We start from the raw sequence: 72,089 nt of genomic DNA, 5'->3' as shown, positions 1-72,089 counted from the left end.
ACACAGTATTAAGGTTTAAAGTATCTAGACAAACAGGTAGGTCAGGTAGGTCACCAATGCGTTGGTCAGACCAAGTCAAAAGTGCATTCAATGAACCACTCCATGAATGTACAAGAAGGGCTACAGTACGGGAGGAATGGCGACGGATTGTGAAGCTTGCCACCAGCCATGATATGACGACCACGACCACTCTGACAAGAGTGTGACGACAAAGAAGAAGACAAACAGGTATATTATGTCCGATTTATAATATCAAAATCTTGTAATACTTTTAAGTATTGATAATACGAAATTGCTTATAAAATAAAAACTAGTGGCTCTGTGAGCTGTAGACCTCGCGATATGCTTAAAAATGTAAAAGTTAAAAATCGTCGTCAGCGAACGATGCTATTAAGCTTAGAATAAATTTTAAAAGTGGAAAAATTACTGTCTTGGGTGAGACTTGAACTCACGACCCGTGGATCGATACTCCAGTGCGCTGCCATCTGAGCCACCAAGACCTCATCCATAGCCAGCAAATAATACTAACTTCAAATGTGAATATTTACTTCGTTGAATCATTATCACAGCGAACTCACAATGGTTAAGTGTTACCATTAACTGGCGCTTAAGTATTTTATACCAATTTCCGCCGAACTTTAGAACTTTTTTCAAAAAAAATAAAACGACTGAAAAATACAACAAACTTGCTCATGAAATTTCACAAAAATCGGTTGAGAAATGCGACTTGCAGAGGAGAACATCCGGACATAAGCTGAAACGGAGAACTTCGCTAACCGCTAACACCGAGCGTTAGCAGTTATAAAACATATTAAATATACTTTGAACACGCTCCGGTGATGTTTTGTTTATGACGTCTTATCTGTCTCCGTTACGTGTCTCAGCATGCATGTGCTCGCCTTACAATCTTCTCATTCCCGACTCATACCAAGCGGTCGCCTCGGCAGGCGTGGCTCACTCCGCGATTTCGTCGCGTCGCTACAAGTACATGCGGCCCACACCAATTTTGGTGTCTAGCAGTTGTAGTTGCCGCATCACGGAACGAACGCCTGCTCGCGCTTGTGCCACCTTGCGGTCATATCTGTCGTAATAGACGCGTTTTGTTAGAGATTGAACCTTCTGTACCTAATACTATTATTTATTCTGTGGCCTCGGCAAATCAAAAACCACTTATTCATAACTTGAAAAGCTTCTATTCAATTTTGTCCCTTTCTTACAAAAACAATGTCAAAATGACGGATTAGGATAAACGATAGGGCTTGTTACACTTGACAGTCATTATGGGTTAGTAGACCAAGACAAGTCTGCAACGATTTTGATAGCACACGCAGTGCAAGTGTTATATTAAACGTCAAACCTCTATGAAATTATGGCGTATAAATAACACTTACTAACTCTATGAATAACGCCATATAGGTGTGACCATGGAATTATTAACACATTCGCAATCGACGTATTATTTATGACAATGAGAAAACTGAAGTTTATGTTACTTAGAGTTTGAACGAAATGAAGATACCCTCAAATGAATCTAGGTCAAAGATAGCTCAGAAAGTTGTAAGTCGGCAGGTGGACGAGCCCACTGGGGCAGAAAAGTTTTTGATTAACCAAAATGTTACGAAAATATGACCTAAAAATCTCAACAAGATCGATCGCTGATATAACTATTATTTATCGTGGTCCTGCCTGAGCCTTTAGACAATAAGAAACTTGTACGTAAGACAGCTATTTTTTTCTTTAGTTAGTAAACAAGTAGCCGTATTTTGCTCTAAGGTCAATGTGGTGAAGACCGGCATATAACATTTTTGGTTAGGAATACCGTCATGGGGAAAGAACTTTCATATTTGAATACGTACCTATTTCGCTTCGACACAGTCAGAAAAGAAGAGCTTCTCTCCTTCTGTTCTACCGACCTTCTGTAAGTGGTGTATTTATATACTTATATACACACCTTATAAAACAAAGTCCCCCGCCGCGTCTGTCTGTTTGTGTGTTTGTTCGCGATAAACTCAAAAACGACTGAACGGATTTTCATGCGGTTTTCACCTATCGATAGAGTGGTTCTTGAGGAAGGTTTAGGTGTATAATTTTTAAGGTTTTGTGTAGCCCGAGCCGGGGCGGGTCGTTAGTTATGTACAAATGAGTTAGCAGCGAAGAAAGTGCTTGTATACGGTCTTACCAAGGTATCCACATTAACCTAGTACTTACTTCTGAACCGAACACTCGCCGTAGCTAACAGAATACAACCTGCTAGCTCGCGGCTTACATGCTTAATACGATAAACAACATGTAACTAATCTCGCGGGAGCTTCAGAGTAATGCTATTCGTGGTTGAATAAAATTTCACCACGTATACTTTGTACGGGCATGTACGGGGTAAACTGCCTTGATAATGAGCGTCTGCACACACGTACAGTAAATCCGAGGGTTGTGCGTGACAGACGTGTTACAATATTTTACAAAAAATCGCCCCAATTTAGTTGCCCGCTGAACTGAATTGCGTGATTATTTCCGTTGAGAATTTATTTTATAAAGACATAATGGAAAAGGCTATGTTGGGTGTTCTAAAAGATAAAATGAGAAATGTGAAGCTTGTTGAGTTAATTATTATTATTTTATTTTTTTTTTTCATCTTTTAAAACATTTATTTACATACAATATATATACAGTGGTACTACTAAACGAAATTAATAACTAGCTTAAATCTAAAATAGGCCCTTGAGGCATTGTACCAAGGATGCTGGCGGCATTTCCTCGCTGTATCGCAATGCTGATACGTTGTGCGAGGTAGCCGCCAGCTCTTCGGTCACCAGTTACGTCAACCAGACGCTTCGCGATTTCTGCGAACAACTTATGCGCGCTGGGACCCCATGGACCTAGAGTTTCAACACCAAATGGTACAAAATGGTACTCTCTACCGAGGCTCTTATATTTGTTACGTTTTAGAATTTCGGCGCTTTCCGCCGCTCCGCCCGCTTTTACAGTAGTCCGTTGGAGGTGGGACGGTGCCAGTGTGTCTACGCAGGTAGCATCCCACACCAACATCCGTCCCAAGCTCCAAGGAACTAAGGACACTCCATCGGGCCTCTTGCCATCATCTCTGATAATGCCAGTCGGCTCAAGAAGAGCAGGCACATTGATGGTGGCAAGAGACCGACGACGTTAATTATTTTCATTTGAACGACAAACTTAGTTCATTGCATTGCCCTTGCCATAGTAAAATAAAAATGTTTAACTAGACTTTAAGCTCGCATAAAGTTCAGTCTAAACACGCGACACTAAATTACAAAATTAAAAGTTTCGGAGGTACAAATGAAACTTTTGTAGCAAATAAAATTATTTAAGTTGGTAGTTTGTTCTTGCTAACTACAGCTTAGCAACTTCTGCTGCTAAATAGGTACATAATGACTCATTAATGAAGAAATATCTGTGTAATAATGTCAAATGTACATAACATCAGATAAAATCACCCGACCCTTGGCCCGTGGGGTCCGAATGCGTCTACACTATGTAAGGAATTATCTAAAAGAATAGAAGACGCCACCGGTGATCGTAGAGCTGACAGCTTCCTCGCACAAAGAATAAGTATTGCGATACAGCGAGGAAATGCTGCAGCATCAACGGCACCATTCCGCAGGGGAATAGTTTTTAGTTATTTATTTTGAGATTAGGTAGTTTTATTTGTTTTTGGATTTAGTTTTAAGTTTTACAGGTAAGTTATTTAATTCTGTTTTAATTATAGGTAAGTTAAGTTTGTAGATAAAATTAAGTTGAGTTTAAAGTTACGCTTAAATTATCCATATTTCTACTCTGTAGATTTATTATATATTTATGGTCTTTAATTTTAAATCGCCTTTGATACCGAAAAGGCAAGACTTTTCAGCGTGCACATAGATTTTCAGAAGTCAAGACGCTTTTGCTTCCGGCTTGATAATGGCTTCAACTTGAATCCTAAACGATTCGACCTCAAAAGATTTTCGCAGATAACGAGGAAAAGTTTAGGTGGAACTTCTTAAGATACCCATACTTAATCCTGAATAGTCATGAATACAAGACAGTTAACGACATAGGAACTTATGAGAATAAATAGTATAACGGATATCGATAATTTTTTTAGGTAAAATAATTCTTTTGAGTTCGTATCACCGATATTAAATTCGATATGCTGAAATAGAATAAATTCTTCAATTCTGCACATGCAGTGCGGTAAAGAAATCCGCTCAAGCACTTGCCTAAGGTTCAATGAAAAAGAATGTTAAGACTAAATTTTAATGCAATGTAAGTAAGGTAAACGTACTAGTGCTCGACATGCTAATGCCCAATAGATGACACCTTGCTGTCACCTTTATTGACAATGACTACAGTTTTAAGATGACATCATGTACTGGGACCGCGTCGAGCACCAGTACGTTTACCTTATAATTTTTTTAAATACCTACAGATTAATTATTTTTTTGCCTTCATTCACATTATGTATTTGCGAGCTCATTTGCCTTTGAAGAAACCCTACCTAAACATTTTACCCATTAGCGCCCATTGTACCCACTTGGTTACACCTGGGTTACGGCGTTTGATTCGATTTTCTACGGTAACCCTACCTAACTGCATTTGAAAAATGGTGGGTCCTAAAACTAGGCGTGGGCGCTAATGGGTTAACTGACAGAATTTGAAAAGGCAGGTGCATATTTAGTTGCTTATTTGGCACTTTAATATCAGAATCAAAACATTAGGTAGACAAAACCCGCACCATAACTTAAAGGTAATTTCGTGAACAAATTATTAAGTACAAAGTCTTATGACATGTAACTGTTGTTGACAAGTTGAAGACAGTTCAAAGGCACATGATTTAAAAGTTAGCTTGTCTTGGTCCAATTGTGTTTGAAGTATAAGGAGCTTTTGGTATACTTAATACTTTTTACCTATATTTTTATAATGAAACATAATATAGAACTCATTTTTAGGGTTCCGTACCTCAAAAGGAAAAAACGGAACCCTTATAGGATCACTCGTGCGTCTGTCTCTCTGTCCGTCTGTCACAGTCTATTTTCTCGGAAACTGCTGGACCAATTAAGTTGAAATTTGGTACACATATGTAAATTAGTGACCCAAAGATGGACATGTTTTTTTCATAATTTTAAAATACATAGGTTCGAAGTTATTTAAGAAAATAGCCAAAAAATGACCATTCCCGCCCCTTTATCTCTACCTATAGATGACAGTAAAACCTATTAGAAATGTGCAGTCAAGTGCGAGTCAGAATTATGTACGGAACCCTAGAAATGCGAGTCTGACTCGCACTTGGCCGGTTTTACTTTTTTTCTATTTACTCTAGGAACGGCTTTTTTGGTCGGCGTGGAAAACCAACATGCCTGTTGGCGATGGTAATGCCGCCTGATGGTATGTGGTTACTGAAGCGCATGGACTCTTGCATCTTTAAGGGTGTCACATGCCGACAGTAGCGAAGTTAGGAAAATACCAAATCCTCTATAGACTCTAGAGGAATCTCAAACAGTAGTTGCGGTAGCTCGTTCAAGTAGGTATCATCCCCAAGTAACAATTTGTGGTACTATAGTAGTCGATAGAACGTTTCCTAAATACCACCTAAGGTCATATAAAAGACCTAGGAAGGTTGTATAAAGCCGAAATGGCGCATCTTATGTGCCATTCAGTGATATAGTAGACCTGTAGCAGTGTCAGTCGTGACGTTTTAGGTCTATAAAAGTGATGTAATGCATGACTCTTGTGCTAATTTGTTGTCAGTAACGCCATTATAGTGTTAATTTATACTATAGTAGCATTTGAGATTCCATTATAGTGCTTGTTTTATACTATAGTAGTATTTGAAACTCTATGATAGTGCTTTTTTATACTATAGTAGAATTTATAATTCTTTTACTACGCAATTTGCTATCATGTATTCCATCAACTGTTGTGAGTGGGTTTGTTGTGTGTTTACTTCACAAAAACGGTACTAAGTAAAATGGTGATAAATAAAGACTAAATATTAATATGCGTCAGTTAGATGTCGAATAATTCGGTCCTTAGAGCAAAAAGTATATGGGACGGAAGTTTTACCGTTAGAATAGTATTAGATTAATGAGGAATTTTAAATGCCCCCTCGATTTATTTATGTTTTTAATAAAATAATTTAATAAAATATTATGATAATCACCATAGTTACTACTATACAGCCAAGAAGTAAATCCGACGCTTTTATAGGCTAACTATAGAACTTACGACGAAATATTCACCGCCATCAGGATTAAAATTAGGGTTCCAAAAGAATTTTGCTGTGACCCAGTTGCACATACAAACTCTTTAGAAAAACATAGGATTTTTTTAAAATTTGGATGTAGTCATTACTGTTGTTTTCTTTTTTAGTGTGATTGGTAAAAAAATGTGCTAATAATGGATGCCGATAAATATCTAAACCATCCCGATTTTATGCTTGTATTAAATCATTGATGATAAATCTGAACTACAATCACTAACTAATATCACTGGGGTCTTTTTTATCAATTCATTAATATAAAAAAAATTGTACGGAACCACATTATGTGGCTTAGGCCTGAACTTATATAAGCAAGGTATAAGTAGCCGTTACAGATCAAATTTATCATTTACAAGTAGTCGTTTTCTACCTCTATGTATCTAACTCGGCTTATAAAAGACATAAAAACTCAGCTATAACGCTGTTGTCTTTTAAAAGAAAAAAACAAAACCACTATACAACAGTTTTGTAATATAAAAGAGTCATTGTGACGTTTACAGCTATGAGATATAATAGGGATTTAAAAACTACTAAAGCGCTTATTAACTCTATAAATATATGTCCCAAAAACGCTACTATAGAGCAAAACAGTTATATAATAGTGTTCATATGACTACTAAAGTATTATGTACTGTAGCAGTGATCTCTAAAGCCACTATATCCTGAAATCGTTGTATAGTTGGGTTTTTGTCACTGTAAAAACACAAAACTATAGCGGCTTGCAGGGAACCTTAATAGCGCAAACTACTAAAGTATTATATACTATAGCAGTGATCTCTAAAGCCACTATATCCTAAAATCGTTGTATAGTTGGGTTTTTGTCACTGTTAAAGCACAAAACTATAGCGGCTTGCAGGGAAACTTAATAGCGCAAACTACTAAAGTATTATGTACTATAGCAGTGATCTCTAAGGCCACTATATCCTAAAATCGTTGTATAGTTGGGTTTTTGTCACTGTTAAAACACAAAACTATAGCGGCTTGCGGGGAACCTTAATAGCGCAAACTACTAAAGTATTATGTACTATAGCAGTGATCTTTAAAGCCACTATATCCTAAAATCGTTGTATAGTTGGGGTTTTTGTCACTGTTAAAACACAAAACTATAGTGAACCTTAACCTTACTTAGTGCAGGGAACCTTAATAGCGCAAATTAGTTGCATAAAAGTGATTCCAAATACTATTATACAGTAATATTGCTCTATAGTGATTATATTAGAACCTGTTATAGTACACGCCTATAACGGCCCTATAAAATGATGAAGTAAACCTTTACATCAATTGCTTATAGAATATATTAGCTGTATAAGCCTATAGAGCAAAAAGGTGTTGCCAAACGCTTTTATACGACAGGTGGTCACCTCTGAAACCTTAATACGATGTCTATACAAGGTTTTAGCGATAAAAACTAAAATTATAGGACTAAAATGTTACTTGGGTCCGGCATCGCTGATTATGACTTATGTATGCAGCGAAGTATACTCTAAGTCATAAATAAGTATGATTTTTTTACCTTAATCCATAGATACAAGGTGAAATATTGTATACATATTTATAACCTGTACATCTCAGTAACTAACTTGCCGGTTAGTTAACTTAGGCCAAACTTCCTTCCCATCCAAACATAATGTAAGGCAAACTATTCAGCTAACATAGTAGGAGCTGGAGTGCTTTCTCGAATGTATAACAATGTTAGGTTAGGATTTTTCTCGCAGGTATTACCTGCATGTAAAGATACTAGGGAAATTTGATATTACAGTCTTTCTGGCAATGGCGTAAGATTGTATTTTATCTGGCCTTTAGGAAACAGTTTTTACTAGACCTGTTTCTTGGATTAAATTACCTACAGCTACTTTTGTGAGTCGCTTTCATTGTTCTACGAGTAAAGGCAGGGCAGGATCAAAAGTAAATAATATATACGAGTATACGGTAAGTAGGTATGTACTGTCTTTTCAAGTGGGCATAACAGCGACGGAATATATATGATGATGATGATGATGCTCTCCTGACCGATTTCGGCCACAGCCACTGTGTACTCTGGAGTAGGCAATTTTTAACTCGTGTTATTAGAGTGTAGCTGATCCACTCTCTGGTGCGCCCTTAGGTGGCTCACGTACCCTATCTTCTTGCTAAATACATATATGTATAGACGAAGCTCTTAAGTACATTTCAGGAGTGTCTTTTCAAAGGGCTTATGTTTCTATGTTTTGCAGTTTTGCAGCAGTAACCAGCGTTACTGCTGCCAAACCGGAGTACTCATTCTGGTGTTAGTCTGAATCCGACAGGTAAGTAGTAGTAGTAGTAGTAGTAACTTAAAAGGACCTTTACCAAGAAACATCATTTCTGTGCGACATTTCCGCCGATTGCAATGCTGCCGCAAACGTAAAAATCGATGTTACTATAGGTAAATGAATACTCAAAAAAAGTTGTAGAGGGAAATGCTTGAAACACAACATATCAAAAGTCCCCGGCCGTAGCCGCGGTGCTGGAGGGTAGAGGGGGGTAAGAAGGTCTCATTTTTCGGTTTTTCACTTATATCTTGAAAACTTTGCGTCTTAGCGACATGACTACTTAGACAAACTGAAAGCTGATAAAAAAAATTATAAGTTTTATTTTGTTAAGTTTTTTGATATCTTGAATAGTTTCTGAGATATCCGCTTTTGAAAGTTTATTTAGGGATCTTAATTTTATCTTGATATCTATACATCCATGAAGCTGCTAGGCCGTGTTTGGTATCCGTTTCGTAATCGGGGGTGCTGAATTCTGGGGGGCCAGCACCGGGGCTACGGCCGGGGACTTTTGATATGTTCACCTCCTAACTAGTCCAAACAAAGTTACGGAGTCAAAAATTGTGTTCCTAGCATTTCCCTCTATACCTTCTTATTGCTTGGCCTATACTGCAACGGCAATACTGGTGCAATCTGAATGCGAACGTTATCTAAAACTTACCTTTCAGATATTTTATAAAGCATTTTAGAATGCAACTAACTGCTGTGCTGCTTTAATAGGTAGGCACTTCGCTTCTCATAAAAATATAAACCAGTTGGTTTCTGAATGTATTTTTTGTATCCACTTTAGTAACACTTACTTAGTGTTTCAACTGCGACTGCAGTCGAAAACATAACGAATGGCTTTTTATTTATTAAAACACTGGTAGCGGCTTTTATTTTTACGATAAGTTGATCAACAAAAATGGTTTGGTGTTGTTAGTGCATAGCTCGGAAAAAAAAGAACAAAAAAACTCAGCCTATATACGTCCCACTGCTGGGCACAGGCCACCTCTCATACGCGAGAGGGCTCGAAATAGTACATTTTATTGTAAGTGTGCAAAGTGTATCATTATGTACGAGTCCCGAGATGTCTTTTAATGAGTCGTAGGCGAATAAAAACACGTAACAAGTACATAATGACACTTTCACACGTACAATAAACGACGTTTAATCATTTGCGAAAAAATCACAATAAAACAAATTTAATATTGTTTACTTAAATAAGTACGGTTCCGAATTTTCCAATGAACTAAAGGTTATTGTCAATTCAGCACTATAGCGATGATTATTTGCAATAATTAATAACAATAACTTATTTTATGTAAAAACACTCACATACCTAGTTGCAATTTAAGATAAATTATTTTGATAAAATTAAATATGGCCGCGGTACGCGATACACGGCCGTCGTGAACGCTGCTTGCACTGTTAGTGCTTGAGAAAGGAGACCTACAGGCCTATTCGGATTTTGAGATAATCACAAGATCTTGAGACGATTTAGAGATGAACTAGATCTACATTAGATATCGACTTGATGCGACTTGGATATCTAAGTCATAACTTGTCGAAATCGTTCAAGAGGACCTCCAGAATCGCGGAAACGTCAAATTTGACATATCTATCTTACAAATATCTTTAAATTATCCGTATCGTAACTTGTTGAAGTCTAGTAGAAATCTAATCCATTTTCGGAATCGAGCCGCTAGGCTCTCCGAAACATGTCGCGCGAGTGACTTAAACAAGTGAATCTAAACCGTAAGATTATTCAATGTTAGTATGTCTCACAACAGCCGTTTCAATTCGATTAATTATGACCTCGATAAATAGTCGATATTTAGGTTCTGCCGTGCCGTATTTCACCTTTAAACCCCTAGCTAAGAGCCTAAGACACTTATCTGTCACGAAGGAACCTAGGCAACTATCTATAAACTAAGTAGAAAGAAAGTTAGTAAAAGTTCCACTGAAGGTACTTAACGACTTCACTCCCGCACTTCCCGAACTACAATCTAATTCGTAACAACAACTCTTTAACCGCTATTGTTGCACGGAAGAAATAAAGCTACATTAGATAATGGTACTAAGTAGCTTACTGTACCCGTACCATCAGTCACTGACAGTGTTAAAACTGACATATACGTTAACGTCTACGTAATTTACTTTTTATACACCTCGCTCGCACTAATATGCGGGTACGAGCGTGTTAGAATATTGTTATTCTATGTACAAATTGTATAACGTATAAAACTGACCTGTTTCTCTTTGACGTTCAATGTTGATAATATATTACACTATTTAAACACTTAACACAACATTACGTGAATTTTACAGAATTTGCTATTTATGTGGGTAGGTACGATACGAAACCACCGTTGTTAAGAGAAACAGTAAGTCTGTTAACTTACTACTTAAATTTGTAAACTACTTTGAAATAATTATATTTTGAATTAATATTACTGATTAATAATTATGTATAACGGAGTTTATTGAAAATATATTCTAATAGTTTTATTCTGCATAATTCGATAAATGGACGAGGTACGTGAGAAACTACTTCTGTGACGTCACTTATCGAATGACAAGTGGCATGATCAACCAGTTGCCAGGTAGAAATGGGTATAAAAGGGACCGACCGATCCATTATTATTCATTCTGATTCTGATTCTGCATTCTGCTTTGAGCATTCTGCCTTGCGCATCAGCACTGAGTTAATCATCGCCAAAGGAATATTGAAAGTTAAGTAAATACTATGTTGGTAATTATTGTAATAATTATGTACCTTCTTGATTAATTAGACGGATTAATTAATTAATAATTAATTAAATAATCTCTTACTGAATTATAAACTAATAGTGGTTGTATATATTAGTTGTTGATGATAAGGTGAATAAATTGTATTATTCAATTTAATAAAACAGTTTTATTTTCAATTACATCTGTTTATTATTTTATTTATCTTGCTTAAAACTTAAATAGTATCCAGTTATTGATTTAGCAGTTTTACATAATTATGAATCAAGGTAAATAAATAACATCCTGACAAGTTTTATCCTTGAAAATAATTATTTACTATTATTTTTGACTTTTTAATATTAGAAAAAAAATTATTCATTTATCTAACATCAGAAGTGGGATATTATCCAGCTACACTACATATATACTTATATAATTTCAGAAGAATTTGGAAGCTGTGGAAAACCTTCTGAAAGCGGTCACGGAAGCTGTCTCCGGTGCTCGCGGAAGAGACAAGGACATCGCTTTGCCCACCTTTAACCCCGCTACAAGCGACAGTGGAGCAGAGTCCTGGTGTACCACGAAGCTATGCTATGGTCAAGTAGAACGATGTGTAGCAACTGTAATTAATATGTTTAACACAATGTGCAATGATTCGTCAGATTGGCCGAACGATCTCTATGTTATGTAGGTAAATATATAATATATGTTACTCTATATTCGAATAGTTGTCATGCAAAGATTATACGTATAGTTAATATTTATTGGTCAAAATCACTTAAAAGTGATTGATTAAAGTTATTCGATGATTGATTATTTTTTTATTGATTTGTAGCGATGTAGTTGAACACTTTCGCTGGTCGGCCTATCATTTGGTGTTTTTCTGTCTCACTAGCAGCGAGTGAATGAGATTGACATGTCGAGATGATTGGCAAAGTGTTGAGTTAGTTAAAGCACTCCGCTGGTCGGCCATTTGTTTGGTGTTTGTTCATTTCATTAGCAGCGGGTGAATGGGACAAACATGTCTAGATATCTGGCAAATGGTCAAATTTAATATGATTTTAATCAATCACTATCCTATGATTATGCTATGGTGTTTTTTTTATTATTGTTAAGATTATTGATTAATTGTGTACTTCGAGAACGAAGTATACGTCAGTATGGCCGTGTTAGAATATTGTTATTCTATGTACAAATTGTATAACGTATAAAACTGACCTGTTTCTCTTTGACGTTCAATGTTGATAATATATTACACTATTTAAACACTTAACACAACATTACGTGAATTTTACAGAATTTGCTATTTATGTGGGTAGGTACGATACGAAACCACCGTTGTTAAGAGAAACAGTAAGTCTGTTAACTTACTACTTAAATTTGTAAACTACTTTGAAATAATTATATTTTGAATTAATATTACTGATTAATAATTATGTATAACGGAGTTTATTGAAAATATATTCTAATAGTTTTATTCTGCATAATTCGATAAATGGACGAGGTACGTGAGAAACTACTTCTGTGACGTCACTTATCGAATGACAAGTGGCATGATCAACCAGTTGCCAGGTAGAAATGGGTATAAAAGGGACCGACCGATCCATTATTATTCATTCTGATTCTGATTCTGCATTCTGCTTTGAGCATTCTGCCTTGCGCATCAGCACTGAGTTAATCATCGCCAAAGGAATATTGAAAGTTAAGTAAATACTATGTTGGTAATTATTGTAATAATTATGTACCTTCTTGATTAATTAGACGGATTAATTAATTAATAATTAATTAAATAATCTCTTACTGAATTATAAACTAATAGTGGTTGTATATATTAGTTGTTGATGATAAGGTGAATAAATTGTATTATTCAATTTAATAAAACAGTTTTATTTTCAATTACATCTGTTTATTATTTTATTTATCTTGCTTAAAACTTAAATAGTATCCAGTTATTGATTTAGCAGTTTTACATAATTATGAATCAAGGTAAATAAATAACATCCTGACAAGTTTTACCTTGAAAGTTAATATTGACTATCAATTTTTGAGTTTATTTTTAATATTTAATATTTTAAAAATTATCCATTTATCTAACAAGCGAGATGCATAGAAAGTAAGTTGCGTTCTCGATAGCGTTTATGTCAGTACTGATTGTCGTGCTGTACTACCCGTTTACTTCGAGTTGGCCTTTGCATAATAACGTACCGTCACAGCCTTGTCACAGTACTAAGCGGGCCTAGGTTGCGGCTAGGGAATGCTCCCGGTACTGAGTTTGTATGGCGAGAACCGGGAATTCCCGGTTCCGGTACTGTGTTTGTATAGAAAACCGGTACCGGGAGCACTCCCTAGTTGCGGCCTGGTGCGGGGGGAGATAACGGCCAACTTTAAGCAAATTGCTAGTAGGTACCGTTGCGGCTGCACCAGCATTACTGCAGCAGTATTGCAGCGTGATATTACTGCCGACTGCATTACTGCCGCAAATGTCAAATATCTGGACAGAAATATATAGTCTATAATTATTTGAATGCGCAAACTTCAACTGAAATCTTGAAATGAATATGACTGTATCAAATAGGGAAAGGTGGTTTATTATAGTGGCGTTGTTCCTCCAACGGATGCCATTTTCTATGACGGCTAATCGGTGATCACGTGGTGCTTTCCATAGAAAACGAAGCGCCGAAAGCTCCGGTCCGACCGCGGCCCGGTCTAGCGTGAGTCATCCTTTATGCGAAAAGCCCGAGAGCTATTAATATTATGTCCGGGGGGCTCATGGGAGGGCTAGGCTTTGCTTTCAAACCTGGGTATTGCACGGCAAGCCTGCTGCCGGCCGTATTTATGAGGAGATGTGTGAATCCAGACGATATTTCAAATCAAAATTAAAGTGGTGTCAGAACAACGAACAACAGATTAAAATGGATATGATTGCTCAGCACCATTTTGATAAAAACTTTGGAAAGTTTTGGAAATCCACAAACAAACTCAACCATAGGTCTGGGCTTCCTGTGAGCGTCGCGGGTGTGACTGATTCGTCCGAAATAGCAAATTTATTTAAGAGTAATTTCAAGGTCGAATCGCCACTGGGTCCAGCGTCACAGGAGTTCAACGCTGAAGACTTCCCCCCCGAGCTGAGTGTCACATTCACCGCTAAACAAGTGTCATCAGTGATTAATAATATGGTCCGAGGTAAATCGCCGGGGCATGATGGACTCAGCGTTGAGCACCTGAAGCACGCTGGAAAACATCTGCCCAGAGTACTTGCCATGTTTTTTACACTCTGTCTGAACCATTGTTATCTGCCCGATGAACTAATGCAGACTGTTGTAGTCCCAATCGTCAAAAATAAGACGGGTGATGCCTCTGATCTGTCTAACTATAGGCCGATATCCTTGGCTACCACCATTGCCAAGGTACTGGACGGTCTACTTGATGCCCAGTTAGATCAGCATATCAAATTAAATGACGCCCAATTTGGCTTTCGGCGTGGGCTGTCCACAGAGAGTGCTATCCTGGCCCTCAAGAATACCGTCCAGTACTACACTAGTAGGAATACACCGGTTTATGGTGTGTTCCTGGATTTATCAAAGGCATTCGACCTTGTATCATATGATATATTATGGGCCAAGTTACGAAATGAAACAAGTGTACCTAGGGAAGTGATAGCTCTGTTTAAATATTGGTATTTACATCAAAATAATTTTGTAAGATGGGGTAACACAGTCTCGAGTAACTATAATTTGATGTGTGGGGTGAGACAGGGTGGGCTGTCTTCCCCAAAACTGTTTAATTTGTATGTCAACCAACTCATCGAGGAGCTGAGCAGTACCTATGCCGGATGTCACATTGACGGAGTCGCTGCCAACAATTATAGTTACGCTGATGACATGGTGCTGCTCGGCCCTTCAATCGACTCGATGAGAAGGTTGATAAAAATATGCGAGTCCTATGCTGTGGCCCATGGACTCAGGTATAATGTCAAAAAGAGCGAAGTGATGATTTTTAAAGCCGGTAAAAAAAGTTATCCGACGGTACCGCTAGTGGCACTCTACGATGCCCCTTTAAACTTTGTCACTAAGTTCAAGTACCTGGGTCACTGGGTCACTGACGACCTGAGTGATGACATAGATATTGAGCGAGAGCGTAGGTCGTTGGCTGTCCGATGCAACATGTTGGCCCGCAGGTTCGCGAAATGTACTGTACAAGTAAAGACTACACTTTTCAAAGCGTACTGTCAGTCATTCTACACATGCAGCCTGTGGACCAACTGTACGCAGAAGGCATACAACGGCCTACGTGTGCAATATAATAACGCGTTCCGGGTGTTGATGGGGTTGCCGCGATTTTGTAGTGCCTCTGGTATGTTTGCCGAGGCACAAATTGACAGCTTTGCGGCGATAATGCGCAAGAGGTGCGCTTCACTGATGCGTCGCCTGCGCGGCAGCCCCAACAGCATTCTGAGCGTGTTTATGGAGCGCGAAAACGGCCCCATGCTCAGCCGTTGGCAGAGACTGCATGCAGTTATTGTTTAGTTTTTAGTTTTACTTTAGTCTATTTTTATGTTATACTAACACTAGTAATAAGGTTTTAATGTTCACTAACAATGTATGGACCTTTAGTCTGAAATAAATGATTTTTATTTTATTTATTTTTTATTATTAATTACCCATGAAAATAAAATCATTAAACTGGATGTTGCCATATGGTTACGTTATTTAGGTATTATATTATATATAAAAATGTGGTTTTTTCGATGCCCGGTTAGAAATAATTCCTCCAACAATGCTGCATTCAATTTAATCGTCTTTTTGTCTTACTCGTCACGTAGCATTTCACGTATAAAACAAATTTTAACTTTACCACGTTATTGCAATTGGGAAAAGGCGAAAAAAGACAATAATGCTATCTTTGACGTCGACAGCAAAAAACTTTAAGGTACCTTTCGGATTCAAACTGCACAAGCTGCTGCAGTATTGCGGCGCGACGTTGCTGCCAACTGCAATGCTGCCGCAAATGTAAAAAAAACCGCATAACAATCGCGTTTTACAGTTGTGGCAGCAATGTAGACGGCAGTAATGTCGCGCTGCAATACTGCTACAATACGGCTGCCGACTGCATTACTGCAAAAAACGTCAATGTGTCTCGATAAAATGATCTTTTTGATGTTTACAAAAAAATCGATGTTGCTGCCCGGATTTTTGTCATCCGTGGCAGCAATGTTTTTGGCAGCAATATCTCACCACATTACCGCAACAAGAGCAGTAATGCTTTTGCAATCTGAATTCGAACGGAACCTTTACTCTATCAGTATCAACTTTTTATACACAAGAAATAAGAGACAAAGGTAGAAACGCTGTTAATTATTTCTTCCCCCTTTCACCCTTTTTCGTATAATTTTAATCATTTTATCATGCGGCTGTTTTTCCGCATAGCAATGTCAAAAGAACGTTATTAAATGAAATGTAAAGTCAGAAAGCGTTGGAAAAAAAAACTCGGAAATATCTTTGGATGTATAAATGGTAATACGGGTTACGTTATCAGCTGATAAATGGTAACTGAATAATGGAATTGGTGTAGGATTATTAACTTATTTACTTTGTAACAGTTAATGATATGAGAGAATGTTTATGAGAGTTTAGAATATCAAGTTATTTTATGGAGATATAAAAGATCCTAAAAAATAAAAGCTCCTTAGCAACAAAATAAAATAACTGTAGAAGTATGATTAGATTTATTAGAGCTCAAAAATTATTCCACTTACTTATTGACCAATCACAACTTTATTTTTAATAGAGGGAAATGTGTATTGGGTATTAAGACGAAAGTGGAGGGCTCGTGCGAAATCGCCTTTTCATACAAACGTAGTCCTCATTATCCTCTCTGGATATTAACTTTTTAAATTAGGTATAATAAGAGTTAGGAGCATTTAAAAATTTGTATGAAAACTGTTTTTCTATTCTAATTATTACAATAATAAAAAAAAAAAAACGTAGGGGCATAGCTATGGTTAATAATATATATGTACATAAAATTATGAAAAAAAAACCATAATGTCAATACCTACCCAGAGAGGAAATTCCTCTTCATATTCAAAGCTGCAGGCGGGCATATATATATGGAAAACGGACAATTTCACTGATATGTGTCAGTCATATGGACCGTGTTTTAAAGTCAACAATGTATTGAGAGCTCGTGTGTTATAGTCGCTGTGTTTTGATATCCTTTCTTAATTATCAACATGAGATAAACTGCCATATTAAGTTTTTACCAAAAGTATTTGCGTACAAAACAAAAAGTCAGTATTATTTTTATCCCAAATAAATAGGTAGGTAATCCCTGTTTGGAGACGACGCGGCGATGGAAATCAGTAGCATCAGGATCGTCCTAACTGAACACTAACCCGAGACAAATATCACCCTGTCCAGTACAAAACCTGGAATTCGACCGTACATATTTTTGAAAACTATTGCAGTACCTACTTACATTTTACTCCATAAAGGATGACTCACGTTAGACCAGCCGTATCTGGGCCGGAGCTTCCGGCGCATCGTTTTCTATGGAAAGCATCACGTGATAGCCTGCCAAATCATAGAAAAGTAAGCACCTGAAGCTCCGGCCCCGACACGGCCCGGTCTAACATGAGTCATCCTTTAAATTTTAATGAAAGTGATATTTAATATAGAGTTAAAGGATTTATGAAAATAAAAAATCAAATTATCACAACATTGTTTCTGTTAAAAAAATAAATGTACACTATTTCATTTCATTTTATTTCCAATTGGAAGTTTACATTTCCATCACGTATTCGCCGCTCCAAATGAAATAGAATTTCGCCTTTTGCTCTTCGCAGTATCGGGATTTTGAAGCATTCGCTTAATTAGTGCTGGAAATACCGAATTTTGCGGCCTGTCTGTTTGCCACGCCGATATTATCGAACGTGATTCCTAGTAGGTATGCTCTTTTAATGCAATCATATACTTAATTAATATGCTTTTATTTAAAAAAAATGCAGTCTGGCGTTTCTCTCTCTCTGGCCAACTACCTTACAGCATTTAATAACTGGAGTCGCCTTTAAGAGCTTACCCCTCTGCCGAAAAACTTGCACAATTGTGCAAACTTTTGTATGGCCTGACATGGCTATTTGTACATTACGTACAAATCATGTAGAAATAGCAATACATTTGACATCTCGTCCCCCGCAAAAATTGGCAGACTGTTTAGACTGTTTCGTAAAGAAAATGACAGCGATGACATCTCCAGTTACTAAATGCTCTAAGGCCACTACTTATCGGCAGAAAACGTTGTTGCCATTTTTTAATTCTATTTCTTGTCGGTCTATAAATGTAGCAGGTAACTTGTAAGAATCCGCCGTTTACGTATACCCCAGCGTTTTTTCATAGTATTAATGAGCAGCGCCACGCGTGGTAAATGAAGTAACTAATTCGATCAAACTGCCGCGGCAAATTGCAAACGACGCTGCTAGTGTCATAAGGTATTTTACAAAATGCCGATTACACTCAAATGCAATGAAGTAGGTAATAAATTAAATTGTGTAGGTACCCCACATCATTTGCTCCAGATGCTAGCTCATCTGGCGATCACTCGGGCGTTAGTGGAACAACTTTAGTACTTTATCTAGCTTAGTGTCAAGTTACATCGTAAAATAACATTGTTACAATTTCTGATGCGTTAAAACAAGTATTAATTTTTGATGAGAAATAATTAAAATATTGTAGGACGGGGATGTGAGGGCGAAGACGAAAAGCCGACGTTAGGTACTTAGCGCGTGTATTATACAAACTTAGAGCTATTACAATGCTGTTAAGTCTTTACTTGCCGAGCAAGACCTAACGAGGTAGGCGCGAGCTAGGCTAGTAAGTTTAACTACGACGGCACAGACACTAGGATACTTCAACAGAGGTGAAGGTATGTAGCGTGCGGTACCGAAGTCCCTAGTTGCATTTCTCTCAAATAATCCTCGGTCAATGTTGGAGGGTCATGTTTCTACGTCGTACAACCGTTAGCGAGATCTATCTCGATCGCGTCGCCATCTATTGGTAGACGTGGAGTTACATCGTGCAGCGGCTGCGCTGCACCGCAAGTTGTGTACATTGCGGTACCAGTAGCGCCATCCGTTGGCGGGTAGTGGTCTAGTTGTAGATTGATGTTGGAGGTAAGAGTGTGCCGTCAAGGTAAATCTGGTACGCTTCTCGAACGGGTGCGCAGTTTCACGCAAACGTGTTCCTCAATCTGCCCACGAGGTCACGTCGTTCTTGACTCCCAACCATCTAACTTCAGCTTCACCTTTGAGTAAAAGAGGTAGTTCACTCAAGCCTGTCACATCACCTATGTCTGCATCCTTTTCGCCACTATATGTGTACTTGCAGTTAATGAAAGAGCTCCTGTTTGGTTGTGGTGCAACTGGCATCCTCTCCAAAAGTTGCGTGAACAGCTCTGGCGATAGCATCTTGATGCGTGGTCGTTTGATAGTGGTAACACGGCCGAAACGCGTAACGTAAGTAGGACTTTTTATCTTCGAAGATTCACCCCTTCCGGTCATTAAAGTATTGCAGGTCGATCGTCTCGCGTAGCAACGTTCGTAGCAGGCCCGTGACGTCACGGATCCCGTAGCGGTCGTAGCACGCTTATGACGTCACGCGTCTCGTAGCAATGCGTAGCGCTGATGACGTCACGTAGACGAGCCTCACAGAGGGCGCCACTGTAGGACGGGGATGTGAGGGCGAAGACGAAAAGCCGACGTTAGGTACTTAGCGCGTGTATTATACAAACTTAGAGCTAATACAATGCTGTTAAGTCTTTACTTGCCGAGCAAGACCTAACGAGGTAGGCTAGTAAGTTTAACTACGGCACAGACACTATAGTGTAAATAACATTATTTGCGGTATTTGACGTCTGTCACTCACAACAGCAATACTACGTAAAATGTTTTGCACATCGAAATCACAAAGGAAAACAACTGCACTGCGAACGTTTACGTTCTACGTCTTTTTTTTTTTAATTTTAGGGTTGGTCGGACACCACCGTTATGAATCGGTAGTCGTCTAAGTAAATCGATATGAATTTTTCATTTTTCTTTTAATAAAAATAAGGAAAAGGTGGATAATTAACTGTAAATATGGATATATTTATCGTCACTCAACAGACAACAAATTTGACACAGAAATAACATAAATAAACTTTAAAATAGATCCCCAGTTAGTTTCAATTTTGACAATGGGTGCGACCTACTCGGTCGGTGTATTAAATACACCGGTGTATAAATTGAAACCGGTAGCTTGCGAGAAAACCATATAATTCTAGCTTTATTTAAATCTCAAATAAAAATTCATTATACGTCACAATTCGATACCTCAGTCTACGTGCCATCCAATCGTAATCGGTTGCTGTGACAATTGATTTGCGTTAGTTACATCTCTATATACGTCAATCATAATGTGTCAAATACCGCAAATAATGTTATTTACACTATAGGATACTTCAACAGAGATGAAGGTATGTAGCGTGCGGTCAGGATTGCCAACTCCAATTTTTTTTTACCCCTAGAGCTCAACTTAAAAACCCCTAAAACTGTACTATTATTTTGGAAAATCCACTAAATAAAAAATAAAATAAATTAGACGTTTAATTAATTCTTTATTTATACATTTTCCAGAATTTTGTACATTATTATGATTTTCAACCGGTTCGACATTTTTATGATCATACATATGAACGTTAAATAGTTTTTTCATATCTCATGCTCTGAAAGTGGGTCGTTGTTGTTCTAAAAGGTGCGCAGAAAGTGATACGTTTATGCTCTAGCGCAGAAAAGTGGTGTACTCCTCTGCGTCCCCGTCCCACGAACAACTGGGTGGAAATAAAATTGAAAAATAGTGTCTTTATTTCCTCGCCTGGAACAATTGGTAATTGTTTAATTTTACTAATCCCACGTTGATCTGTTTTTTATAAAAAAAGATGTAAGTAAATTGTTAAAAACAAATTATTCTTGATTTCTTTCGTTGAATTCTATTTACTCGATTTCATAAGGCGGGAACCAAAAGGAATACACCAAAAATATTTTTTTAAACCTTACACTTGCGTAAATGAGCAAAGGCAGAATCTTATACAGCCACAGTTAAACGTTTGTACGATATTAAATTGGGTTTTAAAGTTATTTAGCACTATATTCATGAAAATAAATTAAAATACAAGATAAAAAATTCTTATATTATTAATTAAATTGTTATTTAATATTTAAAATACTTTTATTATAATATGTTATTATTATGTTCTTACCAAGGTCGCGGTGCGGTTCGGTAGTCTGTTGCGGCTTTTAGAACGAAAAAGTATAAAATTAAAAAGTAAGAGGCAATCCCGCTGATATTCATACTATAATGAACAAATAATTTTAAAATTACTGCAGTTTGTTAAAAAATGTGTGTTTTCGTAAATATTGCAATCTAAATGATTTTGCTAGGGGTTATTAATCTTCACATATGTAAAGTCTCCGATTGCAAGTAAGTCCTAAGGAAAAAAATCATGGCCGTGGGTCTATTAGGTACTTCAATTACTAATTTTGCGAAATTGCTTTGTCTTGTTTGGTTTCCTCGCATTCGATATGAAAAGTAGAGTGTTTAACTCGGGTGAAAGGCACCATTTCCGTCTCGGACTATTGGCGCTCTCACTGCGTTCGAGCGCCAAACTACCTCGACAGAAATGGGTGCCTTTCAACCCTTGGTTAACAATCTACTATTTCATTTCTCATGCTCTGAAAGAGGATCATTATTGTTCTAAAAGGTGTGCAGAAAAAAATACGTTTCTGCACTAGAGCATTTTAGGTTCCAATCCAAGTAAGAGTTTTTAGTTAGATTTTTTTTTTTGACATGGACGCTCACTAAGGGGGCTGTGCATAAAATACGAGTAGCACAAAGAGCCATGGAGCGCACCATGCTCGGCATTAAACTGCAAGACCAAGTGAGGAATGTCGAAATCCGACGCCGCACCAAGGTACGAGACGTGGGTGACGTCATCTCCAAGCTTAAATGGAGTTGGGCGGGACATGTTGCTAGGCAGAGTGATGGCAGGTGGACCAAAATGTTGACGGATTGGTGGCCACTTTCGGATGAAAGAAGCGCCTGGCGTCCGCTAGCTCGTTGGGTGGATGACATTCGGAAAATCGCGGGGCACTTTTGGATGAGACTAGCCCAGGACCGGGATAAGTGGCGTACACGAAGAGAGGCCTATGCTCAGCAGTGGGCGACTGAAGGCTAGAATGATGATGATGAAGATTATATAATTTTTTTTACGATAAGCAATTGAAATTTGGGTATAAAATTTGGGATTTGTTATACAATTTCCATTCTGATATTTGACTCCCCATTCCATAAATAACGATACTTTTGCCTAAATCATTAATTGAAAGTACCCTCAAAAAATACTATAAAAATGTATACTTAGTCATGTTTTTAAAAAAACACATGCATTTTATTTTCATCGTATTCGAAATGAAAAGTAGAGTGTTTAACTCGGGTGAAAGGCATCATTTCAGCCTCGGCCAAACTACCTCGGCAGAAATGAGTGCTTTCATCCCTTGCTTAACAATCTACTATTAACTATAACATTTTATTTGTTGGAGTAAATGTCACGCAAGATTACACGAATTACACGACACTTTTGGAGGAGCCCAACACCTAGATCAAACTTATAGCCGTAATAAACTACCGCACGTATAGAAGTACCCTGCCTCTCCCTGCTCCGCCGTACTTGCTTGCTTTTAATTATTGCTTATACATTTATATATATTTATAAGCATTTATACAATAAAGATTATGATTATGATACATACGGAGTTTCCATTCGTCTTCCATATGAAATGACATGTGCAAACGAGACAGCTCTACGAATGTGTATAGCGACGTCCCACATCCCGTTCACACAGGTCATTTCGTAAGGAAACCGGGTAAAAATTCCGTATGTATGTGGCCGGCCTAACACCTCCCTACCCGACAAGGGGGCCCGACCAAAAGTATGGTCTAAACCGCCTTCAAAGCGACGAAAGATCATACAATCACGTTACAAATCACTGTGTAGCGTAAATCCGAACGTTCAGCCGTGTATTTCCTTCTCAGTCGAACTTGCGAGTTCAAGCAACACAGAGTGGTATACACTATGCCCTATGGTATCGATAACGTTTAATTCCCAGTATAGTATGTAGCTTCTCACATCGTGAACACTTTTTCCATATCACACAAACATGGTATAGAAAAATCCCTAAAAAAACCACTAAAAATATTTAGCCCCTAAAAAAACCCCTAGCTGGTTTATTTCCCCCTAGATTTAGTGGTAAAACCACTAAGTTGGCATCCCTGCGTGCGGTACCGAAGTCCCTACTTGCATTTCTCTCAAATAATCCTCGGTCAATGTTGGAGGGTCATGTCACAGTACAAGAACAGTAGTGAATCTTCATAGAAATGTGCCGCTGCCGGCTTGAATGTGTGCGTGCGCGCCGGGCGCCGTGTACGCACGCGCTGCCACGCACACATTAGCATAATATACGGGGGAATACGGTGGCGGCAGTGTGGGCCGTACCGCGACTGTGATCGCGTGCATTCGAGTACGCTGCCGCTGCCCGCCCGCTCGCATTTGTCTGCTCTGACGGTAGGCCTTAATTTTTTTGACCATGACTTCGAACAGAGACAATAGTATTTTTTCTACTCGTCAACTGTAATTCTTGAATTAAGATTTCTTATACCATACTGCAATTGGGTATTTTTAATGTATGGGCTCCCAACTCAACTGTAATATTCATTTCGATACAGTTTACTCAACTATATAGCATATATGCTATTTAGTATATATGTATTGTATCATATACAATGTATTATATGTATTATATATTTTAAATATATATAGTTGTTTACATATTTGTTATATTTCATATCCCATACTTTGTATATAGGTACATAATTATAGTAGGATATAGGTTTACCTATCTTGTAGGATATTAAATATTTTATCTTTATGCCGTTTAGTACAGCTTTTATGTCTACCGTTCTCCAATTTTCCCTCAACTGCTCAAGGGTTAACTGGAAGAGATCCCTGAAAGGGATAAGTTCGCCTTTGTACTAATGATGTGTGTTCTTTCATGTTTTATGTTTCTTTTTGTACAATAAAGTATTTTACTACTACTACTACTACTACTATAATGAAATTGGCCAATTACAGCTCGCCGCGAGCAAGAGGACGAAACAAAACCATAGCTCAAATTAATTATTTATTTTAGGTTGTATAGTAGAAACAATTGGTTCATAAGTCAGAAACGCGCATGTGACACCCTTAATATAGCAACATCCATGGACTACGAAAACCACTTAGTGTTGCTTGTTAGTCCCCATAGGCTACGGTGGCCAATATCGAGAAAACAACTGTCTAAAAATTGAATTTAGCGCGGAGCAAGTACCAGGGCCTCATGAGTTACGAGAAGGTGTCGTTGACCAACGCGCCGGGACGCGTACCAGTATGAAAGTATCGCGGCTGCTCGCGCTTTTAGCTGTAGGTATACTTTTGGTTTGGGTTGTTTGTATGATTCTACTAGTTTAAAGTATTATATTTGTTGACTCGTAGAAAAGTATTGTATACAATAGTGATATAATGAAGCGTATCGATCTCGTACCTGACTTAGGCAACATTATAATAAATAGAAACGTAGTGCTACTCATAATACGCAAATAATATTTAACTAAAAATAAAAGTGACAACCCTAAGCGCCAACGCAAGTGTAGGCAAATAACTTGCCGAGCGGCCTTAGATTCACTACTGTTCTTAGTGTACTGTGGTCATGTTTCTACGTCGTACAACCGTTAGCGAGATCTATCTCGATCGCGTCGCCATCTATTGGTAGACGTGGAGTTACATCGTGCAGCGGCTGCGCTGCACCGCGAGTTGTGTACATTGCGGTACCAGTAGCGCCATCCGTTGGCGGGTAGTAGTAGTAGTGTTACAATATTTAATTTTTAATATTATGTAGTTATTTATGCCTTGCTAAAATTGTCGTTGCGATAAGTAAACCAATACTTATTTAAAAAATATTAGAAATCTATGCATGATTGTTTTATGATTGAACTATTATTAATATAAATTTTAATAATCAAACGGTTTGAAGTTGAAATATAAGAAAGAAATAAATTCAACGTTTAATGGGTAGGTATTGGTTTGGTTGTTTCATGATTACTTTTTGCTCTAGTACTTAAAATTACTTTATTTAGCATCAAATATTTTGTAGATACGTGCTGTTATAAAACTAGTCAACACATCTCACTCTTATACCTATCTTATTCAGGATTGTCTGATCCTATTTCATTTTATGTAGTGACAATAAAGACGACGGCCATAAAAATAACTACTCAATGTTAAAAAACAAACATTTACTTTTTATTTTCGACCGTAGCAAAAGACTTGAGGGGTAAATTGAAACGCGGGTTGGAGGGCAAGACTTGGCAAGTTTGAGACGCGGAACCGTTCGAGGGATTTGTCGGGCCCTCGTAAAGCGTTTCTCGGCGGAGAGGTTATCTTATTTTCAAAATCCTCCTCGTGGCCATAGAGTAATAAGTAAGTATAGAGTGCTCACTCCATACATCAGTTCTGTTACCAAAACGACTATTATTTTCGTAGACATCGAGCGTCAATTAGCGGAATTATCAGTACTGCTACTCGACAACAGATGTCGCGACGAACGGAAAGTCTAATGCTCAACAATTTGCAGCTAATATAATAACTGGATTAACCGGAACTATTTTCAACGCTCTCTCTGTTTGTAATATTAGTTGTAAATTGTTGAGCAACCCTTTTCGCCAGCCGTGACACACTGTCGAGTAGCAGTACTGATAATTCCGCTACTTGATGCTAGATGTCGACTACGAAAGTAATAGTCTGTGACAATGTGTAGGGGTGAGAGAAAAGGGATGGTACTCACAGCTCGTCCTTTCAATTGTCCAGATTACAGTGCACTGTTCACTCCATTCACTCGCGTTTCGGGGGGCCTTTGGTTTCAGAAGGCTCACGCGACTCTGGGGATGCAGAACTTCACCCTTTCGAGTTCTTTTTAAAGAGTCCGGGACGCACACCCGCGATGTGTGTCAAGCTCGGAGGCAGATTGCATTCTGTGTCGTTCAGGAGTGAGTGATTTAAATGAACTGTATCATTTGACTGAACTCACTCACTCTTCAACTCAGTGCAGATTCAACTCGCTCATTTCGCTCAGTAACTCATCTATCTCAGTGTTCCTTCCTCGCTCTTTCCCACTCATGATTCGAATGAGCCGGACGAGCGTGACGAGCGAGTGAGCTAGTGAGACGTTGCGAATAGGTTTCGGAGCGGTTCGGTAGAATTCGGAGGGTGTCGGGAAAACATGGCGGGATTGTATCGCGTGATGATTCGCCATCTTGGTCACACTTATGTCATCTGATTGATTGACATCTCTCTCTAGTCTCTTGTCACTCGTGAACAATATAGCTTACAAATCCACTGAGCGAAATAAGCGAAATGAGTGATACATATCACCGTGAGCGAAAGATATGAATCAATATTTTCAACTCAGTGAAGCGTTTTGCGCATCTCTGCTGCCGAGCGTTCCCGAATGATCGCCGTGAGTTATGACTTATGATTTTGGGAAGGGGCGGGTAGTTAGAAACTGCACATTGTCACAAGTCGTTTTGGTAACTCAACTGATGATGTATGGAATGAGCACTCTTATGCTTACTTTTTTTTCTATGTCGTGGCATGATGACGCGGCATTTATGAGGGCGCGGGCCTTGGAAGGTTGAAAATGCGTTATGGAAAACTGTCTTGATGCGAGCACTCCGTTCAGTCGGCTGCGTCAATAAAGGGCCCGTCTTTAAGGAATTATATTGAGTGCGGAACCGTTATCTTGTTTGTGAAATTTACCGAGAAATGCCGTTTAATAATATAATATCTGGGAGACCGAGTCGGAAAACACATAAAAACATATAAACGCTAAAAAATGCGCGTTTTCTTAGAGATAAGACCTAGGTCGATTTTTCGCCCCTGAAACCCCCCATATAGCAAAATTTCATCGAAATCGTTAGAGCCGTTTCCGAGATCCCCGAAATATATACATAAATAAATGTATATACAAGAATTGCTGTTTTAAAGTTATAACAAGTAGAATTTCTCATTTAAAGGTATTAGATAAAACCTGGAGTTACCATGGTTACCAGTACAATTTCACACTGGGTTAACGGTTTAACCGGTTAACCCCGGGTTAGAGATTGGTGAAATTGCCCTAAGATACAGTTTATTTACAAAGTCACTGTTTTAGGTAGGTAGGTATTGCATTGTTGTTCAATTACAAATCTAATTTATATAATTGGCGCTTCTTTTTATCTTTTACAACTAAGTATCTAAATATTTTTAACGAGATGAATTTACCTTTAAGCAAATAAAAAAAGTTCATGTGTGAACAGAAAAAAGTTACATATTATTTTTGATTTCACGGGCCTATAAATCCCGATTTGATAGGATTGCGTGGGGATAAAGATCCAACACGTAGAGGCCCCTTGGAGATCTTTAATGTCATGTAGAACAGATACTTTACAGTATATTATTATTAAAGTCACCACGATTTACTGTAGTTATAATTACCAATTACCAATATGTAAATAAATTTGAACAGTGACCAATTTTTTATAATACCCACTATTGAAGTACTATTGCTCAGTGCTTATTTAATAAGCACAGTTATAATCCATCAGTTTTCAAACTGTTAGCGATGTTTTGCAAAACTAGAGCAACAAAGCTAACAGTGTGTTGGTAGATAAACAAAACAAAACTTTTTGCTTGTTATAACTTCGGCAGCACCGCTACTGGTACGTTCAGCTCGTTCAGTTTTGTTTTTATGACTTTAGATACATTCATTCATAAATATACAGGGTGAAATGGAACCAAAGAATTTCTCGCAAATTGGGAATAGTTTAGCCTTGATACGGAAAGAGGCAAACTTTATTAGTAAAAAACGTAGTTATAGTATACTTAAAAGTACCTAAATTAATCAATAAAGTACAATATAAAATATTCTACTCAATAAGACCTCCGCGAGCTATACCGGTGCAAAGGTGCCCATCACACTTGCCGCGTTATCACGCTGGATAGCGATGGCCAGCCTTTGCACCAGGTACGAACCCGCGCGAGCATCAGAGGTCCTCTCCCTAATAAAATACTACAATAAAATGAACGTTTGAAGTTACAGCTCTTGTTTATAATTTCTCAAATTTTGTTATCACTTCTTAACTTTAATAAAATCAACGAATTTCAGTAAAGTTAAAAAAATGTTTAAGAAATAGTTAACAAAGCAAGAATGCTAAATAGTTTAAATGTGGAGGCATGTACCTACAGAACGCGGGCGCCCGCCGGCAAACTCTACAACTCGTCGCGAAGTAAACTTTGACAAGCACTTGCGTTGACTTCGGGGTAAGTAGTTCCTGAAGTTCCTAAGATGCTCGTAACGTAGGCAGGTTAAAATTTAACTTGAGCGCTTTAAATCTATCAAATATTTTATTTACTTTTAAGTATGACGAGCCCATAGATACATATAGATATATCAGACTAATATATGTACAAAATGGATATTTTTAAACACTGAAATCGAAGTAATTAGCAGTACATAAACCAATTTATTAGGAATGTTACTAGGTACTTTTGTAAATCCCAAACTAAGCAAACGTTTGTTTCGTGGGTTCGACAGGCATATATTTATGTACACTGGCGTTCAAAAGAGCATGGAGATGTTTCAACCTAAATATTAAGGCATTACGGTCGACATCTATCCATGCACTTTTGAACACCACTTTACCTGCTACATAGTTAGAGGGAGGTCCTAACCCAAATCCAATTGCTTTCAAATTGTATAATGTTTAATGTTTTTTTCACTGCCATGCTACATCATGAGGGTTCGCTTGCCTATTACATATTTGAACAAAATTAACTTACGTAAGTACCTACGCACATTTGTGTGTTTTCAAAACGTTATCAGTGCAATAATTTACATTTGCAACATATTTATAGAACACTAGGTTTACAATATACATTTACAATCATTATACAGGGTGTCCCTAGCTATTGGACAAAGCTGAAATGTATATACATAATATGCATTAGGGTATTTAGAACCAGTATACAAAGTATCATAGCAACCGGTGTAGCGGTTACGAAGAAATTAACAAATTACGTTTTTTTTACGTTGGAGCAACCTGTATGTGTTAGTAGCTCCTGAGGTAATAAATAGTATGAAACCTTCTTCGACCGTTTTGATTATTTTTTATTTATGACATTAATAAGATTCTGACTTTTCACAAATGTTATCATTGCCGCACATTTTCAAACAAATTGTCAAAAGCACTGCCAATGATTAATACAGTATGTTTCTTTTTGTTGTCGATTATTGGAAATAACTTTTGTTTGATAATTTATTTTTTTTATCTTTTGTTCTAATTAAAAAAATATTACCGTTAGAGCATTTCTGAGAAGTAACCCTACGTGGGATTTCAGGGTTTGTCCAATGGCTAAGGTCAGCCTGTATAGTAAACCAGTAAATAGTTCTCGAAGAAACTTACGGCCCTGTTCGAACTTTAAGATACGTCAAATATTACAGCTAGATACGATATGGATTAATATGTCAGTGTCAAAAGTGAGGTTTCTTCAAACAAAAACGTGACTTTTGACACTGACATATCTAATCCATATCGTATCTAGCCGTAATATTTGCCATTATTTGACGTATCTTAAAGTTCGAATCGGGCCGTTAATGTCACCCGAGGCTTTGTCCCCAAGACACTAGCCGCATTTTCCCGCTGAATAGCTATAGCTAAGCTAGGCTTTTGGGCGAATCATGTCCCTGCTCAGAGTTATTTATAAAGGACTATGCGTCAAAATGGCCCCAAAACCAACAGAGTTGAGAGTTAGGTCATTAGATAGGTATTTTTCTGTACTTCATTTCGTTCTATGGGCACCAAGCGGAATTCCATTGCAGAACAGAATTTTATATATAAGTCAAAACGTCGTCACCCTTATGACCTAGGCAATAGAGTCCACCGCCGGGCGAGCGCGGCAAATTATTCGATGTGCTCGCCCGGCGGTGCGCGAACATCTACCCTGCAGCAATGAATTTACTTACTTGGACTCTATTGCCTTGGTAATAAGGGTGGCGACATTTTGGCTAAAATACCAATATCTCAGTTCTGCAATGGAATTCCGATTGGTGCCCATAGAAAAAAAATAATTACATAGAAATACCTATCTAATGACCTTACTCTCATTTCTGTTGGTGTTGGGTCCAGGCTCCATACAAAGTTGCCCATGGTCATTTAAAAGTGATTAACTGAATATTGCTATGCTTAGCGTTTGTGGACTATGAGAAAGCCTTCGATTCGGTGGCAACATGGGCGGTGCTTGAGTCTCTTCAGCGATGCCATATTGACTATCGGTACATCGAAGTGTTGAAGTGTTTGTATAGTAACGCCACCATGTCGGTCCGAGTACAGGAGCAGAGCACGAGGGCGATTCCATTGCGAAGAGGCGTAAGGCAGGGAGACGTTATCTCTCCGAAACTGTTTACTGCCGTAATGGAAGACGCCTTCAAGCTCCTGGAATGGGAAGGACTTGGCATCAACATCAACGGCGAATACATCACTCACCTTCGGTTTGCCGACGATATCGTAGTCATGGCAAAGTCGATGGAGGAACTCAGCATGATGCTCGATGACCTCAACCGAGTTTCACAACGGGTGGGCTTGAAAATGAACATGGACAAGACGAAACTTATGTCAAATGCCAATGTTGTGCCCATCCCAGTCTCTGTTGGGAACTCGGTACTCGAAGTTGTTGACTCGTACATCTACCTAGGACAAGTAGTCCAATTAGGTAGGTCCAACTTCGAGAAAGAGGTCAACCGCCGAATCCAACTCGGTTGGGCAGCGTTCGGGAAACTACGTAATGTCTTTTCGTCCGACATACCTCAGTGCCTCAAGACGAAAGTCTTTAATCAATGTGTGTTACCAGTGATGACTTACGGCTCCGAAACGTGGTCTTTCACTATCGGCCTCATCTCAAAACTCAAAGTCGCTCAACGAGCTATGGAGAGGGCTATGCTCGGAGTTTCTCTACGTGATCGAATCAGAAATGAGGAGATCCGTAGACGAACTAAAGTCACCGACATAGCCCACCGGATTAGCAAGCTAAAGTGGCAATGGGCAGGCCACATTGCACGCAGAGAAGATGGCCGATGGGGTCGAAAAGTGCTCGAGTGGAGACCACGGACTAGCAAGCGCAGCGTAGGACGTCCACCCACAAGATGGACAGACGATCTTGTTAAGGTCGCCGGAAGACGCTGGATGCGGGTCGCTTCCAACCGGCACGTATGGAGGTCCAAGGGGGAGGCCTATGTTCAGCAGTGGACGTCTTATGGCTGAGATGATGATGATGATGATGAACTGAATATTATGTTTACTTGTCATTAAAAAAAAAAGATTAACTTATAAAATTTATTCGTTTTTAGGGTTCCGTACCCAAAGGCAGCGGGACCCTATTACTAAGACTCCGCTGTCCGTCTGTCTGTCTGTCACCAGGCTGTATCTCATTAACCGTGATAGATAGATAGTTGACATTTTCACAGATGATATATTTCTGTTGCCGATATAACAACAAATAGGTACTAAAAACAAAATAAAATAAATATTTAAGTGGGGCTCCCAACAAAAGTGATTTTTTTGCCGTTTTTTGCGTAATGGTACGGAGCCTTTCGTGCGCGAGTCCGACTCGCACTTGGCCGGTTTTTTGTATTGGTACGTTCAACTCGTAGTTGCGTAATGAAGACGTCGCCGATGAGAGCCGTTTAATTAACTTCAAAATGAAGCTTTGGCTCTAACTTCGACGAGTTCTGCGCCCAAGAAATAATAATGAGCTACGGCCCTATTCGTACAATGCTTAATGAGATGTCACAGCGATATGATACAACCAAAAACGTCACTTTTGACACTGACAGATTAGAGGGCGATAGAGATACTGCGAACCACATTCGACGTGTTGTAAGTTTGACAGGGACTTCCGGTTCGAGCGCCATCTTGATAGTCACGCGTCGTGATTAATTCCTTGTTTTTTGCTCATTAATATTGTTTAAAGTGTAATATCGATAGCTTATTAGACAGTAAACTAATGTACCTAGCATTGTGCAGAGAATGGAGAATTAATCTTGAAATGCGTTAACCACCATTTTGGAGTCAACGGCCGGTAGTCCACGTGCTACTTGTATAGTCCAGCTATCGCTTTACAACAGCTAACAAAATCACCGTACACTGTCTTGTACTAACCGTACAATTTTAGTAGTATTTAAAGCTCCCAATACCTTGATAGTGGCGAAATAGTCCCACTGTACTGAAGCCATAATTTTAAAAGAATGAAGTTTGACAGGGAGGCAACACGTCGAACGTGGTTCGCGGTAGGTCATCTGATCTGTCAGTGTCAAAAGTAGGGATGTAATTAACGATACACCATTTTTCCGATACGATACCGATACCGATTTTTGAAGTAAATAATCGGCGATACCGATACAGATACTTACCGATATCAATGGCATAGTAGTTAATTAATAAATCAAATAAATAAGGAATTAATAGTTAATATGCATAAAACATACTTATGTATAATAGACACTCGATTTTGTGAAGTGTGATAAACTGTATAACAAATAAAGAAAAATGTCAAATCTAAATCAAAGAAAACATTTATTTAGGTAATAACCATCAAGCAATCAAAGCAAAAGTAAATCCAAATCAGTAATTATAGTTCACGTTAGGTAGATTATTTGTATGGAAACAAAGTTTACACAAATTATTAGCAGCTTCGTTCGTTTCGCGCGCTTTTCAAACTGTGATATCGGCTGAATTTAAATCGGCGATGCCGATATATCGGCCCGCCGGTTATATCGGTGTCGGTATCGTTACATCCCTAGTCAAAAGTGACGTTTCTGGCTCAACAAATGCCACTTTTGAAACTGACAGATCGGTATCGTATCGTTGTGACATCTTATAAGTATTGTTCGAATTGGGCCCGGCCGCCAGTCCGCAGACAGAGTGGACGGGGTTTTGCTTTCTGCTAGAACAAAATCAATTTTGCTGTTCAATCGTGACTATTTCAAAGGAATTATATTTGCGATTTATTTTTCTATTGTTAGTGAAACGAACGTTGACGTTTTTAAAGTAGAACAATGAAAGTATGCTTTAGAATCAAAAACTCTTAAGAAAGAAATACATAGATAAAAAATAAATATTTTAACAATGTAATTCTAAAGAAACTGTAATCTACTGTTAAAATTTTGACTAACCATCTTAGAAGTAAGGGAAGCTCATTAGAATACGGTTTTGGTAAAATTTCATTTTTGGTACCTACAAGTTTTTATCGCTGACTGTACTCTTCTCTCCACAGGCAACTAATACTCATCGAGACAATTGTAAAAACCCCAAACACCAGGATTCGTTCTTTTATCACAGGTTCCTATGGCCACCTCCTATCTCCATCATCAGATCAGCTCATTGTCAGCATATTGCATTGTCACCCAACTTACATATGTATGCAAATTATCAGCTTCATCGGAAACCAGGAAGTGGGTCAAATTTAAGACTTGACCCGTACAAACATTGTTATATTACATAGGTACCTAATAGAGTTAGACCAAGAAACGTCTGCAGATATTTTGATAGCACACGCAGTGCAGGTGTTATTTTAAACGTCAAACTTCTATGAAATTATGACGTATAGATAACACTGGCACTGCGTGTATTGTCAAAATCTCTGCAGACTTTTCTTGGTCTAACTCTACATTGCAATTAAGTTAATCAAAAGCTTGTAAAAAGTAAAGATCACGGGATAAAACTCCAATTAATTAGTTCAAAAACGAGATAATATCGTCTTATTTCTGTTTGTAAATATGCAACGAGGTAATGCACTCAGAACTCAGAGAGAAAATTATTTAGTGAAATACATCTCTAGATCTCTACGTTCCAAGATTTCAACTTGCTTCACACTTAATTAAGTTTTCTATGAATTTTGTTATAATGTACCGAAAATGCCTGGAAGAGCTATTGGTCCATGAAAGAATACATGAAGGGAGACCTTCCTATATCGCTGAAACGCAAACTCATGGATATGTGTATTCTTCCGATCCTCACCTACGGCGCTCAGACTTGGTCTTTGACTAATGCTCAAAAGCTTTCCCTCAAGGTTTGCCAGAGAGCGATGGAGCGCAGTATTCTTGGTGTCAAATTAACTGACAGAATCAGAAATTCCATCTTGCGCTCCAAAACCAAAGTAGCCGACGTAGCCCTGACAGCCGCCAAGCTTAAATGGGACTAGGCCGGACACATCTGCCGTATGCCAAACGACTTGTGGGCCAAGAAAACTACCGAGTGGACACCAAACATAGTGCGGCGGCACGGCAGACCCAGAAGGAGGTGGCGGCACGATCTCGACGTCTTTCGGAAAGATTGGCCTAATATTGCCATAGAACGAGACGCGTGGAAGAAAGAGAGGGAGGCCTTTGCCCAGCAGTGGGACACAACATGCTAACAAATAAATAAATAAATAAATAAATTTGTTATAACTAGTTACGGTATATTACTAACATTTTAATTTTTTATTTATTTTGGTAGTGTTATGTAAAAAGTGTAAAAGAATATTGAAGCGTAAATTAGTGTAAAATACTGCAGTAGTTTACAGCAGCTAAAGGTGTATCGTAAGCTGTATCGTAATATGGATTGTATATACGCGTCTTAATATTTTTATTAGGCCAATTCGAGGTTTAGTTATTCAATCTGATTCCGATATGATACTGATCTGTCAGTGTCAAAAGTGACGTTTTTGGTTGAATAAATTACACTTTTGCCACTGACAGATCAATATCATATTGGAAACAGTGTATGTTCTGAGTTCCAACTCATTACGAAAAATACATTTTTTTTTTCTATTATACCAATATTTTATAACATTTTGTTTGATTAGCAGTAAGTAACCGAGTTAAGAACTTTCCACACTTCTTTCTTCTTTCTAAAATGTATTTGATCCAATTAGGACCAAGAACTCGAGCCAAAAATCTTTACTTATCAACGAATCAACAATAAGGATTTCAGCTAGTTAAAACGTTGATAGTGTTGCCAAAAGTTAGTCGTTTCAAACTTTATGATAATTAGTCGAGCGACCTAATTTTGAAGATTCCGTGCGTTCCCCGTGGCTTACCGAGAACAATAAGATAGAAAGTAATTAGAAGAAACTTCACTAAAAAATGTTGATATAACAGTGTGACTGAATAGATGCGGGTTTTTCCATCCCTCACCCTAAAAAAGCTAGTGATAAAATCAAGTAACGTTCAATCAATAACTCATTGGTACGAGCTAGGATTCCGAACCTGCGACCTCCGGATTCACGTCAGATCCACTCGGCCACCGCAGCTTCTCACAACAATAAATACTGTATGTACCTACTCATAGTGTTTTGCTTGGGTCAGGGGTGCGAAACTCCTGACTTCGGCCAAACTCGGCTCCGCTGGGCTCAGCATTGCTCCGAGCAATTATTAGGGTTGGCACCACTTGACTTCCTTTTGCGTGCACGACCACAGATAAGATAATCACTTGAATTTTGACAACCCTAAATAGCCGAAAGGGATAGTGCCATATATTAGAAAGGGATAGCATGATTCGACCCTGAACCGCTGTGAAAGTTCGGTTTTGTAGGAAGTTTCCTTTCTGTATGGTAGTACTATTATTTATTCTGTGCTTGGGTCTTCGACTCGCCCATACTCGGTAAGCGATTTCAATGACATCCCGACAATGTCAACCCGAAGAGTTAGTCGCGGAGTAGGTAATATCACGGCGGTTGAGATCTACGAGAGCTGAGGTTTACGAAATTATGAGACTTGACGTATATAGTAGAAGATTAAAATTTAGCTGACTAAAACTTAAATTTGTGTGGTTTGTTAATTACCAACGCAGATCGCATACTCGTATAGTTTGTCAAAGGACTGTCTCATTTCAGTCATATACAGAGAATCATACTCTCTTTTTTCTTACGTACTAGCACCCAAAAGAAAAGGATGAGTATAGTTTTCCTGGTTCTTACTGACTGACAAATTGGTTCGTCCAACTATATATGTTCCCACTACTGTTTTAAATCCACACTTAACTTAAAAGTTCATTTTACTACTACACTTTTAAAACTGATACATTACAATAACAATTTCACTTTACATACTTACTTGGTTTGATTATTGAGTTGACCTTGGATACAGCTCGACCCTATTGTTTTAGGACAAAAACTTCGTTAGCTAGTCTGCATTTTAAAAAAGACTACCAGCGAGCAATTCAGCCACTAATTCACCCGTGTGTACCGTCAAGTTTAATATTCAATACTCAACGATATTAAAAGTATTAAATTATCTCTATTCACTATTATCAACTAAGCGGCAGTAAACAAACATGTTCAATAAGTACGGAACGAACTATGAGGGTATCTACCTTATCTATATGCAATATGTTTGTTTACTAAAATATCTACCGAACTACGGCTCGCTTCTAACTTTAAGATACGTCAATTAATAGATCTAGAAACGATATGGATTAGATATTATGTCAGTGTCAAATGTGACGTTTCTTCAAACAAATACGTCACTTTTGACACTGACACATCTAATCCATATCGTTTCTAGATATATTAATTGACGTATCTTAAAATTCAAATCCGGCAGCCTAGTTACCTACGAACCTGACCTTGTTTTGTTGCAATAGCCTTTAATAAACTTACCTAACATTCGTAAATCTTTAGTACGAATGGAACTGTGTAATTCATAGATAATCGTCGACTACACGCGAATTGTCAAACAGAACTATGGTAACGCGCAATAAATCGCACAGAATAGCCGACACAGGTTCCAAAGACATAATTCTTTAGCGATTACGGCGCCACTAAATCTTGTGAACTCGTTAATAGAAGTTTCTCGCAGCTCTCCGCCTGACGCCACTGCCTTTGGCCGCGCTCGCTGCACGCGCGCGCCAATTTAAATGATAAAATTCAGATCCCCTCAAAGGATAAAATGCAGATTATTCTCTAAAACTAAATTAAAAAGCCTTTTATGGAATTTAATATCGAACTGGCAATATGGCCTTTGGGAGCTACCAATATTGGGTTTAGTAGGCAGACAGTGACTGCGAGCGATTTGTATTGAAAATTCCTTGTTAAAGTGGCGTTTTTTTCGACCTGTTAGGATTTTTTTGTGAGATGGGTATAATTTTTAGTATTTCTGGAAACTAAGTATAGACATGTATGTAGGTTGAAGAGTTTGTTCATATTTATAATCACAATGATGGTGAGATATTTTCAGAGCCTCCCAATAATGTATGTTAAAGAGTTCACAAGATACGAGTACTTATACAGATACACGTTGACTTTTTCAGATTTTCTTTAGTTTTACTTACTTACTTTTCAAAGTCGTTTCTTTCTTGCTAATTGAAATGAACCCAATCTTCATAGTAAGTACAGGCTAGCTTAAATGTATAGTTTCTTATAAAATAAAAGGTAAAAAGTGGTCGTTCTTAGAACCATTAAGTGGTTTTTATCGAAGGAAGCAGGATCGCTGGATCTTTGCCAGCGATCTTCCCATAGTGCGAAGTACGGAAACGACGCGACGTGCATCAAAGTGCTTTTATTAGAAAAGCGTTTTAAGACCACCTTTGAGAAATCTTCCCTTAAATATGGGACTTCACGAGCGTTAAGCGGCCCACAGAGTACCAGTTCACCGGACGATATCAGCCTGTCAGTGTTCGGAGCTGTGAAATTTTGCGTTTAAATAACAGGTTGATATCGTCCGGCGAACTGGTAATCAGTGGGCCCCGTTAGAGGGCCTGATATCGAATATAATAACAATAATATTCTATCTTTAGGTACTGTTTTCGTAATGAGATTGACCTAAATATAAACGCATAAATAAATATTCAACAACTGACTCGGTAACCTAATTGTCAGTAATCCTACCTACCAAACTGTAGGTCCTGAGTTAGAATCTTGGTACCTAAGGTATTTATTTGGGTAATAGATATGAAGTACTGAGTAGACTAAGTTAAATGTGGCCACACAATATAAATTGCAAGATATGAGTAATTTTTAAGTTTGTCATTACAACAAAAGTTATAAAATCAGATTTTGGCAATACCTAAGTAAACATTTCAAAAACATTTTTACATAAAACACACTAGCAAGTACTAGTAAATAACCCCAAGAGTGCGATATTAGAAACGAGATATGAATGTCAATAATGCCAATAGGCATTAGGCACCCACTTCGAACAACCTTAATACGTTATCCCACACATTTGCGTCGTAGTAAAACCATAACAGGAACGGAAAATATCGTAATGCTGCGCTATTATATAACAGAGTAGGTAATCTGCTTATATCATTATGGTATTATTGTTAGGGATGTAGCGTCGGGAGATTGTGACGTTTTCAGAATAGGAGCTGTACAAGTAGGTTTGAATTGAATACTTTCACGAGTGCTTCATCCCTGGTCTAGAGTAAAGGTAAGTGTAGGTACCATTCAGCTTCAGACTACACCGGTATTACTGCAGCAGTGTTGCAGCACATTACTGCCGAATCCATTACTGTTGCAAATGTCAAGAATGCTGGCAGCAACATTGATTTTGACACGCGACCTTTACAGTCGGCAGTAATGTCGCACTGCAATGCTGCTGTATTAATGCGGCCTACTGCATTACTGCCACAAATATATATTATATATATATGTATATTGTATTATACGTCATAATTTCATAAAAGTTTGACGTTTAAAATGACACTTACACTGCGTGGGCTATCAAAATCGCTGCAGACTTTTCTTGGTCTAACTCTAATGCTGGAGTAACCTGAATCCAAACGGTACCTTTTAGAGTGAGTTCATTACGTGTCATCGTTTTGGTGTTTATTTATTTAAACTTTATTGCACAATAAATGAAGAGTACAAATGACGGACTTAATGCCAGAAGGCATAATTATGATGTTATCATTAAGTACTTCACTTTTTTTAATCCAGTGGGTAAAAAGAAATTGTAGCCGAAACCAGCGAGGTTTTTGAGCTTATTTACCCCATACGGTTCCCACGGCACGGCGTTCAGCCCAACATTTATATGGAAATTAAATTACGTTTCACATCACGTACATGCCTAATAAATAAATACAATTATGTGCCAGTGTGAATAACTCGTACCGAATAAACAAACCGCTAATAAACTGTTACTCAAAATCAAATTATTTCTAGAAATTCTCGTTAGAACTAAACTCAACATTTAGTTGGGAATGTAGCGCGCGTCGGGCACATCTCTAATTGCCAGACTACCCATCTGTATCAGAGGAAAAAGTGTAATAAAATACTAATGTAGCAGCTTTCCTGACGTGTATGAAAATAAATGCTACCCATTTTTGTACCTGCCAGGCGATTATACCAGCAATATAGACGCAACATAAATAAGTAGGAAGTAGGTTCTACAGGTAATCTCTTAAGTAGGTACGTTTTATATTATGATAATGTCAGAGATTGGGCATCGTCAGTATAATTTGGAATCAAAGATTTCGAGGGCAATATTTTATTATATAAATAGTAACGGGGATGGTCTAACTCGACACCCTTTGTCTAGACTAGACTGACGAGAGAAAATATATTCATACATTTTATGTGTGAGTTATTAGAAATATTTATAAACGTAAATAACCTAAAGGTCCTCTAAAAGAGATAGCTCTTTAGCGTCTTGTTTACCTCTGTTTTTATGTATTATTTGTGTTTCTATGTACATTTATTCTGAGGTTGTGCAATAAAGCGGATTTGTATTGTATTATGTTTCACAGCTTCATTCTTTGCGATTTATTAGTGTTTACATATTGTAGTAGCATTACCAAGCACTAGCCTTGCACGGTTTGTTGAAAGTTTTTTTTTTTTTTTTTTAAACCTGGCAACACTTGTTTTTCCCACCACCAATCCAACGTGGCGCTGGTGCAGTCCGCCATTCCTCATTCTGTATTTCCGTGCTCAAGCCTTCGCACGTGTCTCAAGTCCGCCGCAAAAATCTTCCAACATGGGCAAGAGGAAGGAAGAGCTCCGAGACGACGAGATACGAAGAAAAATACAAAAATTGGAAAATAAATTGGCGAAAAAACCCGCTAGACGTCGAATTATATACTCATCATCCGATTCTTCTGCAGAATCAGACGGTAAGCTATGACTTCTACGGATGCATATTGCTAAAATGGCAAATATCATCACGTTACATATTAAAATGGATTAGTGATGCGAGCAACCAAACCGGGTTGTCTTCGTCACAATTTATGTGATACGTTACTGCTAACAGGGCAGGTACTGTCACTAATTGAAACCTTTTCATTATTCCAGACGCCGCAAATCAAGTTGCGGCACGCAAAGTAACTACAGTGGCCATGGTCCACGACGAGGCCTCGCAAAACTCACCTCGTGTCACGTCGCCACGTGCCGTCTCGCCGCCGCCACCGCGCTCGCCGCAAGACATGCCGTCGCCCCCGGAGCAGCCGACGCCAGCTCAAACTGACACCGAGACCGAAGAACCTAATCCGGAAGAACAACAACTCGACGACGAGATTTTGTCATTACTGGGTGACGCCCCAAAAAGTGACCATCAATTTGGGCCACCTATGCACAAGGACATTGCCAGTCGATGGCAAGAGATACTTTTAAAGGGTTTGGACAAAGAAACGAAAGAAAAACTATTAAAACAGTATGTGATCCCTAAAAACTGTGACATGCTTTTAGCCCCCAAACTAAATCCCGAAGCAAAAGCTGCTTTGTCAGATGGATCGGTAAAACGTGACTTCTGTATTATGCAAAAGCAAAATCAGGTGGGCGTGGCCCTTGCTGCCCTGGCCTCTCTTACAGAATTAATAATTTCAGGAGAGAATAATAAGCAAAATCTTCTTAAGCCCCTGAGTGACGCATGTCGAATTCTGTGCGATAGCCATCACAGTGAAACAGCGACGAGACGCCACTTCGTCTTAACCGCAACAGATGCTGCTCTTAAAGAAACGTTGGTTGAAACAAAGAGAGATCAATTTTTGTTTGGCGAAAACGTGAGCGAGAAATTAAAAGTAGCCAAAAGCATCCAAAAGACCGGGGAGTCATTAAAACAACAACAAAAGTCGGTATTTAACAAAAATAATTTTATTGCAAACAAAGGTCATTTAAACTTCAAGCCGTATCGCAGGACGGACCACAAGCCAGGCGCCAGCACGGCGCGCACAGCTCGCGCACCTCGCGCACCTCAGCGCTACCAGCCCAGCGCGAGCAGCTACTCGTACCGAGATCGCCGGGCGCCAGCACCGAGTCGAGCCCGCTCGCCGCCGCCGAGACGCAACACCCACTATCGGAGATAGACTACGAGGTACGGTACGCTGGTAGACTTCGGTGTTATTATAATGAATGGACTAAAATAACTGATGATCCAGTCATTTTATCTTGGCTTAAAGGTTATTTAATACCCTTTACTTCCACGCCCCATCGCCCCGATACCCCCCGTGTCTACCCTAAAACTGACCAAGAGCATCAGGATTTTCTAAAGTCAATAAACTCATTACTTGACATCAACGCGATTTCAAAGTGTGATCACGTTGATGACGAATTTATATCCACAGTCTTCCTTGTGCCTAAACCGAATGGCGACAAACGCTTCATATTAAATTTAAAATGTTTAAATAAATTCGTAGATACAAAACATTTTAAAATGGAGGATTACCGTACCGCCTCTAAATTTATTACCAATTACTGTTACATGGCATGTATAGATTTAAAGGATGCATACTTTTTACTACCCGTTCATGAATCTCATCGGAAGTATTTGCGTTTTGTGTATGACAATATTTTATATCAATTTAATTCCTTACCATTCGGTTTAAGCTCCAGCCCGTATGTGTTTACTAAATTAATGAAACCCGTAATGGAATATTTAAGATCACAAGGTTTGCTTTCAGTCATATACTTGGATGACATTTTCCTGATTGGCACTTCATACTCTGAATGTAAAACTAATGTTAACATAACCAAAAACACTTTAGAAAGGCTTGGTTTCTTGCTAAACTTCGATAAAAGTTGTTTGGTCCCAAAAATGGAATGCAAATTCCTTGGTTTTGTCTTTGACTCCCAAAACATGATTATGAAACTTCCTGACACTAAAAGAATAAAAATTAAAGAAAAGTTGCAGGCATTATTAAATATCCATAGGTGTACACTACGTGACTTTGCAAGATTTCTAGGTCTTTTAGTGTCGGCATGTCCAGCAATTCAATATTCGCGGCTTTACACCAAGGAATTTGAGCATTTCAAGTATTCATGTTTATTAAATAATCCTAGTTACGAGCAAAGTGTACGAATACCCGCAGTATTAAAAAATGACATGTTTTGGTGGCTCAATAACATAGATCAGGGTTATACCCCTCTATGCGTAGAAGAATATAACTTAGAAATTTTTTCAGATGCGTCTACGACTGGCTGGGGTGCCTATTGTGATAACAATAAAACCTATGGCCATTGGAAAGACGATGAAATTAATTTACACATTAACGAGCTAGAAATCAAGGCTGCTTTCTTTGCACTCAAAAGTTTCGCAAGAAACCTAAATGACTGTAGAATTCTTTTACGCATAGATAACGTTACTGCAATTTCCTGCATTAATAGAATGGGCAGCATACAGTTTAGACATTTAAATAAGATTGCCAGAGAAATTTGGGAATGGTGCGAATGTCGTAAAATATTTATTTTTGCATCTTACATTAAGTCAAATGAGAATTGTGAAGCAGATTCAATGTCACGTAAAAAGTTTAACGATATTGAATGGGAATTAAATGATTATGCATTTAACGAAATAACATCAAATTACGGGTACCCGGAGGTTGATTTGTTCGCTAGTCGTCACAACGCTAAATGCCCGATTTATGTGACGTGGAAAAATGATCCCGATGCCTGGGCTATAGATGCATTTACGATCTCTTGGAAAGATAAATATTTTTACGCGTTTCCACCATTCGCGTTACTTGCTAAAACAATGCAAAAAATAATAACTGACAAAGCTGAGGGCATAGTAGTTGTACCATATTGGCCGATGCAACCATGGTTTCCGTTATTTAAAAAACTAACTGTTTCTGAATATATTACTTTTGAACCCAATGCTAAATTATTAATATCTCCTTTCAGGACGAGTCACAACCTACACAAGACCCTCAAACTGGTTGCCGCGAAGCTTTCAGGCAAGCATTACTGAAAAAGTCCCTATCGATTAGATGCATAGAAATAATGTTAGCATCCCTATCAGTTTCTACATATAAGCAATATGACGGATGTATTAAAAAGTGGATATCCTATTGTAAGAATATAAGTGTTGATTATACAAATCCATCTGTTCCTCAAATTGTTGATTTCTTAACAGAGGTGTTTGATAACGGGGCACAATATGGTACAATTAACAGCTACAAATCTGCTTTGTCGTTAATATTAGGTGAAATTGTTAATCATGAAATAATAAAACGTTTTATGAAAGGTGTTTTTAAGCTCAGACCTTCAAAACCCAGGTACAATGTAACATGGGACCCTAATATTGTCTTAAATTATTTGTCACACAAATGGCCTAATGAAACTCTGAGCTTAGAAATCCTAGGTAAAAAGTCTTTAACTTTATTAGCCTTAGTAACAGCACATCGTGTACAAACCCTCTCTTTGATAAAGATAAGTAATATCAAGGTCAACACTCCTGTCGATATAACTATACATATCCCAGATTCTATAAAAACAACAAAGCCAAACTCCTACCAGCCCATTTTACGTTTACCGTATTTTGACACACGTCCAGAGATTTGTCCAGCAAGGTGTCTTGAAGCGTATATCAATAAAACAACAACACTTCGTAAAGAACACGATTATTTATTTATTAGTCATAGAAGGCCACATAATAAGTTATCACCACAAACACTCAGTCACTGGATAAAAAACACTCTTAGCTTCTCTGGAATAGACACGTCTATATTTAGTGCCCATAGCACAAGGCACGCTGCTACTACTTCGGCTAATAAACGTGGAGTCTCCTTAGATTTAATTAGGAAAACTGCAGGCTGGACTGATTCCTCCTCGGTATTCGCAAAATATTACAACAAAGAGATTATTGTTGATCCCAATCAATTTGCGATGTCTGTTCTGTCGTCGAATAACCTGTAATAATAATTAAGAATAAGAATAAATATGACATTGATTATAAAATAACATAAGTACTTGCTACGATGTTAATGGTTTAAATAAATGGAATAAAAAATACATACCTTACTGATTGTTATTATTTTTTAACCCTTTTGTTTCATATTTATTAATTTGTCTCTGAACATCCTACAATATGTAAACACTAATAAATCGCAAAGAATGAAGCTGTGAAACATAATTAAAAATCAAACGAACTTACCAAGTGAAGTTCGATGATAATTATGTGAACAGCTTCATTCGACGCGATTTATGCATACCCTCCCAAATATAAAAAATCCCTACCCTATAAATATGAAACAAATTGCTATAAACAAAATGAGGAATGGCGGACTGCACCAGCGCCACGTTGGATTGGTGGTGGGAAAAACAAGTGTTGCCAGGTTTAAAAAAAAAAAAAAAAAACTTTCAACAAACCGTGCAAGGCTAGTGCTTGGTAATGCTACTACAATATGTAAACACTAATAAATCGCGTCGAATGAAGCTGTTCACATAATTATCATCGAACTTCACTTGGTAAGTTCGTTTGATTTTTAATTGTATTCTAGAAATATTTATGAATCAGTAATAGATGTGGTATTATCCCTACTAATATTATAATTACATGCGAAAGTACCTCTTCTGTCTGTCTGTTAGTCTATTTCCTTTTTACACTTAAACCAATGAACCCATTTAGATGAAAATAAATCAGGTATATAGTATAAGTTTGAGGCCTGAGGAAGGACATAGGATATTTTTTTTATCAGTCAACATCAGCATTCCACGCAGACAAAGTCGCGGGGATAAGCTATAGTCTGTATCTTTAGGTATTATAAAAGTAAACAAACAATTGGGACATTATCGGGTAGTTATAACATTTATTGGTTAACAGACCAATTACATAACCGCCTGGATCAGTCACTGAACGACCTGACTTTAACCTACATTATTTGCTCGTGTAATATTTTCATCTACCCTCAACTAGCTTAAGGAGCCATTTGAGGGTAGATTTTGTTTACTTTACTGAAAGATACCTAGAGAGTATAGTAATTGAATATTATTTAATACCACTGACTACAATATCAGCGCAGCATTTAATTTCCCGTTGGTTTACAAATAAGCATGCAGTAACCCCCAGGGCAGACTTAATTAATTTCACACCGAGCTGAATTTCTGCACGAGTCCTGTGGGTGCGAAATGTTACAGCTGTTCGTAGTCGCGTATGTAGTGCTAAGTTGTTAGTCATGTGCTAATCAACCACTCGGTTTGATCATTCACCTCATAAGTCATAAGTGATAGGTACACATCGGTAACTCGTGGCATTTAGGTAGCACTTAAAAGATTAGTGATGAGCACACATCGGTAACTCGTGGCATTTAGGTAGCAGGCACAGACTAGTGATGTGACAATGTTCTTCCTATACGAGTCGAGAAAAAGAAACCACTAAAAAACGGAAATTAATTAAACTAATCTTTTAAGTGCTACCTAAATGCCACGAGTTACCGATGTATAGTGTCGTAAATAGCTATTAGGGTTCATGTATGTGTTAAATTAGTCTTTACGTTTAGGTTGCTATTTTTACTTTTGTATATCATGTTTTACTTTGTGCTCGTATATTATGTCAAATGAATTGCGTGGAATGTTTTATATCTAGTTATAAGTCTAGGATTCATGCTCCTTTCATACGTGCTTAATATTGTACCTATCTATAAGTCTAGGATTCGTGCTCCTTTCATACGTGCTTATAATTAACGAGATTGGCAAAAATATACATTACTGACTCTGCATGATACACCCACTAGTTGAAGAAGGTACCAAACGGCCTTGTGTTTTACTATATAAGCCAGAGCCGTTTCGTGGCTTATTCAGAGGAGAGCCACTGGTACCTCGCACGGACGCACCTCACCAGCACCAGCTTATCCGGACAACGATTTTCTGCGAAAATTGAAGCCGGAACGCGCCCGGCCCCGCCGGAGGAGAAGCCCAGCTGCACCCAGAACCCACTCACCGATGGTCGCCCTGTTCAACAGGACCGACTGGCGGTGACGCGTCGCGCAGGTCCCGCATACATGAACAAGAAGCCACCGATGTCCCCCCCCGTCCCTTCGGGGCGGGTGGGTAGACAAGAAAACGGATTTTACAATCCACCCGCAGCCACAACAGTAAAACTCGCGACCCCCCCGGTCCCCGCGGATAGGGTGGGTAGTACGCAACGCGAGTTTTACGAAGTACCCGACGACACCAAGACCCCTGAACCCGCCTACGGCTACACAGAGCCGTGGAAACCCGACTTCGACGCCCTCATCGAAGCCCTCGGACGTCCCTACGCACCAACCCCGCGGGTAGCCCCAGCCCCAGACCGACTTTCCCCTCGCGGGCAACTGGATCGTGACCGATCCAAGGTTGACGGCCTGGCGCAAGTCGGTCTCCCTGGGACAGTAGAGACGCCCCCGGAAGACGCCCAACCACAGCGCCACCAGGACGAACACCCGGTCACTCTTCGACCTTCGGCAGTTGAGGAGGAACCGGAGTGCAGCCCGCTCGACAAGCAGGAAGAGGCCTGCGACATCATCACCCCGCCACCCACGGACCCGCGACTCCGCGCCAGCCCCGGAGACGCCCCGCAGCCCCACAAAGGCCCTTCAAAGGGCCCACAGAAAAAGGACACCGCACCCACAGAGGCCCCCAAGTTGGGAACCTCCGTACCTGCTCCCCCGGACCCCGCGCCAGCACCTGCTCACGCGGACGCCGGCCCCATCCACGCAACCGTTGCAGCCCCACAGCTGCGCCGGAAAAAACCGCAGAAGCGCGCCGAACGCTCGCGTCGCTGCCACCTAACGGGCATTGCGCCGCTCCACGCGCGCCCCCCGGACACCCGCCGACAGCGCCAGACCCCCCAGGGCATTGGTGCCAGAAGCCGAAGGAGAAGACGCCGCTCAACGGGCACTGCGCCGCTCCACGCACGCCCTCCGGACAGCCGCCGACAGCGCCAGTCCTCCCCCCCGGGACGCTGGTACCAGAGGCAGAGGAAGACAGCCCACAGCAGCTGCGAGGCCCCACGGCCACAAAGCCGCTGACAGGCTATAGAAGAGGAGAAGAAGAAACCAAAGTCATGACAGGCCATTCACGGCTAGTCATGACGAAGAAGCCATCGCCCTTAGAATAACGGCACTGAGAAGACCCGCCCGTAGTTACGGGCGGCGATTTGAAACCGCCAAAAATCCCCAAAAGGGATGGGAAGGCATCTCATGCCTCCCTTCGGGAGGCATGAAAGAAGCAAGAGAGAGGCTTATTCAGAGAGAACTCAGAGAGCTTAACTCCATCACTTGCCTGAACACTCTCCAATAATTAAAATCAGACATATGTGTTTTTATTTCACACAACACATATACCGGTAAATGGAGGTATAGCGGACTTCGAGACAGCACAGCGGCCAGCGCGTTCCAGCGGCGAGTTTCTACGCTTCTCCCAACGAACCCCCATCACGAAAAGCTACAGTCTACACTCCACAGTTTGGTCCTTTTGAAGCCGGATGAAGATAGAAAAACGTACGCGCTGAGTTTCAAGCGACATAGCTTAACTCAGACATCAAGATAGAAAAACGTACGCGCTGAGTTTCAAGCGACATTGCTTAACTCAGACAGCAAGAAAGAAACAAGTACGCGCTGAGTTTTAAGCGAACGTTGCTTGACTCAGACGGCAAGACAGAATAAAGGACGCGCTGAGCCTAGAAGTTCGCTTCGGTTTAGACCCAAACCCTATACCTTTCCGTAACCCATTTACCGGCTTGCCGGACGGACCGTGCAGCGTTGTAGGTTTACCTCCGCTCACGTGTCCTGGCAACTTTCGTTGCATGTGTCACATGGTTGATACCCACACACTGCTATCGAACGTTCTAGGCATTGCACTTTGCCATTGCGGGAGATTCAGTGCCACGAGGGATCCACGCTTAGGGCACTGACGTTGCGCACGGCAACGGTCAGTCATAGGCATAGACAGGTCAAGTTAGGGACCCCCCGCGTGTGTAAAGTGAAGTGGTTCCAGCCAGAAAGATGTCCGAAAAGGAAGCAAGGAGCTTTCGCCCACGCACCAAGGGCCCGCCTGCGCCCGCACCGAACATGGACACCCCTACCCCCTCGTCTGGTAAGACTACGTCCAACGAGACTAATACGTGGAGCAAGGGCACCAGTGGCAACCCGAATGCTACCGGTGGAACCGAGTCGGTACACTCGGAGACGTTAGATGCCACGGTAGTAAATCGTAGTAGGTCAGGTACGCTAGTGAATAAAGACGCCGATGCGCCGCCGTCGCCGCCGCGGGCGCCGTCTAATCGCGATTCACATAGGAGTCGCAAATCGGTTAGGGAACGCGATAATCAATTGGCCGTGCTAATGGCCGAGCTCGAGGTTCATAAAGCCCGTCTAGTCGTTGCTAAGACAGAGTCCGACACTGCACATTTACGGCTGCAGGTTGCGCAACTGAAGGCGCAATCTGCCGGCAGCAGTGACGCGACCGTCGAAGAACGTACTAGAAGTTGGGTAGAACGACAAGCGAGGTTACAGCACGAGATCGCACAGGAAAACGTTAAAATCCCGCCGCCGAAACAGACCGCGCCACCGCCGCCGCGAGTAGCCGTCGATCGGACTAGCAAACCAACCCCGCGCATTTTAGAGGTACCGCACGGTACCTACGCGCCAATGTACCATAAACCGCCGGAATTACCTGCATTCGGCGGAGATATCACCGAGTGGATATCATTTAGGGCAGAGTTCGAAGATACGTCGCCCATGTTTAGTGCCGTCAATAACGTCAGTCGGATTAGGCGCGCACTTAAGGGCGAAGCTCGGACGGCCGTAAAATCAATAATGTACACAGTTCAGGATCCGTACGAGATAATGGAAGCGCTGGAACGGCAGTTCGGCGACCCTGAGGAGATTGTTCTTACGGAAATTCATAATATTAAACGCATGCCGCGTTTATCCGAAGACAATTCGAATATAGCCTCATTCGCCGCGCATGTAGCGAATGCCGTCGCCACCATTAGATCCTTGCGTCAAGAGAAATACTTGCACGCGCCTGAGCTCGTGAATAAAATCGTGGATAAATTAAATCTGATAGTGCGCTATGAATGGGCCAAATACAGGCAGTCTAACGTAGAATCACCCGGGTTAGTAGCAATTTCCGAGTTTCTTAATGACATTAGTACTGCGGCCAAGCGCATAAACCGATATAAGCCGTCCAACAAATCACGGAATGCAGTGAACGCGGTTTCCTCTGCGCGCGAACCCAGAAGATCGAGCCAAGCTCTCTCTAGGTCTCGCGACCCCGCGTTCTACCGTGATACGTATGATAGATCGCGAAATGAACGAAACGCGGTTTCCTCTGTGCGCGAGCCCAGTCGATCGAGCCACGCTCTCGCTAGGTCCCGCGCCCCCGCGTCCATTCGCGACTATAGTTCGGATTCGGAGTCAGATTCCCGCGAGTCATACACACGTGATACGGGAAATAGATCGCGTACTTATAAATCGACCGTAGCTCAAGTAAAGCACCGCGATGGCAATTTAAAGAAAAAGCCAGCGTCAACCGGAGCTAAGCCCAAGCGACAGATAGCGTCTGTCTCTGTCTCGCTCGAAGCGTGCGCCATATGTAACAACGGCAAAGAACACGAAGTTAAGGAGACTCAGACTCAACTCAGACTCAGAGATTAGAAAAAATAGAAAAGATTCCCGCTCCGACCGCCGCGCCGCGCGCACGCGTGCTTAGCTCGTACCTACTGAGTGCCGATCTTTTCGCCGCCGCGTTGAGCCTGGCTCCGCGTGCTGGTTTTTTGTTCGTTTCATCGCCGCGTTGAGCCTGGCTCCGCGTGCTGGATTTTCGAATAGTGCCTAAGCCACGTTGTAGCCCTGCTCCGTGTGCCTTTTTACTGGATTGCTGTGAAGTGTTAATATAGAGATAGTGACTCATAAACAGTGCCACCCTGCCGTGTTTCGGTTTGTTTACTGAGATAGTTTTAGTTCCCAAATCATTGATAACTTAGTGCCCCCCCCCTCTCCACCCTTCACATCATTCCCCCCGGTACAGGGTACTGGGGGAGAGCGAAAAATCAACATGACAACGAAAATGGAAGTTATGGACATGTTCGTGGACTCGTATTGTCCACACCTGCACGGCCAATGGCTCGAACACAAAATAAAACTAGCGGCTGCGACCAGCGCCGCTGGCCTTACCGGCACTTCCACGCCGGCTCCTAGCCAGCCCCCAGAGGCTTCGGAGGAGCGGCGGCCCCTGCAACCGACAGCCGACACCTATGTGGACACCTCAGCTAGCAAAGGTAGGGTTTCACCCACTCGCAATATAGACAGATATTACTCACCGGACATGACTACATTAAAATCAGACAATTATGATTATAGACGACGTGACTTAGAGGCGCGCCATCGAGGCAACCATCGCGCACGTTCGCAGTCACTCTCGCAACGCAGCGTTAGCGCGTCCTCTCGCTCACACCCTTACAGACTAACCTCTCCCTCACAAGACGAAGTGCGCACCCCCCGGTCTAGGTCGCGTTCCCCCCAAACAGATGAAATTTATAATATAATAATGAGCGCAAATCGCGGTAGCGTGTCCAAATCAAAAAGCGTCAGAGACCAGCTAAGTAATACGGACAGCGGCTCTGACGGCGAATTCACTTCTTTAAAATCTGACGAGGACTACGAACAGGCCAAAGCAAGGAAAAGTAGGAGGAGGAAGCCTTCAGTCAAGACTCCCACCCCCCCCCCACCATTCAATCCCACCCAACAATTCCGATCTCGCAGAACCGGTTCTCTCATCTACCTCAAGACGAATGGCCTAATTCTCAACCAGGTCGTAATACTAACATTTCTCAAGTTAGCCACCACGCGTCACCAGCTCATACTCATTCACAATCTCCAAACCACCACTCGCAAATTAAATCTCAGAACACCCAAGAGATGGAGTTGGTATACGATGACGAGGACAACGACTCACTTGCTGAGGACGATGACTATAACAATTATACAGAAGAAGAAGAGGATGAGGACCAGCCCAAAAGGAAGCCCAGATCCCCCCCTTCTTTAGTAGTTTACGACCCTAATAGGTGGGCAACTCTCTCCAAGCAAGCTAACATCAAAAAACTAGGGTTCCTAAGGTCACATGTAGGTATAAGCAAATATACAAAAGAACCCATACTATATATAGACACCCAGACCCCAGATCAATACAGAGGCTGGCGTAAACTGTTAAAGGTTGGTTTCCACTCCCACCCTACTGGCAAGCAGAGGAAACTGAGGGTGGTTATCCTCGGTTTGCCAGTGAGCATCGAAACCGATGATATTAAAAATGACCTTATTAGCAAAGACCTCCCGGTACTAGAAGTTACTAGAATGTTAAAAGGCCCTAAAGATAAACGCGAACCTTTTAACGCAGTTAAGGTCGTTCTAGACCTAACTAAAAAAGGTAAAAAAATATTCGATATCCAGCATGTGTGTGGCCTTAGTGGGCTCAAAATTGAACCACCTCACAGGAGCAACAGAGTGGCTCAATGTCAAAAATGCCAACGATATGGCCACACCGCTAAATACTGTCAAATGCCACCAAGGTGTGTCAAATGCCCAGGTAACCATCTCACAGTCAACTGCGACAGACAGACTGACCCGGTAACAGGTAAATATGTAACCACATGTGTGTTGTGCGGAGGAAACCATTCTGCAAACGCCTCAATTTGCCCGGCAGCCCCACCTCCAAAAAATGCCAGACCCCGCCGCAGAAGGGGTAATAACAATAACACCCGTACCCAACCGATCTCACCCTCAAACCAGACTAACTTCGATCTCTCTCAGGCAGAGACAGGTGATGCCAGGGGCACCTTTCCAAACCTACCCACTCCCCATAACCTTTCCTCTCAAAATCAAACCCAGCCTCAACAAAAACCACCCCAACAAAAAGCAACAGTGAAACATAGTACAAACTTCACATGGGGCAGAACCCCCCCCCCCCTTCCCACCCTCCAACCCAACCCTGGCAACCAAATCCTCCTGCAAATCAACGCAAAGCACAAACTCCTCACCTATATCAAATGAGCTCCTCCCCCTCTCCTTCACAATCCAAAACTTCCCCCCCACCACCCACAGTGCCTCAATATCATGAGCCGCACTCGTCAGTAAATTACAATAAAAGGCGATCAGCAGTCCCACCTCCGCAACAATCACACCTCCCCCTCACTCCACACTCTTATGGTAACCCTGAAGCGGACTTACAATTAGTAATGGACATGGCAAATACATTAGACATAGACGAGGTCTGCTTATTGGCCACTAAAATAAGGAACGCAAATTCCACAGCACAGCAACTAATAGCCATGGCCCAACATGCAAAACTACTATCAAACATTAAAAACTTATGTAAAAATAGCGTAAATGGACTACACGCCCGTTAACAGATGTAAGCCAAAATCAATTAACATAGGTTTTTATAACATTAATGGAATACAAGGAAAAAAGGAAGAACTAGCTAGTGCCATGAAATCACTACAATTGGACATTCTCCTGGTCCAGGAGACGTTCCTAAAGCCAAATCATAGATGCCCCAAGATTGCAAATTACAAACTAATTAGAAATGACAGATTAGGTATAATGAAAGGTGGTACCTTAATATATTATAAAAAAGAGTTACACTGCTCGGTCATCCCCCCTCCAACCCTAACCAACTTAGAAATTTCTGCATGTAGAATAGCACTCACAGGCCACAACCCTATCACAATAGTCTCTGCATACCAGCCTGCCTCCAAAAGTATCATCCTGCAGGACCTGGAGATCGTGTTTGGCATGGACGAGTCGGTCATATTGGCCGGCGACTTCAATGCCAAGCACGTTCAATGGAACTGCAGGTTGAACAATGGTAATGGCAGGCTGTTATGCCAGTATCTTCTAAAATCTGACCCCCCGATTGACATATTATCTCCCCTTGAGCCTACTCACTATCCAGCACAGGATGATTTCTTACCAGACATTCTGGACGTCGCACTCATGAAAAATGTTTCACTCAGAATGCGATCAATAGAGGTGGCACACATCCTTAACTCCGACCACAGACCTGTCATCCTGAGGCTAGGCCCCCCCCCCAACGGATCCAGACGCCACAAAGAAGGTGGTGAACTGGGCAAACGTGGGGGTGGAACTGGCCAGGGAGGACAGCCCACTTCTAAACCTACTAAACCCTAACCTATCATCAAAGGCCTCACTGGAGAAGGCAGTCGAGGACTTAACCAAGGGCTTTCAAGATGCCATAAATAGGTGTACCAGGTCAGTCCCGGCTGATGATGATAGACGATGGCAGCTCCCCCCCGAGATCAATGACTTAATTAATAGGAAAAACATTGTCTTAAAAAATTACGATCGCTTTCCCTCCCGTGAGAGCAAAACTGAAATCAACCGGCTCCAAAGGCAAATTAAGGAAAAGTTAAAGATTCACAGGGAGGACAAGTGGAATGACATGCTTGGAGAGATTAGGCCAGGTCACCAAGCCTATTGGCAACTGGCCAGGTCTTTCAAGGCTGACACGGCAGTTTTAATGCCTCCACTTGTTCGCCCTGACTCCCACCTACCGGCTTTTACTGACACCGAAAAGGCCGAATGCCTGGCCGTGAGCCTGGAGGACCAATGCTCTCCCGGCAGGGAACCAATTGATCCAGATCACATCCCCTTAATAGAGGAGGAGGTGGAGGAGCTCTTATTAGAACCCCCAGCTGATCCCCCACTCCAGCAGATTACTTTTACAGAACTTAAAAGAATAATAAACAAATTAAAACCATTGAAAGCACCTGGACTAGACGGAATACCCAACAGATTTTATAAACTTCTCCCAGACCCTCTTATTCACATTCTATTAAAGATTTATAATGCAGCTCTTGACGGCTGCCACTTTCCAACAGCGTGGAAGGTGGCAGTCGTCATTGGCATTCCAAAGCCGGGTAAACCCAGTAATATTCCCACTAGCTATAGACCCATCAGCCTCCTCAACATCATGGGCAAAATTTATGAACGCTGTGTCCTCAATAGGATTCACCAACATACAGACGAAAATGACATCTTACAGGGGGAGCAGTTTGGGTTCAGGGCGAACCACTCTTGTGTGCATCAAGTTCACAGAATCACAGAGCACATCCTTCACCGGCTGACGGAGAGAAGGAGACCCATCCCAACGGGAGCAGTCTTCCTCGATGTGGCCAAAGCCTTCGACAAGGTATGGCACACCGGCTTGATTTACAAGCTGAACAAACTAGGTGTGCCAACACGTCTCATTCATATCATTAGAGACTTCTTAACCGGTCGAAGCTTTGGTTACAGAGTGGAGGGGTCCCTCTCTACCTTTCACCCCGTGAAGGCAGGTGTACCTCAGGGTTCGGTTCTGTCGCCAACGCTGTTCTCCCTGTACGTCAACGACTTACCCAAAGTACAAGATGTCCAGTACGCACTATTTGCTGATGACACAGCGTTCTATGCCTCATCCCGCTCTCCAACCATGCTCACCTCTCTCCTCCAGCGAGCGGCTGACTCCCTAGGGGACTGGTTCGACCGCTGGAGAATTGAGGTGAACCCTGAAAAAAGTGTCGCCATTCTCTTTACCAGAAAAGGAGGAGGTCTTCAACAAACCCAACAAAATTACGACAAAATTAAACTTTTTAACAAAGATATCACTTGGAGCGAGCATGCCAAGTACTTGGGGGTAACCTTGGACACTCGCCTTAATTTCCATAAACATATAAAAATAGTAAGAGACAGGGCAGCTTTTATTATGGGTCGTTTGAATCCTCTCATTAAAGGCAACAACAACATGAGCATCAGGGCAAAAATAACGCTGTACAAAACATGTATTAGACCCATACTATCCTACGCCAGCGTTGTCTTCGCCCACTCATCCAAGTACAAACTTAAATCTTTCCAAATTCTCCAGAACCGTTTCCTCAGAAGGGCAGTTGGTGCGGCCTGGTATATTAGAAACGAAGACCTCCACCATGACCTGAACCTCCAATCAGTCCAGAACTTTTTCCAATATGCCTCAAGGAGGTACTTTGACAAAGCCCCCCATCACTCTAATCCACTAATAGTCTCCACAGTTTCCTACACCCCCTCACCAAACCCCAAAAGAGGAAAACGCAGACCAAAACACGTTCTCACAGACCCAGATGACGATATAACGATCAGGTTAAACGAAGACCCCCCCCGTAAAGAAACTTTCCCACCTGACTGCACACACAAAATAGACCTGACAAACCTGACAGACAATGACGCCATAACTGCAATAGCACATATTATAAATATACCAAAGCGACTAAAATCAAACCCGCGAGTGGGTGTACCCCTAACTTTTGCTCCACAGGTCACCACGTCTCAACATATGGCTGCAGGGGCGGTCGCTCAGGCTAACACCTAGCGGGGCCCATGTCTACTACTCCGATCCAAATATGTCATCATTTCGCTCTCTCCCGCTTGACAGACAAACCGACAACTTATTTACAATTAAATAAAACTGACTAGACTAACCCAACTGACCAATAACTAACTAACACCCTCACAGGAGGTTAAGACCTGAGTCCCTTCAGGACGCAGGCATCTTTTTCATTCCCCGGGATGTCCCTTCGGGACACCCCGGCGTCAAACCTATGGATATGATAGAGGCCCCAATTTTCTCTAAATTCCATTAAAAATCCTCAAAAAAAAAAAAAAAAAGAAGTTAAGGAGTGTTCGAAATTTCTAGCCGCGACCGTAATGAGCGCTGGGACTTGGCAAAGGGAGCTAAATTGTGCTTTAGATGTCTAGGCGCGAATCACCGTAAATTTTTTGGATGTAAATATGTCGCGCGTGGCATGAATCAGTGCGAAGCCGGATATAATAGACTATTACACGGTTTAAGCGCGGCCGGGTCCGCGAACGGTAATAGTGCGCCGGCAGCACGCAAAGCAGTACTCAATGTTAAACTGCCGCAGACGTATCTCAAAATCATGCCAGTAGAGGTGTCGGGACCGTTAGGTACCGTCCAAACCCTCGCGCTACTCGATGAAGGCGCGGCAATGACGTTGATGTTACATGAAACTGCGGATAGAATCGCACCTCGTGTGCGCGGTGAAACATTAGAGATAGAGGGCATAGGCGGTGTAGTACGGGACCCAGATTCGTATGCGTTACGAGTCGCAATACGGGGTTTTTGTAGTCGACATATGGAAATGATGGAGACTTACACGGTTTGCGATATAGGTTTAGGAGCGCAGGGCGTGCCGCGAGACTTGGTAGATAAATGCGATCATTTATCTAAAATCGCGGACGAATTAAGTTACCCCCCCGCAGTACCTACTATCGTGATAGGCCAAGATAACTGGCATCTCATCATTAGTCGGCAAATTATAGACGGTCCGCCTAACCTCCCAGTCGCGAGTTTAACCAGGCTAGGATGGGTTTTGCATGGACCAGACCGTACGCGTCGCGCCGCGGTACAATTTGTTGGGCACGCAAGGCCTAATACCGCGGATGACGAAGCCTTACAATTGATGAAACGACATTTTGACATAGAGTCATTAGGCGTTTCGCAAAAATTACCTCGGGCCGACCCCGACCAACGTGCGCTAGATTTGGTAGAAGCCACCTGCGAAAAGATACCGGGGGAGCAAAGGTATCGCTCGGGCTTACTTTGGCGGTCAGATGACGAGAAACTCCCCGATAACCGAGCGCAAGCATTGAAACGGCTGTACAGTCTAGAACGAAAGCTAGACCGCGATGCGAAACTTAAAGCCGAATATGCAAAGCATATGAACAACTTGCTCGACAAAGGTTACGCGGAGAAAATGAACTCGCGACCGCCCCCCGAGGCACCCCGGACGTGGTACCTAGCCCACTTCCCAACTTTTCATCCGCAACGCGGGAAAATGCGATTAGTTTGGGACGCGGCCGCAACAGCTTACGGACGCTCGCTCAATAGCGCGCTGTTAGCTGGCCCCGACCTGTTAGAATCACTTTTCGGCGTGTTAGTGCGTTTCCGCGAGGGTAAAATCGCGGTAATAGCCGACGTCAAAGAGATGTTTTTACAGATCGAAATAATTGAGCAGGATCGTGATGCGTTACGTTTCGTTTGGAGGGGAGAGGACCGTACCTCCCAACCGCAAGAATATAGGATGAAGCGGCTTATATTTGGTTCGGCAGCGTCGCCGACAACCGCGCTATACGTCAAAAACGAAAACGCAAAATCGCATAATAAAGAATTTCCGATCGCAGCGGAAAAAACAATAAAGAATACGTACATGGACGACATGTTGATCGCCCTCGATACGTCTGAAGAGGAAGCGAGACGCGTAGTAAACGAAGTTTACGAGCTGAATATGCGCGCGTCATTCGAGCTTCGCGGGTTCGCATCGAACCATCCTGCGGTAATTGCTGACGTAGTTAATAGCAATCAGGAAACGTCGCTGTTAGGCGCGAACGAGAGCGAACGTACCTTAGGTTTGAAATGGAATCACAAACGTGACACCTTAGGTTTCAACGTAAACTTTCGTAATACGCCCGAAGACGTACTTAACGGTCAGAAATTACCTACAAAACGACAGGTAACAAGTAGCGCGATGTCGATATTTGATCCGATCGGTTACGTAAGCCCCATATCCGTCTTAGGCAAGGCGTTAATGCAGGAAATATGGAGGACAGGAATCGATTGGGACTCGCCTATACCCGTCTCACTCGCACCCGTTTGGCGATCGTTCATTGATAACGTACAACAATTACGAGACTTAGAGATTCCGCGACACGTGCCCGCATTTAATAGGGAGGCATATATGCATGTTTTTTGCGACGCAAGCGAAAAAATATATGCCGCGGCCGTGTATTTAGTTAGCATCAACCCCGAGGGGACTAGAACCTCCGCGTTAGTGGCCGCTAAGGCCCGCGTTTCACCTCTCCGGGTAGTTAGCATTCCGAGGATGGAATTGCAGAGCTGCGTACTAGCTACTAGATTAGCGGAAACCATAGTCAAGGAGTCAGATTACGTAATAAAGGACAAGTATTTTTGGTCTGACTCTAAAACGGCGCTCACGTGGATACGTTCGGACCCACGTAGGTATAAAACGTTCGTAGCACATAGGTTAGCAGAAATCGAGAACACTACCACCCCCGCCAACTGGCGCTGGGTGCCTAGTGCAGCTAACGTGGCTGACGACGCGACTCGTGGAGTACCTGCGCAATTCGGAGTGAACCACCGATGGTTCATAGGGCCCGATTTTATACGTAAATCCAAAGAGCATTGGCCGACCGAAAAAGTGCCTACGCCCGTCGCCGATACGGGCGAGGAACGCGTTAATAAACTCGTATGCTCAGTAGGCGTCGCGGAGAATAGGTTTGAGTACCTGCCGGAGGTATGTAGGTTCTCAAAGTTCGTGCGATTAGTTCGCGCCACCGCTAGTATTCTGGTTGCCGCCGAGGTTTTCAAAGCCGCATTGTTCGCTAAGAAAACAGACATAGAGATAAATAAGGGGCATTTAGATTTAGCAGAGATATTGCTAATCCGACGGAGTCAACATGCTGCATTTCCGGAGGAAATCAAGCTTCTGGAAACTGGGCGGCCACTCCTGAAGAAATCTCCGCTATACAAAATCGCTGTACAACTTGACAAAAATGGAATCATCGTACTAAATGCTGGAATCGATAAAAACACGCACATGCCTGTTTTACATGCGAAAGAAGATTTCGTCAAGTTATTAGTACAGCATTTTCATGCACTCTACAATCACGGCAACCACGCGACCGTCATCAACGAGTTGAAACAAAGGTACTACATTATCGGGCTGCGCGGTAGCATTCGCTATATAACGAATAAATGCCAATGGTGCAGAACCTATAGGGGAACGCCAATCAAAGTTCCCATAGGTGACTTGCCGCCAGAAAGGCTAAAAGCGAATCAGCCGCCGTTTACCGCTGCAGCCGTAGACCTGTTTGGCCCCATGCACATAACTATAGGCCGCCGCCGCGAGAAAAGGTGGGGTGTATTATACACATGCCTCACGACTCGCGCTGTACATCTGGAGCTTGCCGCCTCACTTTCGGCATCCTCCATGATACTGTCGCTACGCCGAATGATAGCGCGACGCGGCACGCCTACAGTTCTCTATTCCGACAACGCCACCAACTTCCACGGCGCGGAAAGAGAACTGGCAGAGGCCAAAAACACGCTGCCCGACAGTCTCAAGCCCTTCTTGACCGAGCGAGCCATAAAATGGAAGAAAATTCCACCCGGCAACCCCTCCGCTGGCGGTGCCTGGGAACGGCTCGTGGGCAGCGTTAAAACCGCATTAAAAGTAGTACTGAAAGAAAGAGCACCCCACGAAGAAGTTCTACATACTTTACTGCTAGAATCAGAGCACATAGTCAATTCCAGACCGTTGACACCAGTGAATCCAGATTTAGACATCGAAGCCCTGACGCCGAATCACTTTCTTATCGGTCGATCAAGTGCCATGTCGCCACTGGGTGTCTTCACAGACGCAACTATGTCGCTCTCTTCGTGGAAAACAGCGCAAACGCTAGCCGACCAATTTTGGAGGCGCTGGCAGCGGGAATACCGACCCAGCCTCGACCCCAGGCCCGGTGCTCACCAAAACGTGAGAAAACTGCATGAAGGTGACGTAGTCATCATTGCGGATAGCTCCATGCCACGAGGAACGTGGCCCAGAGGCGTAATCGCCCAGCTATTTCCTGGCCCAGATGGTCATGTGAGAGTGGCCATTGTTCGCACACGCGCAGGTGACGTCCGCCGCCCAGTTTCTAGACTTATCCCCATTTACTCCGCGCATGAAGACGGTGTTGACACACGTGGGGGAGACTGTCGTAAATAGCTATTAGGGTTCATGTATGTGTTAAATTAGTCTTTACGTTTAGGTTGCTATTTTTACTTTTGTATATCATGTTTTACTTTGTGCTCGTATATTATGTCAAATGAATTGCGTGGAATGTTTTATATCTAGTTATAAGTCTAGGATTCATGCTCCTTTCATACGTGCTTAATATTGTACCTATTTATAAGTCTAGGATTCGTGCTCCTTTCATACGTGCTTATAATTAACGAGATTGGCAAAAATATACATTACTGACTCTGCATGATACACCCACTAGTTGAAGAAGGTACCAAACGGCCTTGTGTTTTACTATATAAGCCAGAGCCGTTTCGTGGCTTATTCAGAGAGAACTCAGAGAGCTTAACTCCATCACTTGCCTGAACACTCTCCAATAATTAAAATCAGACATATGTGTTTTTATTTCACACAACACATATACCGGTAAATGGAGGTATAGCGGACTTCGAGACAGCACAGCGGCCAGCGCGTTCCAGCGGCGAGTTTCTACGCTTCTCCCAACGAACCCCCATCACGAAAAGCTACAGTCTACACTCCACATTTAGTGATAGGGTTATTAAGTGAGATTATTTAACCAGGCCGCGTAGCCAACGTGCCAATCACTACACTCCGTAGCGAACGAAACGCAATTGTCACTTTGCACTGATTTGGAAGAACACAAAGCGTTTCGATGTCGTAGCGCAAGCGATTGTCACCTTGGCTAGGCTGTCAGTAGACAGATAGCTATCTGGGAGAGGTATATGTATGTAAGTGCGGAAGATATGTTCGTTTACTTCTTAATCGGCTCCATGATTTTAAGGATCCTCCGGGTTTAACGATAAAATTTTCTTTTATGTACTAAAAAAGATTATAAAGACAATACTTAGCACCACTTGCACCATCCCACTAACCCGAGACTAACCCGTTAAACCTGGCGTTACCATGGTTACCAGTACTATTTGACACTGGGTTAACGGTTTAACCGCTTAACTCCGGGTTAGTGTTAGGGCCACCCCACATCTAGCGTCTTTCGAGCGTCGGCGTCTCGTCGGCGTCTACAACTCTATGGCCCTGCTCGACGCAACGTCGACGCAACGTCGACGCAACTGCGCAGCGACGTCATTTTCCATAGCGCTGACCGACGCCGACGCCCGAAAGACGCCAGATGTGGGGTGGCCCTTATGGTGCAAGTGGGCCTTAAAGGTTAAGTTGACACCCAAGTAACTGCGCGATATAAGGTAAGGTGGAGTAAGACTATCACCCGGGTATGCCTATCACCGGGGTAAGACTATCACTTGTATGGAATCCTCATTCTGTTTGTCTTGTCCCGAGCAAAATAAACTTACCCCACCTTACCTTAATCTGCTTACAACGAGTACAGCCACTCACACAGCCGGTCAACTCTACTGCCGTGAATGTGACAGAGTTTTCAAGAACAAGTTTGGCCAGCCACATAAGAGCTCATAAGAGGAAAAACCCTTGATTGCTGAGGTCGCCGTCATCGAAATCGATGTGGAGGACCATATAATATATACAACAGGTATCTTACCAGTGTGGGTGAGTGACCTTTCAAATAGACACGTAGCTTACTGTTGTTGGAGTGTATTGCATTATCCCTCGCCACAGCTAGGCAATGGGATTAATTTACTATAATCTAGACACGGTAGCTCACAACGAACGTGGCTCGCATAAATTCTGTCGCCGAATATAATTTATTAAGAAGTTAGCAGCGATGGCAATTCTTGATACTAAAGGTATGTAGTATACGATGTAGGTACATATTATAATGTCCAACCGACCTAGCCAAGGTGACCATCGCTATCGCTGCGACAACGACACGCTCTGTGTCTTTCTATCACTCTTCCATATTAGTGCGTCAGTGACGGTTGCGTTTCGATCGCTACGGAGCGTAAGCGATTGGCATGTTGGCTACGCGGCCAGATATCCAGAAAATTGCAGAGTCTACCCATATATATGAAATTTATGTACCGTTAAAAAGCAAGTATTATGATAAAATGTACTTACGAAAATCACGATGAAGGAAATAGCAAATTCATTGCGTCCAGCGAGACTCGATTGTTTGCATGCGCGATTCCGGCGATACAATGCGCCGATCATGGTATAATAATATACTCCGCCTGGTACTCCATTCCGAGATTCGCGTATGACCTAACTGACACGCGCCTACGTCATCATGCTGTTTACAAGTTCTCAAACTTTGAAATGTGGGAGAATTTTAACCAACGGTGAAAATTATTTTAACGGCATTAATTTTAAGTTATTCATGTAGAAACATAGTAAAATAAAACAAATCTAATGTATTAAATTAAACTTTATTTATCTATACAAGACAAACGTTTAGAAAACTAATTCACAGTTACACATTAATTACCAAGCTTACGACGTGAAAAGTTTGGAAAACACTGCGACTGCTGACACTGAGCGAGAAGGAAATAACAATTAACACGCGTTCGACAAGGATGACGGTCAGGGCATGAAGTTATCTAGATCCGAATTGTCAAATGTCCACAGAGCTATCCTGTGTTGCCAGTAGTATAAACAGAATTACCCGAAAGTCTGAAATTTCTTTCGTGAATCGGAAGATATTGCTAACGAGTAATTAAAAAAGACGTGTTATTGTAAAATTTAAGCTAAAATACATATAAATGAAAATTATAAAATTATAAAGAAATATTTTAACTTATTAACCATAGGTATAATGTACCCACGTAACATGTTATGTTGAAATAAAGTGGCAATGTTATTGTGACGTAATCGCGTGTCACTCTGGGAATGGAAGACCATGTTTTATTAGACCATGGCGCCGATCACCAATTGAGCTCCCGAGACCAGTGGGGAGACACTCCTGACTTCGGGCAAACTCGGCTCCGTTCGGCTCAGCATTGCTCCGAGCAATTATTAGGGTTGGCACCACTTGATGTCCTTTTGCGTGCACGACCACAGATAAGATAATCACTTGAATTTTGACAACCCTAAATAGCTGAAAGGGATACCATTCATAAGAAAGGGATATCATGATTCGTCCCTGAATCGCTATCAAACTTCGGTTTTGTAGGAAGTGTCCTTTCTGTACGGCCCGGTAGAACTATTATTTACATATTCTGTGCCGAGACTTAATTAAGGTGGGTTTTTCATGAGGGGTAAGATTAAAAGTCACCCGTAATGCAAACGGACAATTTATGTCTTACCCGTCATGAAAAACCCTTTTAATCTTACCCCAAATGCGTTGCTCGTATAAATAAATATGCAACGAATATTAAGTAAGTACCTATCTTTTCAAAATTACAGCTACGTAACTAAATGAGTTTTCTTAAGAGGCATTATTATTTATTCATCTACATTATGTAGGTACATTACAATAGCACGTTTTGTAATGAAGTTATGGAATAGTTGCACTACTAAATATTCATTTTATATGACATCAGGCGAAGTGTTCGGAACTTTGCACGTCGGTGTTCCGACTCAAATTTAGCAACACTGCGGTATAACTATTGATAACTGTCCAGCTGTGCAATAAAACGTTTATTTTTATTCCATTTAAAAGTTTTTAGAAAATTGAATGATAAATGTACTAAGTTAAAAAAATCTAATGTAGGTCAATTGGTTGCTATTTGTAAAATTACTGTTTTTATTATTTAGACTGAATTTACGTTTCTAATTATAGCACAAAATTCTAAGAGAAATTCAATTTGGACTTTATAGGTAGTGATGCTCCTAGCTTAGTTATTGGCACACTACGTAACATCCACTATTATCCTGCATAATTGTGACGTCCCACGGTCAAAAGTACCTTATGGCGGGTATGGAGTTATGCATACCCCAGTAATCTACAATAAATAAGCTATCGATAACACAAAAGATCAACCTTCTAGGTTGCGTAGTTACAGAGATATGATTTTTTGAAAATAATGTTGTGAAATGAGCAACTTTACGATAGAGGAGTTTTAAGTTTAGCCGCCTAAAAAACTATGTTCCTGAAGTAAGTTACATAGTTGACTACAAATAATAATACCTTATATATCTGAGATTAAAAAAATATTGCGACTTGTTCTGTAATGCAAATAGAAACTTTTGATATCGACTGATTTATGTGTATACTAACCAATCTCTTGAAAATAAAGTTTTATTTCATTTTCACGATTGATTGCAATGAGCTCTCAAGATTTAAATTTTATCTATTAGAAAACGACACTGACAGACAGTTTAAGCAAAAAACAATACCGATTTAGAGGTGAAAATGTATTTTCTGACTTTTTCATATAAAATCACAAAATTGAATATTTTTACTTTTAATGTGACACACAATCAATTTTTCTGAGCACATATGAAAGAAATTCTGTCATTCAAATGAAATAAATCCTAAAACCCCAACTAAATACTATATTTAACCCCTTATGCCACTTTAAACTTACATAACAATAACAGTATTTGCTCCATACATTTACGAAAAGGTACCTTATGGAAATAAATCTAATAATACATCACTACAAAATATCAATCATATTACAGTTTATCTTTTATGAATAGAAAATATTAATTTACATTAAACTGCCCCAAATTTAATTAGTTCTTCGTCATAATAATCTCAAAAAAGACCAATAATTTGTATGTAATGAAAAGGTACCTTGTGATTAAGTTACATGATGAGGCATGATGATGATGGAACAGTTAGGATAAACTAATAATATTTTGGTAATGGTATAAATCGTCTATTTCTTATCAATAATATATTTCGGTTGCTATTGAAGATAAGCGGCATTGAGGTTCAATGACCTCAGATATTCCATAAGGTAATGCGTCGGGTATTGGCATTTTTCAGCAAACCAATGGCTGATTTACTGCATGCGACCAAACCAAATGAAGATTATTCTAGTTAAGAAAGACTTGACGAGAGTAACTTTGGTATAATAGCAGGCTATTTGGATTTGTGATGTCGGTCTATGTACGGTTATAATATTTGCGAGGCGCCCCAACCAGAACTAAAATTATCAAATTAGTTTTGCAGAATGCTAATACAGTTCTCTACCAAACTTCTTTTCCCGTATTGACTAGTTTTTTTGGGAATTTTCAATCTTTTTTCCATAAGGTACCTTTTCTACTAAACTCTGAGACGACATTACTAGGCTTATAACTAACTTATAACAAAAATAAAAACAGGTAAACAAACGTTACGCATTAAGGTTTCAGATCACACAATAAAAAAAAATTGAGCATTTTTTCACCTCTTTACAAAACATTTCATATCTCCGAAACTAGAAACCCTCATAAGGTACCTTTTCCCGTGGAACGTCACAATTAGTCATACTAGTCATAATGTAGGTACAGTCAGCAGCGGCGGTTATGACTTGCGTTCTCTCTCGCACGCGAGTCCATACTTGAAGTCGCGCTAGATATATGGTATGGAGGAACGCAAGTCATGCTAGACCGGCATGAGTAACATGAGTTGCTAAGCGGGAGAGGTGTTCAAAATTACCTTTACACGCTCTTATTTTCTTAACAATAAAGTCGCGTCAAGATAATTTCGAACACCTCGCCCGCTTACCAACTTCTGCTGCTAACTGTAGGTATATACATATCGCGTTAATCTTTGCACAATAATTGTTATTAGAGGTACTGGCGGTTACGGTTATGTCCGTTTTACTGCCAAACCATAGACTAGTGAACACTGTTAGCATACAGGCAAGTGACACACACATCACTAAACTAAGAATGTTTATAAGTCCTTATACTCCATATTAATCAGGAAAGTAAGTAACTACAATTTACCTTTAAACGAGTAATTCTTGTTTATTTATATATTTCGGGGATCTCGGAAACGGCTCTAACGATTTCGATGAAATTTGTTATATGGGGGTTTTCGGGGGCGATAAATCGATCTACCTAGGTCTTATCTCTGGGAAAATGCGATTTTTTGAGTTTTTATATGTTTTATTGAAATATAAATGTGACACAAATTTGCTTTTGATATCAGTTCCATTCTATTCGAAATGCGATGGACGCATGGGACTTTGTTTTAGATAGGTATTATATTAGTAATATTAGGTACAGTCAAGTGTAAAAATATGGGTGCATAGAACTTATTCAAAAATTTGTCCCATAGTTCTTAATTCGCCGACATACCTAAGAGCTGATGGGTCATATTGTTGAGTATGATGTGTGTTTGAGCGTTATATGTATATATTATAAGATTTATGTATGTATTCTAAGATTTATGAGTAATTTGCCATTCATTGTTGAAATAGTTCATTTGATACCTCAAACAGCTCGGCCTAGGTTTATATCAAAGATATGTTATCTATGCTTTCTCTCTCTAGCAAAAATGGCCGCACGCGCAAGTTCGCAATTCTTTATATTAATACGGAAAACTAGTTCTAGTGTCGATTCATAGTCAAAAGTGTAAAGTGAAATACAATGCGTATTTAGAAGAAATCTACGTTTTATTAAACATTTATCCACCATTGAACCAGACTTTTATCAAAATCCAAATTGCGCCGGCCATGCGGTCGGACAATGTGTGTAACCTATATTTTTACACTTGACTGTACCTACCTTTAAATTTAGTCGAATGGGTTATTAATAACAGAGTAAAATTGTTCACTAAATTGTTTGCAAGACCTACAAGTGTAAAAACCCTATTTGACCTTCAAGAGCTCATTCAAATATCAGCCATATTGTCACGCAATAAATTCCCAATTCAAACTGATTTTCCCATGTCACTTACGGTGGTTATGCGTGGTGGGGTATATTGAAACTAGGTTATCATAATTTGATCATAGAGAAATATAAGTAAGACAAGAGTGCTCACTCCATACATCAGTTTTGGCACCAAAAATATTAGTATTTTCATAGTCGACATCTAGCATCGAGAAGCGGAATTATCAGTACTTTAAGTACTGATGAACTTTAACTCTAATCTCAACAACATAAGACTTTCCGGTCGGTGCTACATCTATTGTCACTTGACAGTACTAATACTACTACTTAACGTACTGATAATTCCGCTACTCGATGCTAGATGTCGCATATTAAAATACTAATATTTTTAGTGCCAAAACTAATGTATGGAGTGAGCACTCTTGTCTTACTTATATTTCTCTATGATTTGATGTAACCAGCCTCCTAATTGTAAGCTCCAGGCATTACCGGTATCAAGTTGAGGTAATATTGGATACAATATCCGCTCGATTCGGGAAATGAATTAGAGATTCACTAGATATGAAATAGTAAAGATATGTGACGTTCGACGGAAAAAGATACCTTATGGCGGCTGGCGCCGCGATTCGGGAAATGAATTAGAGATTCACTAGATATGAAATAGTAAATATTATCTTTACTATAATTATGGTATCTAGTTAATGTTTAATTCATTTCCCGAATCGCGCCGTATATTATTGTATGATGCATTAGTGCACAAATATTTGTGGATAATTTACCCAAAAACAAACTTCAAGTTTCACGATAGATATTTTATTATAAGACCACTAGTTTTAAAGTCAACGTGTTTATTATGCGTGTGAAGTAACGAAATGAAAGTCATAATCGCGGCAGCAGGCGGCAGTAACGGCTCGGCCACGACATTGAGCGACTTGCGGCGGCAGCGACAACCATAGGTGGGAACGAAAGGTCCGATCGCTGTGTCTCGCTTCAACCTAGAGTTATCGCTGCCGCCGTCGCAAGTCGCTCAATGTCGTGGCCGAGCCATGCGGCTGTTGCGGCGTCGCTACTGCCGCCGCTGTATCTGTAAACATTCTTGATAAAATGAGTGACGTATCTAATGCAATAACAGTTTTGAATGATTCACGATTAGTTTCATTACAAAACAACAACAAGTACAACAACAGGTAAACAGTTTAGATGACAACTCACTTGAATGTTTAGTCGCTATTGGCGACATGTTTCGAACGGAGCGACTCCAGCGTCCGTAGAAAACAGAATAGAGTTACCAAGAAAAGTTTTCAGCGATTTTGATAGCATACGCAGTGCAAGTGTTATTCATACGTCATAATTTCATAGAAGTTTGTAGTTTTAAATTTGCACTTCGTGTGCTATCAAAATCGTTGCAGACTTTTCTTGGTCTATCTCTACTACGTTTCTATATAAGAAACAGAACACATAAAATACATGTTACTATAATACAGAATAATTTCCAATAAAAATATTGTCGATCGAGCGGTCGCTTTATCATAGGTACTCATTTTATTTTCGCGCTTGACTTGTGTTCCGAGTGTTCCGAGTGTTCCGCTGCACTCGGTCCTTCCGCCTCTGGGAATATTGGATATCTGTCATAAGACGCATAAATTCCCATCCGACTTTATAACACGCCACGTAAAGGGTGATGTCGTTGTCTGACTGTGAGGGGTGAATATGTAGAGTTAGAACAAGAAAAGTGTGCAGCGATTTTGATAGCCCACGCAGTGCAAGTGTTATTTTAAACGTTTAACTTCTATGAAATTATGACGTATAAATAACACTTGCACTGAGTTGGCTATCAAAATCGCTGCAGACTTTCATGGTCTAACTTTAAGATGCGTTGGGATAAGATTGAAAGGGTTTTTCATGAAGGGTAAGATGGAAAGTCACCCGTAATGCTTCGGCATAGACGATTTTTCGTCTTTCCCCTCATGAAAAACCCTTTTAATCTTACCCCAACCAAAGAGAATTTAGTATAGAGGTATATTGTCAAAGTAAATTTTGTAGTCACAGTAAATTTACTGCCATCTTTCGTCACAGCATTAAAACTTTTTGAACGCCATTTGACTTTGATCCTTAGTGTTTCACTGATATGTGTTAAATTTGTTAAATATCAAAATGTGTCGCCATCTACACGAGTACAGGTCAAAGGTATGGCGCCATCGATCGCTCAAAATATTAAGTGATTCAAATGTCAATGTCTTCTATAGTCTCCTGAGACCCAGAAGCAGTTGTTTTGTTTTGGAATTTGGTACTCTTTGTTATTCAACAAAAGTTTAAAATAGCTTGTGAAATATGTACAAAAACTTGTAGCGGGGGTCTCAGGAGGATAGAACAGCATAGTTTTTTGGCGTTTTCAGGGTTGGCCCCATATTAAACGTTGTTCAGTATACCTACATATTAATATCTACCCCTCAGAATATGGTCCGACATAACAAAATCAGCCTGTATAGCAGAGCCATCGTATTGCGAAATGGGAACAATTTGTCGTTAGAACCATCATATGAAACGTATAGCGGAATTGATTTAAAAGGCATCGAATATCGGTAGAATTCATATCCTCGATTGAATTTATTTGATAAAATGCTTTTTATCGCTACATTTGAGAAGATTTTTGGATACAATGGAGGAAGGAATAAAAACGCAAAACACTGAGATGTATCATTGTTAGTAATATTTTCTCATTTCCGGAAATATCTATTCTGTGAGTGCAGACAGAGAATTGTAATAACATCTTTAATATCGTCTTGAAGATGGCTGTGTATGTATTATTCTTTAATAAAACGATATCTGAGGTATTCAATGGTAGTTTGTTTTGTAAAAATATATCACTTTTATACTTATTTAACATTTCAGTTACAGAGATAGATCTAATACCTATCCTCGTAGCTGTCAATAGTAGAAGAGCGCGAGGCTAGATGTCATAGGTTGACACCTTGGGTAGTCTTGTTAAGGCAGCGTTACACATATCAATGTTAAGGTTCCTTTACACTCTACTACAGTGTATACATTTTCGAGGGCCTAGGAGGCGTATTCAGATTGTAATAATAGGTTATAAAGTTGATCTGGTTTTTTTTTCTGGCTTACTTTCTGCAATTTTGCACAGGGTGAATTTGCCAATGTCGGTGTTGACTTTCACACGTGAGGGGAATGTTCATTCTGTTTTTTTAATGGATATGATCGGTCAGTGTCAAAGGTGATGACATTTCTGGTTAAAATAAGGCTGGCTTGAGGAAGAAAAGAATTTAGTATGTATGGTATTATTTAGCAGCAAATTTAGCATCTACTAGGTACCTACTACAACTGGGCTACTCTATTCAAATGTCATTTATTTTCTGACAACTAAAGTTCATCCATAAATCACAGTATACGACGCATACCTTATTTATAACTTCTAAAAAAACCGGTCAAGTCCGAGTCGGACTTGCGAACGAAAGGTTCCGTACCATTACGCAAAAACGGCAAAAAATCACGTTTGTTGTATGGTAGCCACACTCAAATATTTATTATATTATAGCGGCAACAGAAATACATCATCTGTGAAAATTTCAACTGTCAAGCTATCACGGTTCATGAGATACAGCCTGGTGACAGACAGACAGAGATACAGACGGACATACGGACTGCGGAGTCTTAGTAATAGGGTCCCGTTTTTACCCTTTGGGTACGGAACGCTAAAAAGCAAAATACTTCTTGCAGTACGAACACTACGAAAAATAGCGGATGATAATGATAAGAAAAATATTGGAAAAAAGTCGCAAACGGAATACTATCTAATAGGTAGGTATAATAGGAAATAATAGGAGAATGGACGGAATGAGAGTTTGTTTTGCTGGTACTAAGAACAAATCGAAGTATGCGTACTGGCGTAGCTGACAATTTTCATAAGTTTCCATTTTTATTAATCAGAAATGTACGACTTCTACGAATCCCAGTGCAATATTTATATGTCGGGGCGTGACTCCAGAAGGACGTATTGCAGCGTTACAGTTCATAGTTTTAGACGCCTGTATACAATTGATTAGCAATGTTTGGCTACTAGCAATGTTTGCTGTTTGGAAGTTGTAACGAAATTCATAACGTAGAGAGTAACGCCATCTATTGGCGTGTTGTTGAACTAAGATGACAGGTAGAAGGCTTTGGAACGTCGAGAGGTTTCTCTTGGGTGAACGTAGGCACGAGTTGGCATTTTTGTCGTTATGTTGGTAGACTGGTCAAGCAGGTTGACCAACTTGACGTTGAGGCGGGAGCACTGGAGCAGCGAGGCTCCGCCGCTGGTGTTTCTTCTTGATCGGGCCGCGCTAGAGATCGGACGTACTCGTTAGCCAACCTCGTGCCTAACTCGCCACGTTCCTGAAGGCTTATACCTGAAGGATTATTCTGAAAGCTTATAGAATCCAACGTTCTTTATCCATTTAGCTAAGTGTTTTATTCCAAGTGTTATTTTGATTTCTTATGTTTCATTAGTAGCTTACTTTTGTGAAATAAAGAAAGGATGTGTTGTTTTGAAAGGATGTGATCTTTTATTTTACAACAAATCAGTTTGCATCGGAATAGCAATTGGTTCTTTTTATCATTTAGTACTGAGATATAGTAGGCGCTAGTATGGTTAACGAGAATGCTTATTTGATGCACTAGTAGCATACTAATTTAGCTGTGAAGTAATACATTGAGGTACTATGCCCACCGCCGTCGCCCGTGCCTTCGTCATATATAATATTGCACTGTATTTTTTTATTTAGAGTATCAATTAATTTAAGCTTATGTAACCCATTCTCAACACGCATTAATAAATTTCATTTCATTTCATTTCATAAAGTCGCTTTGGTCTCTCTTATAAATGTGTTAATGCTAAACAGTATCGAGAAACACGACAGTCCTGTGTTTG

At 40.4% G+C, this 72,089-nt stretch overlaps 1 protein-coding gene across 2 annotated transcripts; it reads left to right on the top strand.

The window, feature by feature from the left end:
- Positions 1-40,187: 40,187 nt before the first annotated feature.
- On the top strand, positions 40,188-45,008 carry LOC134791272 (uncharacterized). 2 transcript variants are annotated; one of them, XM_063762258.1, is made up of 3 exons: positions 40,188-40,574; positions 40,753-41,770; positions 43,576-45,008. In XM_063762258.1, the coding sequence occupies exons 1-2, from the start codon at positions 40,439-40,441 to the stop codon at positions 41,760-41,762; spliced, it is 1,146 nt and encodes a 381-aa protein (XP_063618328.1). In that variant the 5' UTR covers positions 40,188-40,438; the 3' UTR covers positions 41,763-41,770; positions 43,576-45,008. The 2 variants fall into 2 exon arrangements, with proteins under 2 accessions (XP_063618328.1, XP_063618327.1); XM_063762257.1 differs by having other exon boundaries at positions 40,753-45,008.
- The last annotated feature ends 27,081 nt before the right edge of the window (positions 45,009-72,089 follow it).

The sequence above is a fragment of the Cydia splendana genome, chromosome 6, assembly GCF_910591565.1.
Source record: "Cydia splendana chromosome 6, ilCydSple1.2, whole genome shotgun sequence".
NCBI lineage: Eukaryota > Metazoa > Arthropoda > Insecta > Lepidoptera > Tortricidae > Cydia > Cydia splendana.
Note: the sequence above shows the minus strand (reverse complement) of the source record. Positions and strands in the feature narration are given on the sequence as shown.

Bases quoted from the DNA above. Each gene is read 5' to 3' on its own strand.
- LOC134791272 (XM_063762258.1), top strand. From the start codon at position 40,439: ATGGGCAAGAGGAAGGAAGAGCTCCGAGACGACGAGATACGAAGAAAA. The intron at 40,575-40,752 runs GTAAGCTATGAC...TCATTATTCCAG, and splicing joins TTCTTCTGCAGAATCAGACG to ACGCCGCAAATCAAGTTGCG.